Below are 72089 nucleotides of genomic sequence, written 5' to 3' on the forward strand. Positions count from 1 at the left end.
AGGAGGATGCAAAGTGCGGTCTTGCTGTTGATATAATATCGGAGATCAGGTCTAGTTCTTTAGATACTAAGACTTCCTTAGCTTATGTACGTAGCAGTACTTGCTGTGGTGCTTGGTTTACTGAAGGACCTTGGGCATAAGGCTATCAGTGAGTATGTTGAGATAAAGCAGTATCTAGTCTCAGAGCGGAGGTTATCAATGCGGCCATTGAATCCTTAGAAAATGAGTGATGCGGGACGTATTCTGGCGCTTCACGGGTATCCCAAGATTTTATAGCTTCTTTATTTGATAAAGGCTAGTTGGTAAATTAGCATTATCAGGATTTCATAGTGAGGGTATAATATAGCGTATTCGATTGTCAGTTCGTTTACGAAAAGTATTACTATCTGTTTGTTTCCACTTTAGTATAAAGTAATTTCGTTCTATGGCAGACATTAGATTCAAATTTTTATGCAAGACCTCTATGAATTATTCGCTTGACGCCCTAGTGCAAAACAATCTCACCTAAGATTCAGGTTCCTTTCCACTTTGGTGCATGCTTAATATTTCTTAACTAACGTCGATTACTATTCGTGATGCACATGGATATACTTGATGCATGATAAATCAGATTCGATTGCAAACCATCGGGTCCCGCAACGGAACCCGAGTTCCTCTATAAGGAAATTCAATCATGGTATTCGCGCCTGACATGAAATCCTCCATCGATGTAGTTGTGTGAACACACCACAACTGAACAGTAATGGCTTTCCCCCATTCCATCTGCCAATCATTCTTGATTCAAATCCACGAAGTAGTACTTGTTTTAGGTTAGGTTTTGAACTCCTCTACTAAAGCTAAATGAACACGATCACGATAGTAATTAATTGGTCAACATTAACAAAGATAAAACAAGTAATTAAGAAAAGCACCCAACATGAAAACAGAACAAGTTTACTTATGCGAAGAAACTAAAATACTGCTTGGTCAAAAAGTAAACAAAAAAAACTCCATCATTAATTATAAGTTCTTGTTTGAAGTTCACTCATTTGTGTTTCATGAGGGTGTTTGATTTCGCATTCCTCTAAACATGGTTAGAATGTATTTATTCTGAGATGTTAGTTTTCGCATTCCTCTAAACGATTAATTATTACTTCGCATAACAATGAAAGATACATTATGAAGTTATTTTGCACGTATGAAGGTACTCATCGTTCAAATCCATAGGTTTTCCATAACCTAAGGTAGGTTGAACTACGAAGCCCTTAATGTCTTGTTAACCATTGATTAGTTTTTAAGGAGGCAACAATAAATCAAGCTATAACATGGGCGCACACGAATTCACCTTTGGAATCTTCAGTTCAGTCGAATTTTGAAGTTTTTAAAAGCACAAGAAGCGATTAACTTAGTGGAGGATATAGGAAATCCCTAGCTCATCGTGGGTTACCATTTACAGATTTTGTTTGCTGACGTTGTGACCCTCATAGTCCATTCATACATATGATGACTACCTTTGGAGCATTAATTTCATTCATTACCCTGCATAGTCTCAGATACTGTGTGAAAACTTAGAAACATGACTTCAATAAACATGACAAAAATAATATAACTCTTAGACCAACTACAAGCATGCATGGTAGAAACGCTTCATCCTTTACGGTGCGGAAAAGATCCTTCATGATAGCTAGAGTCCACTTGGAATGAAGCTATAACATGGGCGCACTCGAATTCAGCATGGAATCTTCAGTTCAACAGAAATTTGACACTTTTGAAAGCACAAGAGGCGACTAACTTGGTGAAAGAAAAAGGAAATCCCTGGGTCATCACACTCTGCGAGAAACCCATTGAACTTGGCCAATGATACCAATAGCTGCACAGGGATCACATTGATTTCAAATGCAGCTGTACCTCAGCAATGTGATACTTCAAATCGTTGAAAGGATAACATTCCAAACAATGGAGAACTGAAATTAAGAAAATACTAAGAAACTAGTTTGATCATTGACATAGAAGAAATAGACTTCGATTATCTATCATCCAATTGTAAACATTCAAAGTTTTGTGATAATCAATAAAGTACTCAACATAAAACAACTATAAGGGAAAAGGAACAACACACAAAACAAGCTAAACCCAACAGAAACTCTAGAGAGACGTAACTATCTAGTGTGCAAGGAATTTGTAGTTGTCTGCATCTTCTAAGACAACTACACCCTTCGAGAATTGAATTCCTCCGGACTTAGAGAGCACATAGGGCTTCAACACCTCGGGATGAGTGAATTCACGCGCAGCTGAGCATTGGTGAACAAACGCCTTGAAGATGTGATCCGAAGATTCAATTGCTGCATCGCTGGCAGAAACCTGAGGATGCCACTGGACGCCGGTGAAGGGAATGCTTCTGCCAACAAAACTAGAGACATAAGGTAGTTTTCCTTGATCTAAGGACACAGATGTGACTTTATATTGAGCATCAAAGGACGGTATTGAGTTTACATAGTGAAGGGATAACTTGGTGTGATGAGACACAAATAGCTCTCTTCCCTCCAGCTTCGTTTTCAGATCCTGAGTAAAATGTTGGAACAAAGTGCCCTGCAAATCTGCTGGGGTAAAAGTAACTCCGACAAGACCTTCTTCAGTGATGAAATTTACGGGGTATAGAAACTTCTGAGCAGCACCTTCTTCGAGGTGGAAACGAACATCTGCACAAACAGAGCCGATGGAGAGCAAGGGAAGGAAATCGACCACGTTCCTTGCGAAGAACTCTTTGTATATCAGCTTAACTTTGGAGTTGTATGTAGAATCGTTGAAAGGTGTCTTTCCTCCAAGAACAATTCCATTGACAAGGCCTAGTTTGATGAAGAAGGTAGCCGGGTGTTCACCGTACAATAGTGGGATCACACGAGCTCCAGATTTGAGAATACCATCCACCAACCTTCTTGAGAGATACGAGATGTGTCGGGTATCGGGTTCCATAGGAAATGGTCTTGGGTCTGGATGGGTGACCAATCCAACCACCGGGCCAGAAGATTCACCATCCTGCAAAAATCAGTCGATTAGGATTAATAAACACAAAATTGGTTAAAAAGATTAAAATTAATAATTCCCGGGTGAAAAAGACATTAAGATTTAGATACTGTTTAAATGGACAAAATTTTAAAATGGCCAGGATGTAACCAGTTTCATCGTTCCCATTTTCAAATATTTTTTTTCTTATTTTTAATTTACACAGGATGCATCCAGTTTCATCCTTGCTATGTTTTAAATTTAAGCCAGGATGAATCCAGTTTCATCCTTGTTATTTTTTTTTATCTATTTCACCCGAATTATTTTCTACTTGTCCATTTGAACCGTGATTAAAAAAATTTTGGACAAATGACCCATTTTCCGATTAATAAACAGACGGGAACATAAACTAGACCAAAGTTGAAATTAAGACAAATATAAACTTCAATCTGATATGGTAAACTTAGTATTTTAACAACAGAAAGAAACTCATACCACCAAAAAAAAAAATAATCCAGATTCCACATTTAAACTTCAATCATCAACTGAAGAAAAATAAATCCGATATGATAAACAATGAGTAGTAAACTGAAAATTCCAACAAGTCTTAAAATCCCTGTATAAATATCATAAACCCACTTGAAACTCAAAAGAAAAAAGAAGAAGAAAAAAAATCACAAAAAGGGATTTTAACCAAAGAAAACAAAGATAATACTCTCAAATGTTAAAAAAAAACCCTAATGGTTACTAGAAAACAGAATCCATATTATGATAAACAAGAGAAACTGTATTACTCATCCAGATTCAGAATCCTGCATAAATCAATCCATACATAAATACACGGCACGGCACATAAATTATGCAGCATACTCACTAGACCTAAGTTGAAAATAAGACATATATAAACTTGAATCATCAACTGAAGAAAAAAAATCTGAAAATAATAAGTACACTTCCAGATGTGATAAACAACTAGTAAACCAGTATTTGAACAAGTCTTAAAATCGCAATAGAAATCATCATTAACATACTCGAAACTCAAACAACCAACAAATAAAATAAAATAATGAAATGGGTTTTTGACACAAAGATAATACTCCCATTTTTTTCCACAAACCAAACCCTAATGCTTACTTAGAAAACATATATTGTATTATCAAGAACAAGACAAAATATAGCAGTCATCCAGATTTCACAAAGAAATTACAAAACATAAGAGATAGAGTAAAAATAATATATACAAGGTTTGTTTTTGTGTTATTACCTCAGGTTGAGGAGCAATAGCATCATTAGAAGGAGATGCACAAACTAGTACCATCTTCTTGTTGCCAAGATTCACAGAACCACCACCAGGTGACTTCTCTGAGAAGGGTAGCGATGAGGGTTTTTTTGATGAAGATCGACTTATTCTTAGATTTGAAGTTAGAGTTTCTGATAACACTAACAGAAGGAATAATACTGCTCTTCAACAACAGAGACTCCATTTCTCAGGTAAGAAGAGAAAGAGAGAGAGAGTTTGTTGAAAGGAAATGTTAGTGATGGCTTGCCACTGCCAGACGAGGGAGGGACTTTTATAGGCGGGAAAGAATTTTTGAGAGAGTGCAGCAGTTTTTTTTTGATGCACAGCACAATCTAGGCTTTATCTACTGTTGTGATTAATCTGTACGGCTAGCAACAAAACACGTGTATACATCCATTATTTTCATGTGCTTGTGGGAGCACAGAATCTTGGCCTTCAGGTTGTTTCTGCCAGCTGCGAAATAGACTGCTCTCTAACGTGCACCTGGGGAACAGATATCACCTCGCGCGAATAAACTAGTCCCCACACAACTTGCAACTACGATGCCTAATAAACAGTTTTTTTTGAGGTGGGTACAAACCACCTTTGTTCGATGGCCGTCGGATTACAAGAATCTATCATTTTATATCACGTTAGCTAAAGTGTGTATTGTACACTCACAAACTGTTTAAATATTTTTGAATTCACGTACTCCCACAGTGTCAGTACCTGGACGTGTTGCCGAGCGGTCTAACCACCTTTTTCGTTTTAGTATTTTTCGTTTGCCTTTACTCTTCTTTGGGTTTGTAATTTGAAATTTGTGCATATCATTAAAAGATCCAGATAACTGTGTCTCTGTAACAGTATTTCTACACATAGAAATATTCTCTTGGGCCACGTAATAATTTTGGTTAATTATAGACTATTGTTAACTTATGTCGGTTACCATTTCTGGGATTATTTCCTAATACCTCTTCTTTGATGGACGGTCGAGATCTAATGCTATTAATTAAATCCTAGGAATTTGGTCCTCCTTCTACCTATAAGAGGAACACAATAGCCATCGGTATTGGGTTCGGAGAATTGATTATTCATAATGTAAGAGGTGAAGAAGGAGAAACCATGACCTCCACAAGGTATTACCGCTGCTACTGAGATCATCGGGGATGTACTACGGATTAACGCTAACAGGTATAGTATAAACTATTCTTGTATATAATTATCGTGTGATTATCATGAAGTTCAACGATCCTAAATTAAGTATCTATAAAATTAAATCTTATAGTTGGCATCTAGAGCTTGTGTTTAGAACACATGATCGTCCGTTAATCATATGCAATAATAAAATAAAATTGGGTTTGATATATTTGGTTTTCCCCTTCTGTGAACATAATCGTTCTTATGGAATTGCATTACTTTTCACATCTAATTATCTTGACCCATATCATGTTCACACTTCATGTTCATGTTTGATTTTTTATTATCTCATCAAAATCAAATCCGTTGAAAATTATGGTATACTGTAAAATTTAAGATCCTGTGGCCATTATCACTTATGATTTTCTTGTATACTTTTATATTACCTTCTTAATTTTGGAAGAAAATATATTTCAACATTAATAACCTACTTAGTTTTGGAGAAAAATATATTTTAGTTTAATATTAATGTCCTACCCTTTATTTCATGTAAATAAGTTAATATATCTTGCTTATTGAGTTTATTTTTGGCCTAATGGTTTTATTTTGGGCATGTAAATAAAAGAAAATCATTTTAAAAATATTATTTTTTAAATAATGGCATAAAATGAGCATATGAGGTAATAATGACCGTAATAATGATGATAAATGAAATGGAAGAATGTCGACATCATGTAGTGATAAACATGCATAATTGTTCCACTAAAGTCCATATATTCTACTTGTCTTGTATGTGAAAGAGAGGTAAATTGGAGATATGATATAAATGAGAAAATATTTATTGGGCATTATATCTTTATGACATGAATCAATAAGTGCTCCAAAGCAAATGAAGATAAACATAATATTTTCATCACGTGAATGTTTATTAAGACATTAAAAATTGGAAACATTAATATTTTCTTGTGGGAATGTATACGTGTTAGTTAATATTAAGATAACGAGACAGTATTGATTTTAAAACTAATGAAACCAATTTTTATAGTAAATTAACTTACGCTTCCGATTTATCGAAACACTAACACGATTTTTTATCGAGTTTCATTATAAATTTTATGATCAAAACCATTTTTTGACACCATTAAATTTGTGTGTGCATTATGATATGGTTTGTGTGTGTGCTTGTGCGTTATGATATAGTTTCTCTCGCATTATTGTTTTTCTTTAAATTTTATGGGATTATGGGACTCTTTAGTTATCACCACAGTGATACTAGAGTGTTATATCTCAGTATAATCATAATGTTATTACAAGCATGAATTTGCAAACCGTAATGTGTAGGTTTAGCAGTTATCGACATCATGTGATAATGACATTATTTTAGTTGATTGGCTATCACCACAGTGACGTCAAATCACTTTTGGTCATGATCAAAATTTTTGTCAAATGCTTGTAATCCTGTTTTTCTTAAATATATATCAGAACAAAATTTACCCACAGGAAATTGGAGTTCACATATTTAAGAAAACACTGATTGATATGATTGTTGATCATATGGATATGAACTGATTTGAATCTTGAGGGTTTCTAGTGTCATTATGTTTCACTTTTGTCCCAATGTTAATGATAATTTCAGTTGTACGTATAAAATTATTGTGCTTAAGATTCTTAGGTCATAATTCTTTAGTTATCACCACAGTGATACTAGAGTGTTTTGTCTTAACAATAATAATAATTTTATTGTAAGCACGAATACGCCAGCCGTAAAGGCAAGGTTTAGTAGTTATTATGGCATTATTTTTGAGTTGTTTGGAAATCACCACAGTGATGTCAAATAATTTTTCCAGTCATAATCGTTATTATGTCAAGTGCTTATAATATTGTTTTTCTTAAGTGTATTAGAACAACAATTACCCACATGTAATCTGAGTTCACATGTTTAAGATAACATTGAAGTGTACAATATCTTATCATACATTATGGTAATTAAATAATTGGCACATGATTAAACGTTATTTCTTAAAAGTGAATAAAAGAAAATTAACATAAATTAACTCATTATCGAGTTGAGTAACCTATTACGAATTTTTTTTTCTTCATATTTTCATGAATATTTTTATTATGTTGTCCAAAACTTATTGCATCCTCTATGAAATTGAGGTTTTATTTTTGATAAATTTCTTCATATTTCTGAAAATGATACTCGTTGACTATTTACACCTTTCATATTAATTCATCATATATCCGTTATTTATCATGATCTTTAAGTTTGTATCATATTTAAATGAGTGATGCATCAAAGAATTTTTCTTCAACGAAATTTCATTATTGAATTATACTTATAGACTTGCTAAATGCTCGATTTTGTTTTAGGAAAATTTCATTATGCTTGGACATTTCAATTAAAGGGTGTTATTATTATTACAATTTATGCATGATGACATGCCTTTAAGTAAAGGTTTATGATTAATGTTTTAGGGTTACTCATAATTTTTTATAATCGACTAATTTTATGATCAGATCAAGGATTTCCATATCATTGATTAGGACCATGCAATGTCACAAGAAAAGCTAGTGTGATATTTGCAATTCTACATATTTGCTGGATTGTTTAGTTATCGCCACAGTGATGCTAAATTCTTATCTTGTAAGTGTTGCATATTTTGAGTCCTCTTAGTTTGATTTAACTATTAGAACAATGCTGCTCACAAGTAGTTTTGGTTCATAAATTTAAACAAGCATTAAGGTTATCTAAATGTTTCATATACATGCATATGAAATAATAGCCACCCATAGGTGACTACAACTCACATTATATTAGGTTGAACATATTTAGAATTATTGGAGTTTGTTAATACATTTTAGGACGTGAGTTTCCCACAGGTGATTCTAGTTATGGTATTAAACAAACATAATGTTGTGTGTATGAGAAGGTAAAATATGTACTAGTGTTTTTCATGTCTCACATTGTTCCTTGATAAGGTTTGACCCACAAGAGAATCTTATTGAAGGTATGTAACTATTGTAAGCTTAATTGTCATTTATCTCTATTATAAATTTCAGCTTTTGTTCTTATTAATTGTAGATTATGATTATTTTGTAGACTTTTAATGGTCCAATTTTTGGAAGATAAAATTATTTATCACCTAATGATTTTTCGCGTTATTATGTAGATCTATCGATAGCATTGTGAATCTTAATCCATGGATGTTTTATCGAACATTTATTATTGAAATTGAGAGGCGATTATAGATAAAGTGAAAAATCATAAAGTCTGACAAAGGTGGTGAATATTGTGAAAGGTATGACAAAACAGGATAATATCCTAAATCTTTTGCATAGTATCTTCAAAAGTTAGGAATTGTTTCTCAATACACAATGCCAACTTATCCTTGGCGTAATGGTGTATATCAAAGGGCTAAATAATACTTTTATGAAAATGGTTAGAAGCATGATGAACCATGCATAATGGCTATACATTTGTGAATTTTTGTTCTTTCTGTAACTGTGTAATTTAAATAGATTTCCGTTAGAGAAGTTTCAAAGACACACTTTGGACTAGAAAGGTTGGAAACCTAGTTTAAATCACCTTTAATATTCTAACCGAAGTATGGGATTTATTGAAATCGAAAATATAAATTTATTAATGATGGAATAATTAGTGGGAGTATGTGGATATATCTGTTCAAGAAATCATGATAATGATCCCTTTATTTAAGATTTCTACAGTTATTGTGAATCTTCTCATTATCAGAATGTTAGATAATGAAAGCCCACACATTATTGATCCAATACTCCATAATATGCCAATAAAGAAATTTTTTGTTAACAACATGAACCAGCATTAAGAAGGTCTCAACAGAGATTGAAAGAAAGTTATTCATGTTGTTTCAGTGATTTTCTTACAAGAATTTATTACATTTTGATATGGAATGGCAAAGACTCGGTTTTAGGTTCACAAATATTATGTGTAATAATTTTGATTAATGGATTGATGCTATGTGAGCAAAAATCATTGGTTGAAAGTCAAGTCTCGGATATTGTTTAATTGCTCGAAAGACACAAATCAGTTGTACAAAAGTGGGTCTTTCTGATCTAATACGACTATAATAGCAATTTTAAACGGTATAAAGCAAGACTTATTGCCAAAGATTTTACTCCGAAATGCATTGATTATAAATAAGTTTTTCTCTCGTGTCAAAGAAAGACTTATTCAGAATTTTCATAGTATTATTAGTAGCTCAATATGACCTAAGAGTTGCATTAATTAAATGTGAAAATAGAATTTATTAATGATAAATTTTAGTCTACAAATTTTAGAAATCAAAGTATGAAATTTAAGCATCCTCCCATAATGGTATATGAAATTAAACAAAACTATAAATGTTTCAAGTTTTGGATGAATTATTACAGATTTATGCATATACCTCAAGATCAGTGGGAGAAATTCATACTCTTGGTCTTGTATTTTAAGACGTACTACCTACGAGTAGTTATCTTGACTTTATGCATATCTCTATAGTTTTTTGAAGTAAACGATATGAATGAAGCTTACCATGTGATAGTAATATCATATGGATTAATAAAGCTCTCTTATAAGGCATATATCGAATATTCAAGAAATTTTGAGATAATAACATATTTAACAAATTTTATTTCATGTTGGATAGAAGATATAAATTTAATCTTCATTACGTCTTAGTTCTGATATGAAACTTATAACAAGTTATTGATATGTTAAAGAATCGAAGAACAAATTACAGGAAAGCTATCAAGAATTTTGAGATACTATTTTAACTGATGTCTTATAATTAGTTAGCAAATCCAACAAGAGTTTATTGGATTTTTCAAACTTCAATTTTTATGGATGTATGGATTCTATAAAGGAAGAATCCATTAATATTAGTCCCACAATTGAGTTTGAATATTTATGACTGCGATACTTAGAGACTTAAGGTTTTTTTCTCGACATTGCTGAAATTTATCGTCTTAGTTTCGCAGCATTAAAGCAGGATATGATACAAAAGGAACAAAACACATGAACCTTGAGTATATATGCGTGAATCAATAAATTCAGAAACAATAGTTGTTCATATATCAGTTAAGCACAATTGTATTGAGAGGTGTACTTATTGAACAATTACATTTTAAGACCTCTTAAGAAAAGAATAAAATCTTAGGTCTGTGGGAGTAATTGATTATTAAATTCAGTTAATTTATGTGCTTTTTTTTTAACACTTTATGAGCTCTTATTAATGTCGTTCTGAATTATTTCTGTATGCATGTTTTGTATACACTTATGTAAACGGATGAATGTGAACAGAAATTGTCTTTCTTTTGAAGACATCACTGGACCATTATGATATCCCAATTTAAGGCCTAGTTAAGTAAGTTATTTGTGTTGTGGTACATGGAAGGGAACATGTTGATAACAAGACAATGTGCAACCGCTATGACTCGCATGATTAGCTTAGTTGTCCAAGGTATTACGTTAACCTTTAAATTTTGTTAGCAATTACGCGCGCCTTATGTTTTTCTACGATTAACCGTTAAATAAATTATCACATGGACCAGTGGGAGAATGTAAGAATATTTCTACACATAGAAATATTCCCTTGGGCCACGTAATAATTTTGGTTAATTATAAAATATTTATAACTTATGTTGGTTACCATTTCTGGGATTATTTCCTAATATCTCTTCTTTGATGGACGGTCGAGATCTAATGCTATTAATTAAATCCTAGGAACTTGGTCCTCCTTCTACCTATAAGAGGAACACAATAGCAATCGGTATTGGGTTCGGAGAATTGATTATTCATAACGTAAGAGGTGAAAAAGGAGAAACCATGACCTCCACAAGGTATTACCGCTGCTACTGAGATCATCGGGGATGTACTACGGATTAACGCTAACAGGTATAGTATAAACTATTCTTGTATATAATTATCGTGTGATTATCATGAAGTTCAACGATCCTAAATTAAGTATTTATAAAATTAAATCTTATAGTCTCAACATGTTGAATGACCATTGTACCATTCTGTAAAATGTAAATCTACCTCAACTTCTAAGAGCATCTCCAATGCTAGGGGTGAAGGTAATCCTAGGTGGAGGTCATATTATTACCTTTTTGTTGTGGGTCATTCTTATGTGGCTAAAAAAAGGTTAAAGTTATATTTCTACCTAAAATTTCATCTCCAATGTCAAGGTATTATTACCCTAAAACTTAGAGACAAATTTAATTTTGGAATAAAAAATTAATGATGTGTCAAAAGACCTTGGGTCATGGAGAAGCTAAAGATATGACTTTCTTCTTTACCTTTTCCTATGAGATGGAAGCCATGTCATGCTTATACCTTTACCTTGACCTTGGCAATAAATTTTTGGTTAGGAAAGTGTTAAATCCTAGGTGTCATGTCTTTTTAAGACCTTCACCCCTAGCATTGGAGATGCTCTAAGAAAAATTATCAACCTCACTTTTTACTCTAACTTAATTATCGATTGAAATAATAAAAAAATTGACTTTAAATTCACTTCACTTGGATTTCATTTTTTGCAGTCAAATGATGTAAATTTGCTAGCTAGGCATATAGTTATACAAGTGGTGCTGGTGTATCTGGAAATCAAGGTGTTGGGTGGGCATCCGAGGCCCAATAGGCTAGACATCAAAGAAATAAGTTCTTTTTTACACGATCGACTCCGGATTCGAACCTCTAACCTAGCAACTTGAGACTTCGACCTTAGCCCAGTTGGTTTATCAAAGAAATAAATTAGGATCTGTCAAAGATTTTTTTTTTCTTATTCTCCTGTGTAATATTGGCCTCCAAAATATAAAAATTAACTCGAGTAACCAACTTAGTGATTTTACAATAGTTTGCAAATCATACAAAGTTCTTAACATTATTAATTCTCGATTTGATTGTCAAAGTGGTCAAATATGGTCAATGTGTTGACCGCCATCCCAACAAATTTCTTTTGAGACCCAACCACAAAAGTGTACCATTTAACAGGCCGAAAAAACCGTTTCCGAAGTTCACCCCATAAAAAGATTTTAACTTTTCAAAAAATCCCCATCCACAGTAAAAAGCTGATGCATAAGCATAATGAAATCATGTAGTACCCATTGATAAAATTTATTTAACTTAAATAAGATATACAGAAATCTAAAACCTAGCTAAACCTAAACATTGCAAGAACATAAAATTTTTTAATTGAAAAATAAAACAACTGACCACTGTTTCCTAGATTTACTTGGTAAATCTAAGATCCAAAAAACCGAGTGAATCGACCATATTTACGCGAAGATCATGGAGGAAAAATGGGTCGGAGAAAAATGATGATAATTATTCCGAAAAAACAGTTATGTACAGCCCGAAGAAAAGGAAAAAGAATGGAAAAAATTGATCAATAAAGGTAAGTTTCGAACTCAGTAACTAGTATTATTACTGTCCTACAGGGACACCGGTTATTAAAAACGGATAATCAAAATCATCTGCTTGTCGGTAAACAACTTACCCATAGTACAGTAGTGGTAACTTTTTGACCTGAAAATGCACAATATTCTCCCAGAAAATTAATTAAACTCCCTCTCAAAAAACCCCGGGATGTCATTGGCATATTCAGCAAGGCCAACAAATTTTTGACTTTTTACTGCTTAGGGGATCAAATATACCAGATGTAAATAATCTATACGGTTCGGATCACCACACGTGCTCCATCAGTCCCACGTCAAAGCTTTTTTCTGTGTTTGTGTAGGCACTGAATCCAAACCTTAAGGTTGTTTCTGCCAGGCACTGAATCACCACAGACCAAAACGATTACTCTCTAACGTGCACCACCTCACCTGGTGCGAGTGACATGGGCCCCACTCCATCCCAAACTGCCGCACACAGTTCGCTTTAAGGTGGGGTATAAAATACCTTGGTCTAGCGGCCGTTGGATTCCAACATTATATAAAGTTAAGATAAGTGAGTATTGTACACTTTCCAGACAGTTTGTATTTTGAATTCACGTTTGACGTGGGGCACTGCCGAATTTACCCTTTTCTTAACATAGTGTCACTATCCATGCACAAAAACTACATTTGGCATAAACTGTTTATATTACCTTGTAGTTTAAATCATCCCAAAAAAAATAAAAATCAACCCCACTTTTAATTTTTATTATATTGTTACCAACAACAACAACAACCCACCACCAACAACTAGCAACACCACCGATCGTCGTCGACCACCACCGCCTCCAACCACCACCATCGCCGCCCACCGCCATCGCCACCGCCAACCACCGCCGCTTCCACCTACCAGCACCACCGTGCCACCACCGCTGTCGTCGATCACCGCCACAGACCACCGCCGACGAACACCACCACCACCGACGACCACCACCACCACCGCCGAGCAACACCACCATTATAGCTGGCCACCACCGCCACAAAAAATGAGTTTCATTGATCAATATTCAACAAAATGAGGAAAAAATAATGAAACCAAACAGAAAAAATGATGAAACCAAAATTGGTTTCACCAAAATTAGATGAAACCAAATTTTGGTTTCAATCATAAAAGAAAGGAAAAGGAAGAAAGAAGAAAAAATGAAACACAATAAGATGAAACCTACCACCACCGTCAACTGCACCACCCCCATCGCCGCCACAACCACCACTACCATTACCTCCTCAACTAAAACTAGTTTTAACAAAAAACAATCCACATGTGTCTCACCATCAAAAATTGGTTTCATAGAGAACAATATTCAACAAAAATGAAAAAATACGAGAAACCTAATTGGGTTTCATCATTTTTCCACATATTGTCATTTCACCAACAAAACTTCAATGATGAAACCAAACATGCCAACTTCCAAGTCAGGCCGAATAAACTAGGAAAAAATCAGGTTTTGGTTTCATCATAAAAGAAAGGAGAATGAAGAAAAAAGAAAAAATGAAACAAAATAAGATGAAACCTACCACCACCGTCAACTGCACCACCTCCATCGCTGCCACAACCACCAGCACCACAACCACCACTACCATTACCTCCTCAACTAAAACTAGTTACAACAAAAAACAATCCACCCACATCTCACCATCAAAAATTGGTTTCATAGAAAAAATAAAATGAAAAAAATACGATGAAACCTAATTAGGTTTCATCATTTTCCAGCATATTGTCACTTCACCAACAAAACTTTAATGATGAAACCAAACACGCCATCCTCCAAGTCATGCCGAATTAACTAGGCAAAAATCAGGTGAAACCAAAATTTGGTTTCATCATAAACTTAATTTTCATCGTTTAAATCTTTGGTTTCATGATAGAAAATAGGCAAGTTTATGATGAAACCAAATTTGGTTTCATCATAAACTTACTGTTTTCACCAACCAAAACTGTCAGAATTTGATGAAACCTATTGTGGTTTCAACATAAATCTGTCATTTCCCCAACACAATATTGATTTCGACGATGAAGATGTATCATCATTTGCTGGTGATGATACATCAGAAGGTGGTGGTGTTGGTGGTTGTAGAGGATTGAATGAGGGCGGATCTGCAAGTATTGTGTTGATTGTGGAGGATAAAAGGAGAAGGAGGAGGTGTTGTTGGTGGCGGATTTGAAGGTATTGGTGGTTTTAGATGATCAAATGAGGAGGCTGAAGTAGTGATGATGGTGTTAATGGAGGAGACGGAGGTGTTGTTGGTGGCGGATCTGGATATAACAACTGGTTTGGTGGTGGCAAAGCTACTTTTGGTGATAGATCTGAACAAAAAAGTAGAAGAAAAAAGAAGGAGGCGTTCGTGGATGAGATAGAGGTGTTGTTGGTGACGGATCTGTACATAGCGGATGGTTTGGTGGTGGCGGAGCTACTATTGGTGATAGATATGAACATAAAAGTAAAAAAAAAAAAAAAGAGACGAATCTGTTCGTGGAGGAGACGAAGGTGTTCGTGGAGGATACGTAAGTGTTTCTGCTGGTGGTGACAGAGGTGTTTCTGCTGGTGTTCGTGGAGATCTATTGTTGCTGCTGGTGGTGATGGTGGTGGGGAAAAGGAGAAGAAGAAAAAAGAAAAGAGAGAAGAAGAAAAAGTAAAAAGTGAAAATGGTATGTTTGGCTTTTTTTTAAGTAAAAAAAACTAAATTTACTCATTATTATTTGACCTGGGGTTTTTGTGCCTCTTTTTAATTAAATGGTTTTTATTTATTAAAAATAATATGGCTGGATTATTTGAACCATAAGTTTGGTCACCTTGGTGTTTTATGACTAGTTTTTTAATTCTCGATCTAATTGTCAAAGTGGTCAAATCTAGTCAATCCGTTGGCCGCGACCGGAACAAATTTCTTTCGAGACCCAACCACAAAAATGTACCCTCTACCAGGCGGAAGAAACTATTTCGGGGGTTCACCCAATAAAGAGGTTCTTTACTTTTCAAGAGAGCCCAACCACAACAAAAAACTGATGCATAAGCGTAATGAAATAACATATGGCATGTAGTACCCATTGATAAAATTTATTGAAATTAAAAAAGAAATACAGAAGTCTAAAACCTAAACCTAAACATTCCAAGAACATTATATTTTTTATTGAAAAACAAAAAAACATCCTGTTATTTCCTATATTTACTTGGTGAATCTAAGATCCAAATAACCGAATAAATCTGGATTAAACAAGAAGACGATGAAGGAAAAATAGGTTGGAAATAAATTAGGATAATTATTCTGGAAAAACACTTATGCATAGCCCGAAACAGACAGTGGAAAAAATTTGATCAGTGAAGGTGAGTTTCGAGAACTCAGGTCTGTAGTGTACTACAGTGACAACTTCTTTTAAAGACGGCATTTAAATACTGGTAGTGAAATTATGTGATTTCCAGTAAGAAACTTACCTTTGATAGAGGTAACTTTTTGACCTGAAAAAGCTACCCTTACCCTTTAAAAACTTATTACCCTAAATCAGTTTTAATTTTTTCATTTCATCTTCTTCTTCTCTTCTTCTTCTCCTCCACAACTATACCGGCTCCATCACCCCCACCACAATCAAAACTCGTCGATTAATTCATTGAAATCGTCGATTCGAAAACTCCGATTAATCTTCAACAATGGATCCACCACGGCGGAAGGGAAGTCGTATGAAAGACGCTAATCGCAAACCCAATGAGTATAACCCTGGAATTGCAAGTTTGGTTCAAAATAAAGTGAAGAAAAAAATCGTCGAAGAAGGACAATTCGCAGCCGCTGAAACACGAGAAGTGGTGCGGTTAAGAAAGTAAGGGCTTATTTAAACTCACTCTAGTACTTCTATTTGATGTTTGCATGTGAAATTAGGTCAGAAAAATCGTTTCTTTGATTTTCAGTTATTGTCGCCGGCAAGGTATTATGTTATCGACCTTGTCGGCTTTTCATAGTTAGGGTTTGGCCGGCAAGCTCTTAGGTTGCATATCTTGCGGGCTGTTTAATATCTGTAACTGCTTCCACAGGATCGGCAAGTTATTCAACCTGCAACCTTGCCGGCGGCAGTTTTTTTTTAATGAAGCCGGAATGTTATAATGTTTTACCCTTCCGGCATGTTATAACTTGTTTTGAAAACATTGGTTCCTGATGCCTTGAATTTTAAAACCAGAATGGTATTTGGATAAAACCATGCCGGCTGTCTGTTAGCCGAAAATGTTGGGGTAATAGACCTTGCCGAGCTATAATGTGGAAGATTTTTGTATCTCTTGCGTTCATATTTGTTATAAGCCCGACAAGTTATTTGAATGCTACCCTGCGGGCTATAGTTTAGCCGGCATATATGTTTTAGTCTACCTTGCCGGCCATTGTTCCTCCGGGTTGATTATATTTGTCGACCCTGCCGATTTATTTATTTTTCCTTAATTGTTCTTGTTCAGGTTGGAAAAGGCAAAGAAGAAAGCTCTGAAAGCTCTTAGTCTTCCTTCAAGACCTCCTCGTGTTGGTGAAAAACTCTTGACTTCAATACATCGAGGGGCATACGTTGTGCCGGGAACGCTCAAGATCCGTTACCGAATGATTCTGAACCACCATCGGAACCCAGTGATTCAGACGATACTCCAGATGAAGACCAATCAATTCCGTCTGGTAGAAGAGGTGATGATGATGATGTTGATGAAAGCACTCCGGCTGCTGGAGGAGGTAACAATGATGATGATGATGGTGATCAAGAAATGCCTAATGTTGGAGGAGGTAATGATGATGATGATGATGATGATGGTAATTGAGATAAAGATAAGGATATGGAGGATGAAATTGTTGAAGAGGCATAGGAACAACAACAACAAGAAGAAGAAGAAGAAGAAGAAGAAGAAGAAGAAGAAGAAGAAGAAGGTGATGGAACCGGAGAACAAACTCTATCTATTGTTCAACAAACCGAAGCTTCAACTTCAAGTGAAACCGGAAAGAAGAAGAGGGTGATCACTGATCACTAAACCATCTAATTCCCACATGCCTCCCCCTCACTTGATGATTACACTGAAAAAAGGTGAGCGTCCAAGGGTGACCCCAAGAGATGGTGGAGAAGTTATTTTTGGATACAAAGACTCTTGGGCATGTACGATCCATAATACTATCGTAAGTACTCTCAATCCGTCTTTGTTTTTTATTCAAGTATGTATCTATCTTAAATTTGCATCAAGTGTTTGTATTTCTTTTCATTTTGTTTTTTTGGTACTTAGGATCACAAGCATGTCGTCCGTCTCTTGAGGCGCCAAGCTTCGTGTTCAGTGACTATGACTTGGAATCTTGAGGATGAATGTGAGGAGGTGAAACTGATTTTCAAGAACTCCGGGTTGTGGCCTGCGGTGGAGAGTTTGAATATTTGAGCATGATAGAGTTATTGTATCTGCATTCTGTGAGAGGATCTACGGAGAGAATGATACAATGTTATTCTCATTCGGTGAGATGGCGATAGTTCCCGATGATGCTCATCAAATTCTAGGCTTCGAGGTTGAGGGAAAAACAATGTGTGAGGGATTCAATTATGATTTTTCGTTCAAGGATATTTAAAAATTCAGCCAGAAAATGTTTGGTTGTAATCAGATTGAGTCGGAGTCCATGCTTGAGAAGAAAGAAGGTCGTCTAACCAAGAATTTTAATCTGAAGCTGTTGAGGGACACATTATCTGGGACCAAGAAAATATTTGATGAGGAAGGAAAAGTGCACCCAATGCGAATCAATGCTACTGCGTCAGCTTATTTGATTTACGTCCTAGACAAATGTATCTTCCCCGACAGTTCTGGAAGCTTGGTCGACGCCAGTTATTTACAACTAATGGATCCCTTAGATAAGGTGCGTGAGTATTCTTGGAGTACTGTGGTGGTCTCCTTCTTGAACAATTAGTTGACAAATGGTTCTAGGGCACTCACCAAGAAAGTTAACGAAAACATATGTCTCTTCCAGGTAATTACATTGTCTAAATCATTTATATTTGCAAAATTCTCGTAAGATAAGATTCTTATCTTACTAATTTTTTTCTTCATAGGTTTGGATATATGAGCACTTCCCTTCTTTGTTCAAAACCAACTCATACGTAAAAGTAGATGCGATTGTTGCGGTTGATAAGCCAAGAGGGCAAAGGTACAGTTTTAAGGGTACTCGGGATAAGGAAATGCTGCAACAACTTATCAAACTCCGAATGGACATTGACAAATTGAATGCGGATGATGTGATATTTGATCCATATCGAGATGCTAGACAAAAAGTTTTAATCCAAAGGATAGATGATTTTGCATTATACTATGGACCCTTGATGTTGTGCGATGGAGGATATTCAATGTACAATCCATATCAGGTAATGCGACAATTGGGTTACATCCAAGAAGAACCTCATTTTGATGAAGATAAGTCGTTTTTTACTGTGGAAATGGCTAAATGCACCACGTCCCAAAAAACTATTAACGTCTCTTACGATCCAGCGCCAGTTCAAGAACATTGGGACTATAGACGTGGTCGTAAAATTGATGTGAGTCTTTTGGACGAGGTGACCACCGGTTATGAAGCCAGTGAGAAATACGTGGCGTGGTACTTGGGTTGGGATCGTCCTACTGTGATTAGGGAAATGACTGCTGAAGAATTGGCTCGTAAGAGGAAGATGGCATCGAAAGACCTAGCAATAAGTCTTAAGTTATTTGCAAGTACTTTAGAGTTTCTCTTACTATTTTAAGATTACATTATCGAATTATTCTATAATTGTTTGTTGTTTAATTGAAAATAGAAGGACCAGTTAAATACCTTTGTGAAGGTATTGTGTTGCGCGAAAGACAGAGGAGAGCATTTGTCGATTGAAGAGCAAAGCAAGCACATTGACTATGCTTGCAATGTTGATTCTCACTTCTGATATCTCCAGGTCTTGTCACCAAAAACCTTCACCGATTGACAGAACGTCCCGCTACTGACACTTGATTCAATGTCTCGTCGCTTCGGTGAATCACTTGAGAGGATTCCCATGAATTGTTCAAGCAACTTGATGCTGAAGTAAAGAAGGAAGAAAAAGCCAGGAGGGAAGTACAAGCCAAGATGAATGCTGATAAAAAGAGGGCTCGTAGTACTCGTGGTGGTTAAGGTAGTAGTAGTGGTCGTGGTGGTGAAGGTAGCAGTAGTGGTGGTGTTCCTAAACGGGGTTGTGGTCATGGTCGTGGTCGTGGAGGTGAATGAATGCTTTCCTAGTTTATTTCTTTATTGTGTTGGACAAATGTTAAGGTTAAATGTTGGACAAATGTTTTTTGAAGGTTTATGGGACATGTTTTCGTATTTTGGACAACAAGTGTTGGATTTCTAGTTTTTGAATGAATGGTTGTTTTAGCTATGTAAAGTTTCAATACTTATGCCGGCATGATTTTTTTAAGTCACAGTGCCGACCACACCAGGCCGGCAAGGTTTTGAACTGTCAGTCTGCCGTCCCTGACAGCATGAAATGCTTGAATACCAGGACCGGCAAGGTAATCAGATCAATACCAAGCCGACTGTTATACAGCCGACAGGGTTTTATCTTATCGACCCTGCCAGCTATTTGTTGCAGAAAAAACCTTCTCCTGATGCCTAAAATAATCATAAGGCAGGCATGGTTATAAATTATGATCTTTTCCGACCATACAAAGGCCGGCACTGTAATGACCAAATACCGTTCGACAGTTAAACAGAAAATTGCATGTTCTCCTAATGCCTAAAATCATCAAAAGTCGGCATGGTTATAAATTTCCTACCCTGCCGGACTTATTGAAGCCGGCACGCTAATGACCAAATACATTTCCGGCGGTTACACAGAAGGAAATGATCTCCTGATGCCTAAAATCATCATAAGATCGGCATGGTAACAAAATTTCGACCCTGCCGGCCGAATCTGGTCGGCATACTTGGGAAATAAAAAATGTTCCGGCGGATTCAAATTTCAAATTTTTGCAAGTACAATTGCATTGATTGACTTGTACTTATACGATATAACGGCCAAATTTGGGCACCATCCTATAAATACACTACTTATATCCACAAAACAATACGCAACTATTTGCATATACTCTCCAAAGCTCATATCATCATACACTCCATCTAACTCACCCAACAGCTCTCTACATATAACAATGGGTTCATTTGATTCTAATGAAGATTTGGCAATCACCAAAGCTTGGTATGCGGAAAAACGACTTAGACGTCAATCCTCCGAAAGGGTGGATTCCAAAACCTTTTGGGCTAGGGTACACAACAAATTTATCCAAGAGTTTGGGAATCTTAACGCAAGAAGTGTTCAACAAGTCCATGAGAGGCACCTAGTAATCGAAAACGCGATACTTGATTTTTTAGCTCTCCAACCTCGGATTTTTAACACTTGCCCCTTCACCTTGTCCATTGCACAATTTGTGAGTATTTTTCTGGCTTGTTTTACGTAACCCATTTTTTTTTATCTTCCAATAAAACACCAATAACAAATGTAAGTTTGTTTTTGTAGCACGAAGTCGTGAAAGCGCTCTACTTGGAGGGAAAGGGGTAAGCATCGCTTTCGATGCAAGCTATCACTTCTTGACAAGAAAGAATCCCAGAGGATAACCCGGACTACTTGGATGCCGTATCGTCTTCGGAGGAGGAAGATTGATGGCTTTAGAAGTTTTCGTATAGGTTTTGTGGGTAGACCTCTATGTAAACCTCACGAGACTATAACTCGTCCACTAGGATCGCCTAGGGGTTTAAAGGATTGATGCACATGCTAAGTGCATTCGTTTTTATGTTTCAATCAATGTAGTAACCAAAATTGCATGAATAAAGTGAATTACATCTTCCCATAGTGAATAAAGTGAATTACATCTTCACATAGAGACTCAACCATGGTTGTTGTCGAATAATCTAAACCCTCATAAAGGATTTTGAACTAGCCTAACCTTTTCTAAACCATGATGAGGATATTGGGATAATAAGTCATTGAACCTTTCCAAATACCTATATAACGATTCTCCCTCCTGTTGAGAAAATGTGCAGATTTGCGTCCTAATAGACGATGTTTTGTGCCTAGGGAAAAACTTGTTCAAAAAGGCAAATGTAAGTTGTTCATATGTTTCTATTGAACCGGAAGCCAAACTATATAGACACAATTTTGGATTTATCTTTCAGGGAAAAAGGAAATAACCTAAGTTTCAAAGCATCATCATCAAGGTCTCTAATCTTTAGGGTACTACAAATTTCCTCAAAATCCCTAACATGGAAGTATGGGTTTTCATTTTCTTTCCCTAAAAAGATTGAGAGCAACTGTAGAGTCCTAGGCCTAAGTTCATAATTTGCTTCAGTTTCGGCTAACCTGATACAAGAAAGACGAGTAGTCCTAGTTGAGTTCAACAAAGCATTCAAAGTTTCCATTGCTGGCACTATAGGAATATTTGGGATTCTATGCAATCACAAAACAAGGCTGACTCAACCAAATCAAACCTAATTTTCTAGCAAACAAAAAGCATGATGGTTCCACTTAGATTGTTTCTAGACCAGCTTCTATTCTTTCGAAAAGGAACTCGTTACAATCTAAGGAAACCCCTCTGGAATCAATGCGAGTCAAAGTAATTTGAATCGAGGCGAGGGAAGCTCAGTGGAGCTTTGATACCCAAGGCCTCACCGGTTACAAGGCGGCGCACTCACGCATTAAACTCACAGAAACCATCATGAACTTCGAAGTATGCTCAAAAGAGTAACCAATATTTTTCGAACGACTTTCCTATCAATCTCGTTACCCTATAGGTCTCGTTCTAGTCAAAATTTTAGGCTTAGGTTCGTGTTTGGTTTCGTTTTCCTAAGGCGAGCAAGAAGAGAACGGTGATGAAATACGATCCCTTATCTTGTATGGCCAGTCCTTGCCCTTTACTAGGAAATTAAAGCAGCCGTTTTCAAGTCCTTAGCATATATGCAAACGAAGAAATACAGTAAGCCCGTTGACAGGGGATTCGCTGGTGTTTCGAAAAACTTACCTCCCGTACCAGACGGGAGAAGAACCGCTGAAGTCGACTCGAGCCACGACTCCTATATCATGTACAAACCCGAGGGGCCGAGGCGATATCGTAATCACCGTCCTTCTCTGCACACAATTTTTGATTTAAACCAACCCTTCCTTAGGGTTTAAAAATAATAATGTCCCAGTCCAAAAATAAAGTCCAAAAACTGTCCAAAAATAAAAAGAAAAATTACAAAAAATAAAACCCTATTTACAGTTTCTAAAAATAAAACAAAATAACTATATACAAAATATTCTTCTTCACTCCTTTTGGATTCCTCTTTGCTTTCCTTCTTTGGCGATGCTTTCCTTTTATAGCACTTTTTCTTTCCTTGTAGCTCCGCTCGAAATCTGAAAAGAATCAAAAAATACCAAAGGAGTAAAAAAGAACAAAAATAAATCTAAAACCTAAAACCTAATACAAATCCGCGTCGGCGGCGCCAAAAATTGATGTGATTGTAGATAGTGATAAAAGTGGTTCGATTCTCAGACTTGCGAAGGATAAAATATAGACTTAAATTCTAAAACAAAAATAGAAAACTCAAACAAAGATGAATTTGTTATCAATATTAAAAGAACACTGAGGCTAAGATTCCACTATTTTCCAAGTTCAAAGTGATTTAAATCCAATATTTGTATTTATTCAATTTTTTCGTTTAATTTGATTCTAAGATGTTGCAACAAGTAGATTTTTAAAATAACAATTGTAAATCCAAAGCATGGGATATCAAAAACCTAAGTCCAAGCATATACCATCAATGGAAATCACAATTGTTGAATAAAAATCATTAAAACAATTCTCAAACAAGGAAAATAATCATATAAATAATTGTAATAAACAAGATAAATAGAAAATACCACTATTTATTAGAAAAATAGCTTCCTATATCGCCTCAGCAATGAGGTTTAGCTCCTCATATCAAAAACAGGTTCAAAATATTTTTCCATTGCTCAAAAGGTGTTTTCAAAGGTGAAGAGACTCAAAGGGAGTAAAACAGTTCAATCGCAACGTTTATATGTGTTGCAGATCGACTGTTACAAGAGAAACAGAAGGAATAAGACTGCTACAGTAACGATAGAAGCGAAGTGATGTAGAACAACGACAGTGTTCTGCGACAGTTGGGCGTGGGTTGATGTTCTTCGTGTTCTTCAGCAGCACCAGCAGTACAACTTTCCTGTAACTCGTGATTTTTGTCTCCTCGGGTTCTCTAAACTACCCCAAACTGTTCGTAACCCTTCTATGACTTGCAACCAACCTATATATAGGCAACAACTCTCAAGTAAACCCTAAACAACTCAAGTTTATCTTGATTATTCTTTCACAGCAAGTCACGAGAATCATTCTCTCTAGCTTTCTATGCACGCGTCTTCTAAGTTTAATCCAACGTACCAGAATCTCTCAATCATGGTATCCTCAATCATATCCATCAGTATACTGTTAATACTTCACGTAACTTCCAATTATAGTTGAAGAAAATCCCGAAACTTCGTTATCCTCTGTTAAGCTTGAACTCGACGAAATCTCACGACTTTATCGAATCTGACAGACTTACCAGTCCTGTTTTATAGAAACAGGATTAACTGACTCCAAAGCGACAACCAAATTCGATTGTATCTCAGACAAAACCAAATCCAGAAGTTCGCTACAAGCCGTGAACTTCCTACACCTATGTTTTCTTCTCCCGGCTTATTCAGCCCAATTCATTCGACCCAAACACACGTAACAACCCTGTAATGTTCTAGGAAGTCCAGCCCAATGAAAATCAGACCTTTAATCTCTCTAAAATTCTGTTGAATTCCGAACCCTAATCTGCAGGTGTGTGGGTTCATTTTCCCGCCAAAAAAAATCTGTTTGAAATGTGAAGAAGAAGGGTCCCCCCATATCCAAAGTAGGGGTGCCGATAGCAGGTGCCTTTGGGATGTCCTGAGGGTGCCCCTTTGTAATTCGGGTACCCGTTATCCATAGTGAGAGTCTGAATATCAAGTGTCCTCCGGGTGCGCTTTTCGACAACTTTTCGAGCCGATTTTTCCAAAAATGTTTATTGGACAAAAATACCTACACACACATAAAACACCATAATAAGTACAAAAATGAGCACTATCAATATATAGAATCGAGACAAATTGGACAAAAAAATGTGTCCATCATCTATGGCGTCTCTCTTTTCCTTGTCCTCCCCTGCAAACCTCTCAGCTTCCTTCATCATTCTCTCGTTTTGCATCCAATTCAGCAGGAACCTTTTCTCCCAACTCCTTGAGTTGTTTCTCTGTCTGGTTTTTGGTGTCTATGGCGTCTCTCTTTTCCTTGTCCTCACCTGTAAACCTCTAAGCTTCCTTCATCATTCTCTCGACCTGCACGAGATTTTATACAAACGGGCTTGATCTATATAATCATACATTTATACAAATTTCATGTGTAAGATTTCATATAAACGGGCTTAAGCTATACAATCATACATATATAGAAATTTAAACCATACATTTATTGCAAGGATAGTCTTCTTGGAATTTGAGATTTTCCAATGTAGCAATTGAAAGAGTACAAGCTACAGGGGAAAAAAAATATAGCTGCGGAAACATACCTCATCATCAGGTGGTGTACTGGCACCAGTAATCGTAATGTTGTTTATGAGTAAAAACTGTTTCTGCTGGTTTTAGTAAATTTGGGTGTGTGGATGAGAAACAAATCTAAACCTAACACAAATGCACTGCACGGGAGTACTTTAGATTCGAGAGATCAATCTGTACAATCCTGGCCTAAACCAAGAAATGGTCGTTCCAGTCTTGCTTCGGTCACAAAGTGAAGGAGACTAGAATGGTTAATTATGGGACGGAAGTGAAGAATGTGTTGAGACCAGAATGGTTAATTCTGAAGGTGTTGCTATTTTATGACTTGTATCAGAATTTGGAACTGGCTTAAGGAATGAAAGTTGTCAGTTCTTTGGGTATTTTTCTGGATACTATGTTGCTCTAACCAAAACTTGTTGTTTGGTCGAAAATAGGTAAAACCTATTTATACAAGTCATATTGAACGCACCCTGATCTCGTAGAAAGTGGGAGTGATTGAGTAATAAAGAAGTGGGATTATGTGTAAATGCCAGATACCACGTTCCCACCATGGAGGAAACTGGTCAGTTTACACCAACTACTTCTTACCGCCACTAACTGCCCTTCTTTCAGACACTTTCTTATAATGGGCGTGTTGCACACCTCACGCTGTAAACCGCCAGACCAATACCCTGATGAGCATCCCCCAGTTTGTGACATGTTTGATGTCTCGAGTGTTTTCATGGAAAACATGTAGCAGGTTGCTATGTGTGGAAAGTCAAAGTCAGGAGACTTGCCATAGGAGAATAGCACGTGATGTTATTTGGCTTATCTTAGTTGGTCGTCCAAAACTTGCCACAGACCTGTCAATTCTGTGGCGAATTCGGACGGCTGAGATTGTAACCCATGAGAAAGGATGGCTATCAATTATGGCTGCATTCTGTTGCGCCTGACGACAGCACAGTGGCGTCATTGGCACATGCCAGTGGCATAGTGGCGCCTGGCGTAGCCATGGCAGCTGTTTTGGCATATTGGTGTTAGACCCAAATATGGCTCTGGAAACATCGGCCATGTTGCTATATCAAACTTAAGGCCTTGGGAGAATTACTTTACTTAGTTGGCGTGGCAACATTAGCTAAATTAGGGTTTGGCATATCGAAACCCTAATTAGCGTACAACATGGCCGCGACACGGTGACACTTTATGCAATCGGTGCCATGGCCACATCAAAGGAACTATGGAAGGACATAATATGGGAATAACCACAAGGAGCAAGGAAGGCCACGGGTGATTATGGAATGGCGCCATTTTTAGGGTTTTGCAGGTCCCACATGGCTCGTGGCATGTTGTAGTGCCAAAGTAGAGTAATTGGGCCACGAATGGAAATTAGGGTTTCGACTAATGTCACTAAGGCAGAGCCGTTTAGAATACCCTAATTGGAATATGTTATGGCGTTTTGCCACGAACAAGAAGTGGATTAGCACATTGGCGCGCTATTTATGGCATGTTGACACGATTGGCATGCTACTACGGCAAAGTGGCACGTTTGGCATGTTTGGCATGTTCGGCATGCTATTGCGGCAAAGTGGCACGTTTGGCATGCCAAGTAGCATGTTGGCGTGGCTTTTGGGAAGCCAATTTGGCATCGTGACCATCTGGCGCAACTTTGCCTCTTTTAATACTGTGACAGGTTTAAAGCGACCTGGTTGGTCGAAAAAGAGGGGGTCGTCCAAGTATGGGAGTGGCCACACTTTTGTTAAGCGTGCGCGGGTTTAAAGCGACCTGATTGGTCGATAGGAAATAAGGCCAGCAAGTATGGGCCCGGCCACAACTCATGTGCGTGTGGCGGGTTTAAGGCGACCTGATTGGTCGATAAGAAATAGGGGCCGGTTTAGCAACATGGGGTGTGGCCACTTGCAAGTGGCGCCGGTTGGCATCTTCTATTCCGCGACTCCTTTTATTCTTTGTTTTCTGATTTTAGGTAGGATTTTGCACCTACTAATCCATGGCGGATTAATTACCTAGTACGCCTAAGCCTAATTTCGACAGGCAAGGTTTAATATACTGCGCAGGGCGAAAAACCCTAATATTTGCAAATTAGTCAGGGAAATATCTGAATCTTGTGAATTATCACAAAATTGATTAAATTTTATGTGTTGACGCAGAGCTCTTTAAGTTCATTGCTAGAGAGCAGTATGCTTTCCGATCAAATACTTTTATGCAAGGACCTTAACCTTGATACTTGGAAATTCGTTCTACTATGCTGCGAGTGAACACAAATTGTCATGCCATATCAACATTAAGGGTTCCGCCGGGGAACATATCACAGAAAGCATTCAAAGAAACTTATATTAACTGAGTAATACAGGCAAGGTGCCAAAATTTACAGAATATCTGGGATTGTTTCTACATGCACCATTCTGGATAAATTTCATGAGGAAATATTGAGTTTCTCAATAAATGCGCCAGTGAAGAGGTTAAACACTCATCATTTTTACATGGCTATGTTTCCTTGCAGAGTGATGGCACATTAAATGCAGGGTTTTACAAATTTATCCCTGAAATAAAAACCACCATCAACATTAAGTCACCTGCTTAGCACGTAACAGTGGCATTGTTGCGGGGTAAGCATGAGATGGTGACAGACAAGGGTGAAACCGAAAGGACAAGACATGAAGAGATTTCCAGGAAAATTCGACTAACCTTTTGCAGGAGACATGAGTATTCTATGATCCTTGTGTTAGCGTTTTGGCGTACTTCCGGCTTGGCCACAGGGTGCCGGCGTTGGCGCTGCAACTTTGGTCACGGAGTGCTGATGCTGATACTGCAACTTCGGATGTTAGACCATTGATGCTGGCGCTACGAATTTAACCACGGAGCGGTGATGATGACGCTGCAGCTTTAACCACGGAGCGGTAATGATGGCGTTGCTGGCTTGGGCTACGGAGCGGTGATGATGGTACTGGCTCGATTCCAAGGCGTTGGCGTGGCGCTGGCTCAGCCGTGGAAATTGGCGCCATGGAACGTTGGCCCCGCGGGCTGAGCTGCCTTCTTCCGTGTTGGGCCCAAAAAGGAAACCTTCTTCTATTCAAACTACAAAAAGCGCCATGTATATGCGTTTCCCATCCTTATTTTTATTTTCGTATCGTTGGCTTTGGTTCCGTGTCTTCGTGTTAGCAGCAAAAGTGCATCATCCGTGAGTGGATCAGTGGAAGGAACGACAGCATTAAAAGCATGCGAGTATATTTCAGGTATGTATACCAACATCTCTTCCCTCTTGTTTGTTTTTTTGTATTGGTGTAAACCCTAGCCATAGGCATGTCTTCCATGAACTAGTAAAAACACTCCAATATGAATAATTCCTCCTTTCTAGTAGTATTGTAGTAGTGTTAGCCACAACATTAATCGCAACGAAGCCAATTCAAAGCAATCATGTATGGGCAGGTGGCCGTCGTTGATTCCTTCTCTCGCAAAACCTAGCTTTAACTTTGATTTTGGCCGTGAGCACCATTCCCGCGGCAAGGCATAGTTTTTCCAAGAGCATATTTTCCGTAGCAGGTACTCATTTGAGTGAGCATCAGTCCCTATTCCCTTCGGCCGTGAATGCCATGACATGTGGCCAAGGAAAATTTCACGTATAAAATTTGTTGTTGACTATTGATTATTGTATCCAGATTTTGAGAAAATCTCCACGCGTGTTTTTCTTCAAAGCAGTAACTTTTCTGTTTTTGCTACGTAGTAGTTACTTTGAAAGTGAAAGCAGCATAAGGAATTTTTTGTTAAGATGTCACCTGAAAGTTGTTCTGCTACTGCATCGAGAAATGCTAACAACTCCAAGACGAACGCGGATGATGAGTTCTTTACAAAGTCTGCCACAGTTACAAAGACCCATCCCAAATTCGTGGAAACCCTCCTGACTGATTCAGAGAATGAGGGAGAAGTCCAATTAGTCTATCCAGGGTGTATACTGAGGTTTTGCCTTCAGAAGAAAGAGTATTTGGCTTCTCCCATAGACTTCAAAATATTTCATTGTCCATTGCGCTCTTTTGATAAATGGATGAAATTCATGATAAGTCGAGACCATGTAAGAGCTAATTTGACTGGGGCGCAAATCGTGAATGCTGCCATGGCATCTGCGACACTTCAAATCAGAAAACATGTTGCAGGCTTGATTACTTTCATCTCCAGATGGTGTCCAGAAACTCACACGGCTATATATAGATGGGGTGAGATGGCCATTTCTTTGGAAAGCGTAGATGTTCTGTTGAGTCTTCCACTAATTGGGAAACTTGACGTCGTCTTGTCTGAGGAAGAAGAAGAAGTACATGCCACTTTGGTCATGAAAGAAACAGGATATGTTCGAAAGGATTATGAGGAAAAGTGCTTCTATAACTGGTGGGTGTCTGAATGGTTCCCTGATGAGCCGGAGTCGGATCAGGTGTTGGATGATACACTCCATGTTGCTGCATTTTTAGCTTTGTGGTTATCCAGAGACATTTTTGATGATGGATTTGGCAAGAAGGAGATAAGGCATAATCTCATCAAATTTGTTGTCAAACTAGCGAAAGGCGTTGTTATTCCCATCGGCAGTCTGTTCCTTGGCTCTTTGTACACCCATCTAGATCAACTAGTAGCGGACATGTATATCTCTAATAGGTACATGAAAGTAGACTCGTACGTCCATATTGTCTTTCTCCAAGCATGGTTGTGGGAGCATTTCAAAAATTACGCTCCTAACCCGAAAACCTCATTTCCTGATATATATGGCGGCTCTAGGATACTCCGTTGGTTGGAGAGGCGTCCACGACCTGGCTCAAAGATCATCGATTTTCTTGACAACGCGGATGCAGTTAACTTTCATCTCTGGGCTCCGGTCCATGCCTCCATAGTTTAACGAGACACTTTTACTTCCTCCCCGAACGTGACATTGCATTCTGCTGACGAGAATATGAGCATTGGAGAAACTGTGTTCTTGCGAAGCTGCATACCTGGGTATGTGCCATCTTTTTCATAGGGTCTTGTGAAGTAGTCCCTTACAACATTGACAGGGATTCTCGACATATGGTATTTGATCAGGGAGTCCCATTCCGCCGCCCACTGACAGCTCCAGTTGAATTGCAACCCGCCGTTCTTGATAACTGCGTCTTCGCACCAGATAAAAGCCTTCCTTTCTTGCTCTCAGAACGAAGACCAGTGACGACTCCCAAATATAATGTCTTTTGGCAGGATGAGTTTCTCGTTATCCAACAATTCGTGCAGGATGTTGTCACAAATCCACGCGGAAAGCCCTCCTCTAAGATTTTAGCAAAGCACCAGCGGAAATCTCCTAGCTCGAATGGGAACAGTCCCCAGAAAAGGGAGCAAAGATAAAAAAAGTCTTGCAGGTGGCTTCCGATCGGATTCGACGGCTCTCGTGACCTTTAGTTCTTCCAACATGCAAGTACGTATGATCTTCTTCCTGATTTGGCCGAATTGTTAAATATTCTGAATTATCGCCACTGAAAATCTCTTCCCCTTTTGACTCAGGGTCTTAACAAGATAAACGCCTTCACCATACTTGCACGTGGCCAGAAAATGGCACCTTCTGAAGAAAAATCTGGCGATACTGAGCCTCTTGACAGTGAAGAGGAAAGCGAAGAAGAAGAAAGCTCAGGATCCTATGGTGACGGGAAAAGTACTTCAGAGCGTAGCGAAGAGTCTTCTTCCAGTCCTAGTGGGCCCGCAAATGAGTCGGTGAGTTTCCCACACGTTTTCCTCTTAGACTATTTATTTATACAGAATAAATATTCAACTGGTGACATTTACAGGACGAAACCGCTTTTGAAAATAACTATGAGATGGAGATTCACGGAAATGAAGATGTAGTTGTGTCTCCAATCATGGAAACCGTACCCGCTGGCAATCTGGAGATGGAGATTGATCGTCGTGAAGATGTTGTTGTGCCCCCAATGGAGAAAAACGTTGTTGTGACGACGGGCGTGATTGTTCCCAAAGAATCTTTGCTAGTCGCACATCCAGCTACATGTGTCGTTTTCGATCCTCCATTTGAGGCTCCTTTTGAGGTTCATGTGCTGATTGGAGGATTCAGCGTGCCAGTGAAGTATGCGGAGCTATATACTTAGATATGGAGAAAGTACGGGCACATCTCCACGACCAGGAAGGTTGATAGTCTCTTTACATTGGTTAAGCGTGTGGAGGAAACCTTATCTTCAATCCATGACATGTGCAGTGTGACTGGACACATTGTTTCTGGAGATGTAATCAAAAGCTGGGAATTCCTTCGGGACATATGTGTGAACTTCGAGTTTAACGCCTCCTGGTTCTGTGAAGGATTTTCCAAAATCCAAAAGATGCAAACTGAGATGGCTGGAGTTCCTTCCGCGGATTTTATTAACCAGCAGAAGGCGGAAATCGAGAGATTATCCCAGGAGTTGAAGTTGAAGCAGGATGCTCTTCAAAACATGAAGTATGCTCTCTTTTAGAGCATAGCTCGGTCAACCTCGCATGCGTTGCTATATCAAACATGTTTGTCAATGTTAGTGATCAAAACTATGAGTCTTGATTTCTATTCTATTATAGCTAAGTCTCGGACTAGGATAGAAAAGTGTAGTTGAGCTCAAGGACTTCATGGCGATTCATCATACAACGACGAAGATCTACACAAGGAACCATGTAACTTCATCAAAAAAAAGATATGTGGAGACTTGAACTTATCTATCACTCAAAAGGCTATCTATTCTATCTCCTACTTCTTATGAGACAAAAAGTTGTATGCTATATAGACTGGATCATACACATTTGACATTTCGAGTTGAGTATTCACTACTTATATTTTTCTCAAAATCGTATGTTGGTAAAGCGTTTCGCTTTGATCAAGTTTATCTTCACCTAGTGACGAAAGTCATGAAAAGTTTCAACTACTTTGAGAATTGCTCTGACGTGAAACAGTCTGTGAATAACAGCTATATAACGTCCTCTGAGAATGTCTCAATGATTAGAATGAGAGGTTAGATTACATAACCATGTATTCCTTAATCCGAAGTTTTCGAACTTTGTTGATTGAGAGAAACCGGAGGAATTGGCTTTGCCAAGTCCGCGAAGACAGTCCGCGAACTCAGACCACGAACTGACGGAAGTCCTCTTACCGAGAATTTCTGCTGGGATTTTCCAAAAACTTGTTTGCGCGTTTAGTCCGCGAACTCAGTCCACGAACCTAGTCCACGAACTGGCGTATGTCTCTTTGCGAGATTTTCTGCTATATTTGGAAAACTCTTCCGGTTGCCTTAAGTCCGCGAACTTGTTTGTGAGCTTAAGTGGTTATGATCTAAAGATGTGCTCTAAACATGAAACTTAAATTACTAAGGAATGCTTTATGCAAACCGTGGCTATAAATTTCACGAGCCGATTCATCGAATCGAATCATCTTTGTTTCAATTGTGTCTTGTGTAGTTACATAAGATCTCATAGCAATTGAACAACTCTCTAACTAGTTCATTTGAGTCAATTGAACTAGTTATGGTGAAGAAGAACTAGGTTAATATGAATTGCTCATATGGTTAACCTTTTGGGTTACTATGTTGAACCAACATACACGTACACGTTTGGGCATGGTATTCACAAACCCAGTAAACGTCTACCCAAGTGTGTGTGACAAGCTAAGTTTTCGATCTAACGGTTGAGAAATATTAACTTGAATCTAAATCAGGTTTTCATCTAACGGTGAATATGGATTGCTTTGTATCTAAGGCAAAACCCTGATTTGAAGGCTATATAAAGGAGACATCTAGCATTGTGAAAAACTAATCCCCACACGTCTGTGTGATACTAGTGCGCTCGCTAGAGTCGATTCTCCTTTAACCTTTGGTTTTCTTCTCTAAAACCAAGTTAAATCTAAATCAGGTTTTCATCTAACGGTGAATATGGATTGATTTGTAAGTAAGGCAAAACCCTAATTTAAAGGCTATATAAAGGAGGCATCTAGCATTGTGCAAAACTAATCCCCACACGTTTGTGTGATACTAGTGCGCTCGCTAGAGACGATTATCCTTTAACCTTTGGTTTTCTTCTCTAAAACCAGGTTAACGACTTAAAGACTTCATTAGGATTGTGAAGCCAGACCGATACTACTTGTATCGTAGTTGTGTGATCTGATAATGCATCTTCTATCGTCCGAGTACAATCTTTGATTGGCTTGAGGTCGTGAGAGTTCTCCGATAGGCAAGATAAAGAAGTCACAAACATCTTCGTCTCACTGTTTGTGATTCTCAACATCTGCTTGTGTAGTCAAGAAAGATCGTTCAGAGGTGATTGATTAATCTAGGTTGTTCTTCGGGAATATAAGACCGGATTATCAATTGGTTCATGTTCACTTTGATTTTATATCTTAAGACGGAACAAAACCTAGGGGTTTTTCTGTGGAAGACAGATTTATCCTTTGATAGACTTTTCTGTTTGAGACAGATTTGTTTATTATCAAGTCTGCGATTTTGGGTTGCAGCAACTCTTAGTTGTGGATGAGATCAGCTAAGGGAATCAAGTGCGCAGTGTCCTGTTGGGATCAGAGGCGTAGGAGTACAACTGTACTTGGATCGGTGGAAGACTGATTGGGGTTCAATTATATTCCAGTTCGAATTTAGCTTGGAGTAGGCTAGTGTCTGTAGCGGCTTAATACAGTGTGTATTCAATCTGGACTAGGTCCCGGGGTTTTTCTGCATTTGCAGTTTCCTCGTTAACAAAACTTCTGGTGTATGTGTTATTTCTTTTCCGCGTTATATTTTATATAATTGAAATAATACAGGTTGTGTGTTAAGATCATCAATTGGAAATCCAATCTTTAGTTGTGGATTGATATTGATTGATCCTTGGACATTGGTCTTTGGTACCGTCCAAGTTATCTCTCTTTGATAAAGACTCACAGATTTCTATTTGCTTGAGTAAAGATCAAATCGAGAGATTTAGTTATAAACTCTTTGATATATCTTTTTATTGGTTGAGTCTGACTGTCGAATTGATTCTCATAAAAATTTTATTGGAGTTTGTCCATACAGATTGCTAATCGAATTATTGGGTGTTGTTGTTAGACCCCCGCTTTTTCAAATGGTATCAGAGCAGGCAAACACATTTAAAACCTTACAAGTCTGTGTTTGTAGCAATCTGACTCTATGGACAGTAGTGATATCTCAATAAATGCACCACCAGATCCAGGTATTTCAGAATTCTCTTCCATGACTGATTTAATAAAATCTGTATAAGAAATTATATCTAAACCTCCACCAGGTTTAAAATCACTTGAAGTGTTTTCAGGGCTTGAAAAGAAGCTTGAGAGCTTATCTCTTGATGTTGAGTTATACCTCCAAAAAGAGCAAGAATCTCTTGACAGGCTAAATCAAGTTATGATCAATAATATTCATGTTGAGGTTGACATTGATTTACTAATCAATGGGATCAATTCTCCTCCTCTGCGTAATCCAGTTAGTTGTGACAAACTAAACGAATTACAAGAGGAGTTTAAATCTCAGTCATCTGAGTCTATCACCTCAAAGCATGAATTGATTCGTTGCTCAATTCCTGATACTTCCTATCAAGATAGTAGTATTGACTTCTTTTATGAATAATTTAGGAAGTCTCTTTTTATCAAAAGAGTTTCCCTTCGCATTACTAAAAACTATCTGCAGAAACTGTTTTTATAAGTTGGAAAACAAGAAATCAGAAACACAAATCTTTTTGGGTTCTCTTGAAGTTCTTTGATAGACTTATAAAAACAGTTCCTTGGGTGTTTATCAACACTACAAGATTTAAGAGTTGCTGGAAAGAAACTCTTTCTTGGTGCCATGGTGAGCAAGACATTGTTCACCTCAACACAACTTGTTTGTGTTGAAATTGCATTCTCACCAAGAAATGCCTTGCTATGTATATGGTGAGGGAAGCACAACAACTGGGGCGCACAGATTATATTCGATAAGGATGTAGAATTCTATTGGACTTTTCTAAAAAGGTATGTCTATAAACTTGAGCAAGTTTTATGTTTTTATTACTTGTTTGAGTACTTATAATGATCCATGTACCTTGATTATCGTTCATTTCTACCTAACTTGATCTGTGTTTAAGGTTCTTAAATGTTTGGACTTCATGGTACACATACCAAGTATGCATAACATCATTTAAAACCAAAATACAGGGGTTTAAGTTCGCAAACCCAGTTTGCAGACTTTTTTAGTAATGAAAATTCGTTTGCGAACCCGTATGCATACTTGCCTGTAGACGTCGATATTCAGTAAACTTGTTTTGGCCGTATTTTCTTCTTCCGAACTCGGAATGACCTCATTCTTTTTGAATTCTCTTTCTTTTTGAATTCTCTTTCTTTGAATTCTCTTCAGAATGGAGTTGAGAAACCTTGAATTTGGATGAGTTAAGATTGATATTTGTCCCATCTTTTGTTTTGAGTGTTTTGCTCCGCTTCATCGCACTTTTTCCAATTCTCTTGGACTTGGGCACTTGGATTCTTGGAGTAATACTCTTCTAATCTCATTTGTAGCTTTAACAAGAATATTTTTGGCGAATCACAAAGAAGGAAGTTCAAGAATGGGAAGTAGTACGCATTACTATGGAATTCTTGAATGTTCACAATCATTTTATGTGAACTACGGCGCATGGTCGTTAATGACTTTGTATGATCTTCTTTGTTAATAAAATCTTTTTATACGCCTTTGGTAGCTATTCTTGGTATAAATCCGGGCTAAAAGATTGATTCTACCCTCTAAGGACAAATCATCTTATATGTGCATTATGAGTTTGTCATGATGCCTAGGAAACTTCTTATGAGAATTTATTCTTGCTTTTGAGAAGGATTACTAGAGTTTGGAATAGTCATTATTGTGATTACACATAGCTATGTCCAACGATTTCATCTTCATGTTTTTAGATTTATTTGTTTAAATTCTAAAAATATTTGGAGGATGATATTATTACAGTATTAATCTGTTTTGAAGTATTATAATATTTTTTATGGGATATGTATTGTTTGCGTCCGTGAACTTGAAGGTCTCATATTTTGTCAAAAGTAAAGTCGTTCATAAATTGATATTCGTATTGATAAAAGGGCGAATGGACTTTTGACAATTACAAAAGTTATGCATATGCAGTCATTTATTTGATGGAAAATATGATGAAATCTTTTGTTTGACAAGGATAAAGTCTATTATGTCGTTATGCAAATAGTGATGGAAAATAGAATAGATACTTGTATGTTATCCACGGTATTGATCTTCATTGATCCATTTTGTTATGTTTTACCGTGAAGGCTTCATTGTGTATCTTATGTTGAGAAACTTACAACTATGTCGATTAATATTGGCCTTGTTGGTTGTTCCATGAGATGCTATATGTTGAGCATACTTGAACTAAATTAATCATCTTGATTGGTTATTTAGTTATTTGCTCCGAAAGTCTTCTTTTGTCGAGCAAAATCTTTTGACAATTAAATTGATTGCTTCAGTGATTAGTTTGGTTTTCTATTCCAATTATATTAATTATAAGTTCTCTTGTAATTAATCTAGTTGAGGTTTTCATATATTCCACAAGTTCTTGTGTTGAGTATATGAACGACTATACTAATCATGTTCTATTGGTTGATGTAGTCATATATTTCGTAAGGTTTTCCTTATGTTGAGTATTTGAACGATTAAGGTAGTCATCTCCGTGTGGTTATCTTAGTCGTAGCTCTGTGAGTTTTCTTATGTTGAGCATAATCAATTAAATTGATCACTTTTGTGGTTTGATTTAGTTGCGTATTCCAATTAAATTAATCATTGGTTTACTTGTGATTAATTTGATTGAGTTCAGGATATACAAAATCATTTCCATGGTTTTTAGTGTCCAATTAAAAAATCTTTCTTTTCTTTCACAATTAAGGTCGCTCTTGTTGTTCTTTCGGGAATGACATCAAATGGGGGAGAGTTCGTTTGAACTTGTGCTTAATGGTAATATCTTGCGGGGTGTGCGGCTGTGGAATTTTATAGGGGTTATCTTGTATCTTCAAACTCCTTGATGAATGCATTTAGCTTCGGCTTTATGATTACATCTAAATTAAGTTGGTATGTATTTTTTCTTTTAGTCTATGAAATGTCTCTTGTGGAAATCTCATTATGATCCCGTTCTTTTACCTTTGCCAATTTTATTGACAAAAAGGGGGAGAAATAATGTAGTTCACACTACAAATACATATGGTTTTCGGATCATTGTGTAAGGGGGAGCGGTTTCCATGATCGAGATGGAGTATTGACTAAGGGGGAGTGGTATATATCACCATAGTATTGTTGTTAAAGTCGTGATGCAATTGGACTTTGATGTTACATAAGGATACTATGACACTGTATAATAGTGATCGAGAATCTCGATTTCTCTCATTGTTATAGCTACGGATCTTCAACAACGGTGGTGCTAAACTTACAACCTTTGGTATCATTGGAGTACTTGGAAGGACGAAGATTTCAAGGAATGTTGAAGATTAGACTATGAAATATGAGCCACTAAAGTTTATCTTTTTTTGTATTCCATATGTATTAATAGTTTTGTCACTAAAATTGACAAAGGGGGAGATTGTTAAAGCATAGCTCGGTCGACCTCGCATGCGTTGCTATATCAAGAGTGTTTGTCAATGTTAGTGATCAAAACTATAAGTCTTGATTTCTAGTCTATTATAGCTAAGTCTCGGACTAGGATAGAAAATTGAGCTCAAGGACTTCATGGCGATTCATCATACAAAAAACGAAGATCTACACAAGGAACCGTGGAACTTCATCAACAAAAAGGTATGTGGAGACTTGAACTTATCTATCACTCAAAAGTCTATCTATTCTATCTCCTACTTCTTATGAGACAAAAAGTCGTATGATATATAGAGTGGATCATACACATTTGACATTTCGATCTGAGTATTCACTACTTATCTTTTTCTCGAAATCGTGTGTCGGTAAAGCGTTTCGCTTTGATCAAGTTTATCTTCACCTAGTGACGAAAGTCATGAAAAGTTTCAATTACTTTGAGAATTGCTCTGACGTGAAACAGTCTGTGAATAACGGCTATATAACGTCCTCTGAGAATGTTTCAATGATTAAAATGAGAGTTTAGATTACATAACCATGTATTCCTTAATCCGAAGTTTTCGAACTTTGTTGATTGAGAGAAACCCGAGGAATTGGCTTTGACAAGTCCACGAACCCAGTCTGCGAACTGACGGAAGTTCTCTTACCGAGAATTTCTCCTGGGATTTTCCAAAAACTCGTTTACGTGTTTAGTCCGCGAACTGGCGGAAGTCTCGTTGCCGAGATTTTCTGCTGAGTTTGGAAAACTCTGTCGGATGCCTTAAGTCCGCGAACTTGTTTGTGATCTTAAGTGGTTATGATCTAAAGATGTGCTCTGAACATGAAACTTAAATTACTAAGGAATGTTTTATGCAAACCGTGGCTATAAAGTTCATGAGCCGATTCATCGAATCGAATCATTTTTGTTTTAATTGTGTCTTGTGTAGTTACATAAGATCTCATAGCAATTGAAAAACTCTCTAACTAGTTCATTTGAGTCAATTGAACTAGTTATGGTGAAGAAGAACTAGGTTAATATGAATTTCTCATATGGTTAACCTTTTGGGTTACTATGTTCAACCAGCATACACGTACACGTTTGGGCATGGTTTTCACAAACCCAGTAAACGTCTACCCAAGTGTGTGTGACAAGCTAAGTTTTCGATCTAACGGTTGAGAAATATTAACTTGAATCTAAATCAGGTTTTCATCTAACGGTAAATATGGATTGCTTTGTATCTAAGGCAAAACCCTGATTTGAAGGCTATATAAAGGAGACATCTAGCATTGTGCAAAACTAATCCTCACACGTCTGTGTGATACTAGTGCGCTCGCTAGAGTCGATTCTCCTTTAACCTTTGGTTTTCTTCTCTAAAACCAAGTTAACGACTTAAAAACTTCATTTGGATTGTGAAGCCAGACCGATACTACTTTTATCGTAGTTGTGTGATCTAATCTTGCATCTTCTATCGTACGAGTACAATCTTTGATTGGCTTGAGATAGTGAGAGTTCTCCGATAGGCAAGATAAGTAAGTCACAATTATCATCGTCTCACTGTTTATGATTCCTCAACATCTGCTTGTGTAGTCAAGAAACATCGTTGAGGGTTATTGATTAATATAGGATGTTCTTCGGGAATATAAGACCGGATTATCAATTGGTTCCTGTTCACCTTGATTTTATATCTTAAGACGGAAAAAAACCTAGGGTTTTTCTGTGGGAGACAGATTTATCCTTTGATATACTTTTCTGTGTGAGACAGATTTGTTTATTATCAAGTCTGCGATTTTGGGTTGCAGAAACTCTTAGTTGTGGGTGAGATCAGCTAAGGGAATCAAGTGTGAAGTGCCCTGCTGGGATCATAGGCGTAGGAGTACAACTGTACCTTGGATCGGTGGGAGACTGATTGGGGTTCAACTATAGTCCAGTCCGAAGTTAGCTTGGAGTAGGCTAGTGTTTGTAGAGGCTTAATACAGTGTGTATTCAATCTGGACTAGGTCCCGAGATTTTTCTGCATTTGCGGTTTCCTTGTTTACAAAACTTCTGGTGTCTGTGTTATTTCTTTTCCGCATTATACTTTAGATAATTGAAATAATACAGGTTGTGTGCTAAGATCATCAATTGGAAATCCAACCTTTGGTTGTTGATTGATATTGATTGATCCTTGGGACATTGGTCTTTGGTACCGTCCAAGTTATCTCTCTTTGATAAAGACTCGCAGATTTCTATTTGCTTGAGTAAAGATCAAATCGAGAGATTGAGATATAAACTCTTTGATATATCTTTTTATTGGTTGAGTCTGACTGTCTAGTTGATTCTCATAAAAAGTATATTGGAGTTTGTCCATACAGATTGCTAATCGAATTATTGGGTGGTGTTGTTAGACCCCCGCTTTTTCACTTTCTCCAAGAAGAATGGGTTGTTGTTGGACAATTTCCCTTGAATACTTTTACTTTTCTGAACCTCCTCTTTTTTAGGTTTTTTTTTTCTCGAAAGGCAATAGACGCCTGTTTTATGGTTTGATTTTCTGGTTTTTGGATTGATAGACGGTTGTTTTATAAGATTTTCTGAATTGGTTTATTTCTGGAATGGTATGAAATTTTAGAAAAATTTGGTTATTGGCTTTTGTAGTCAACATGAAACTGACGCCCGCGTCAGGTTTCAGCACATTCAAAATGTGAGTTGCACAAAAAAAACTTACCCGCTTAAGGGTCTTTCAACAAACCGAATCTTCAAGAGAAAATCCGAGTTTTATTGTGTGATTCCATCCTGGTCGCGAGAGGTCCCCAGTCGTCCTTTAATTTATGTGCAACACACTTACGTCGACCTGTGGCGAGGCGAAGAGTCTCTAGTCCCCAGGCGCAATTCCCCTGAATCTATCTTTCTTTGGATGATGCGTTTTAGAGCATTGCATTCACTGGTAGGATGATGGATAAATCTGTGATAATGGCAATATCTTGAATCCAGCATCTCTTGATTAGTTGGTGAGCGCCATACCGATGGTAGTTGGACCACCCCTCTTGCACCCAAATTTGCAGTAACTCCAAGACTCTGTTGACAGGCAACGGGAAGCGTGGATATTCTGGTCCGGATTTTCTTGCATCGGCGGCTGTGGTGGGAGTTCTGGTGGGTTTTGGTATAAAGCTCTTTTCGAGGGAGAAATTGATGCTTGAGCGATCATGGATTCATGAGCGTACCGTTTACCTCCACCATATTGTTGAAGGGTAATTTATCTTGAGGGGCATGTGTCAGTGGCGGCGAAATGAGATTGCTAGGCTGGATATTGCTCGTTCCCATAAGCGTCTTGGCAGATTTCCCCTTCTTCCGGCGCCTCTCTCGTAAGTAAAGCTGTCGTGGGACGACTCTTTGAACCTCCGCGAGAGTTTTGAGATAAATTTTTTCCAACAAAGCTCATATGCTGGATCTTTACCCTTGTCCTGTAAACGCTGTGGCACACCTGGCAAGTCTCCTTCCTTGGTCTTGTGAAACTGTCTTAGCTCCCTGTCATCGGCAGAATTCAATTGGATGCTCTTCTGCTCTTGTATGACATGGCTATGTGATTTGTCTGCGTCTTCATTGGTAGGAGTATGAGCCTTAGCCAAAGATTGAACGTCCTTCGTATTATCCTTGAAATTGGTGAGATCCTTCTGACAGGTACCCACTGATTGTTTCCACAATCGACTTATCATACTCTTCCGGATACAAAACGTTTCATTTTTCCGTCATATCTTCTAGCATTCTTATCACGCCTTCCGTGGTGGTTGGCTCCTGGCTGTTCATTGCTTTTGAAAAGTCCGAATGACCAATACATCTGGGAAATTGGAATCTTCGATTGAAATGAGTTTTACTTAATGATTGGATTAAGCCTAAGACCAATTGGGATGGAAATGAAATTGATAATTGAATTTGATATTGCAACCGAGAGATTAATCTCCCACTGTGGTCGCCATTTGTTTATGGGTAAAAATTGTTTCTGCTGGTTTTGATAAATTTGGGTGTGTGGATGTGAAACAAATCTATACCTAAAACAAATGCACTGCACAGGAGTACTTTAGATTCGAGAGATCAATCTGTACAATCCTGGCCTAAACCAAGAAATGGTCGTTCCAGTCTTGCTTCGGTCACAAAGTGAAGGAGAAGGATTGGTCTTAGGGACGGAAGCGAAGAAGGTCTTGAGACCAGAATGGTTAATTCTGAAGGTGTGGCTATTTTATGATTTGTATCAGAATTTGGAACTGGCTTGCGGAATGAAAGTTGTCAGTTCTTTGGTATTTTTCTGGATACTGTGTTGCTCTAACCAAAACTTGTTGTTTGGTCGAAAATAGGTAAAACTTATTTGTACAAGTCATATTGAGCGCACCCTGATCTCGTAGAAAGTGGGAGTGATTGAGTAATAGAGAAGTGGGATTATGTGTAAATGCCGGAAACCACGTTCCCACCAACTACTTCTTACCGCCACTAACTGGTCAGTTTACACCAACTACTTCTTACCGCCACTAATTGCCTGCTTTCGGACACTTTCTTATAATGGGCGTGTTGCACGCCGCACGCTGTAAACCGTCAGACCAATACCCTGATGAGCATCCCCAAGTTTGTGACATGTTTGATGTCTCGAGTGTTTTCATGGAAAACATGTAGCAGGTTGCTATGTGTGGCAAGTCAAAATCAGGAGCCTTGCCACAGTAGAATAACACGTGATGCTATTTGGCTTATCTTAGTTGTTCGTCCAAAACTTGCCACTGACCTGTCAATTCTGTGGCGAATTCGGACGGCTGAGATTGTAACCCATGAGAAAGGATGGCTATCAATTATGGTTGCATTCTGTTGCGCCTGACGACAGCACAGTGGCGTCATTGGCACATGCCAGTGGCATGTAGAGGCATGCCAGTGGCATAGTGGCGCCTGGCGTAGCCATGGAAGCTGTTTTGGCAAATTGGTGTTAGACCCAAATATGGCTCTGGAAACATCGGCCATGTTGCTATATCAAACTTAAGGCCTTAGGAGAATTACTTTACTTAGTTGGCGTGGCAACATTAGCTAAATTAGGGTTTGGCATATCGAAACCCTAATTAGCGTACGGCATGGCCGCGGCACGGTGACGCTTTATGTAATCGGTGCCATGGACACATCAAAGGAACTATGGCAGGCCATAATATGGGAATAACCACAAGGTGCAAGGATGCCCACGGGTGATTATAGAATGGCGCCATTTTTAGGGTTTGGCAGGTCCCACATGGCTCGTGGCATGTTGTAGGGTCAAAGTAGCGTAATTGGGCCACGAATGGAAATTAGGGTTTCGACTAATGTCACTAAGGCAGAGCCGTTTATAATACCCTAATTGGAATATGTTATGGCGTTTGGCCACGAACAAGCAGTGGACTAGCAGTTGGCGCGTTATTTATGGCATGTTGACACGATTGGCATGCTACTGCGGCAAAGTGGCTTGTTTGACATGTTCGTCATGCTACTACGGAAAAGTGGCACGTTTGGCATGTTTGGCAAGCCAATTAGTGTATTGGCGTGGCATGGCATGTTTGGCATGGCACTAATACGCCGAAGCGGAATGGCACGTTTGGCATGTTTGGCATGCCAAGTAGCATGTTGGTGCTGCTTTTGGGAAGCCAATTTGGCATCGTGACCGTCTGGCGCAACTTTGCCTCTTTTAATACTGTGGCAGGTTTAAAGCGACCTGATCGGTCGAAAAAGAGGGGTCTATCCAAGCATGGGCGTGGCCACACTTCTGGTGTGCGTGCTGCGGGTTTAAAGCGACCTGATTGGTCGATAGCAAAATAGGGCCAGCAAGTATGGGCCCAACCACAACTCATGTGCGTGTGGCGGGTTTAAGGCGACCTGATTGGTCGACAGGAAATAGGGGCCGGTTGAGCAACATGGGGTGTGGCCACTTACAAGTGGCGCCGGCTGGCCTATTGCATGGCCACACCTTCCTTTGTTGATGCTCATATTCCGCGGCTCCTTTTATTCCTTGTTATCTGATTTTAGGTAGGATTTTGTACCTACTAATCCATGGCGGATTAATTACCTAGTCCGCCTAGGCTTAATTTCGACAGACAAGGTCTAATATACTGCGCAGGGCGCAAAACCCTAATTTTTGCAAATTAGTCAGGATAATATCTGAATCTTGTGAATTATCACAAAATTGATTAAATTCTATGCGTTGACACAGAGTTCTTTAAGGTCCAATATGCTTTCTGATTAAATACTTTATGCAAGGACCTTAACCTTGATACTTGGAAATTCGTGCTACTCTGCTGCGAGTGAACACAAATTGTCATGCCATATCAACATTAAGGGTTCCGCCGGAGAACATAGCAAAGAAAGCATTCAAAGAAACTTATATTAATTGAGTAATACAGGCAAGGTGCCAAAATTTACAGAATATCTAGGATTGTTGCTACATGCACCATTCTGGATAAATTTCATGAGGAAATATTGAGTTGCACAATAAATGCGCCAGTGAAGAGGTTAAACACTCATCACTTTTACATGGCTCTGTTTCCTTACAGAGTGACGGCACATTAAATACAGGATTTTACAAATTTAGTCCTGAACTAAAAACCACCATCAACAAATGTCCATCTGCAACAATGTCAAATTTGAGGGACACCACGTGGGGCTGGATGACTACCATCTAGACAGAAGCTTCCGGGTGACTCATTGTCTCTCACAAACTCTTTTTCAACCTGTAGTACATCTATCTCAACAATTGTCTGTCCATCTGTGGCTGTAGAGAACACCTCAGATTTTCAAGTGGGCAATGTGGCATTCCTTGGGACGATACTGGTGATCACACCTCCGAGTGTTTCCAGCCCAAGAGACAATCCTGAGACATCCGGGAGAACAAGGTTACTTACATCCCCAGACAAAAGACCATCTGTGATTCATAAAATCAAGAAACGATTCAACCCAGTATTCATTGTGGATTTACATTGTCACTCGCATGAGTATATACGAACTACGATAAGCCTTAAGGAAAAGGCTGAAACTAACCTGAATTGCAGCACCATGAGCAGCAACTTCATCAGGATTCACTGTAACATTTGGGTCTTTACCAGTCAATGATTTAACAAGCTCCTAAACTGCTGAAAAGCTGGGATACATATGGATCCACTAACAAGAATCACCTCATCCAAGTCCTTGAAACCAAGCTTTGCATCTCTCAAGAGTTCTCAACTAAGAAAGTTGCATACTAAGAAAGTTGTTTCCACAAAAAGACAAGAGTTGGAATGCTCTCAATGTACTGCCACAAAAATCTCGAAACCAGATTAGTCAAATTACTGCTGGTGATGAATAAAGGAAATCACCTACTGGATCAAGAAGATCTGAGCACAACTCCTCGAAACTAGCCCTTGTAAGAGTCGCTATGTGCTTGGGATCATCAGCTGTTGCAGTAATGAAAGGCAAACTGCAAAACAGACCAGATACACAACAGTAAGCTTTGACAAAAGCATGCAGTAGAAAAGAGAGAAGCATGTCTCTGTCTGACCTTGCCAATAGCAAAATGAACTGTTGCATACACCTTTTACTGAATAAGCAAGGACAACAACTCACCTAATGTTAGCTTGAGTCAAGGACGATAACTCCATCTTTGTTTTCTCAGCAGTCTCAGTCAGACGCTGAAGAGATTGTGTATCCTTCAAAAGAGCAACTCCTACATCTCTCTTAAAGCTGGCAACAAGCCAATCAAAAATTCTCTGTCCATTGGAAATTCATATGCTCAGCAACCGGAACTAGAACAATAATTTGACATATACATTACAAATGAAAGCTTGAACCAACCTTGTCGAAGTCATCCCCTCCTAAATGAGTATCTCCAAAGGTAGATAGTACCTCGAATACTCATCACCAACTTCGAGAACTGTAACAGAGGCAGAGAGGCGTATTAGATATAAACTTGTTTCACACTGATGCTCAATAAAAAATTGAAGTTCTGGGTCCCAAGCGTTTGAACAATCAGCAACATCTCAAAATCTTCCATACACTAAAACCACATATGACATATAACTGAAGCAAATAATCATCAAAGTCTCCATTTTAACATCTAATAACTAGCCTGTTTCTGAATTAGGCATCTTCAAAAAGCCTGAAAAGACTACATCTAAAACAATATCTGGTAAGAAAATACATGCTTCATATGACACTAAGAATAGCACATATATACTTCAAAATTCAAGTAGTAGTACCTGAAACATCGCTTTTCATATGTAGTGAAAATCTTGGAAGCTTACAGCATGATCATCCACAAAAAAATTTTGAGGTTGCAGTTCAAGGGGTCAAAATGGCAAAGGTTGTTCCCTTCATACGACAGCAGAACTTTGATTACTTCTGTAAGGGAAGACGGATCATAGTCAAAAGCCTTCCAAGAATGTAATCTTATCTTATAATCCAAACATAAGAGAAACTAATCATTTCAGCAGGAAATAAGTTGAAGTTAGAATGTCTAGCCTAGGTGATTGTATATTATCAGGATAAGGATACCAGATCGTAAGATAAGAACAATGAGAAGCCTCCTATTGATCGCTATCTTCTAATCCAATTATTCGTAACAGGAAGACATACAACATCCCTCTGTTCTGTTTTCCAGATTATTTATTTTTCAACAATTTTCCATATTATCAAGAAGTTCCTAAGTGTACATTGTGTCCATTAAATTTCTTAGCACATTTGCGTACTCTGTGCAGTAGGTCAAACAAAACTCAAAGGGCGGAAGATATACACAAGAATCAAGAAAACACCTAAAATTAAAACAAAATTAATGAAAATGAGAACAACAAGACTTACTAATGAGAGGAGATGTCATCATGGCAATCAGTTGACTATATTACTGATGGAAATTTGGCTCAGCTTGAAACGAAATCGAAGGATGAGGCGAAATAAAAAATACTTCAAACTGTCTATATCGGTGCAGACGCAAACTAAGCAATAATTCATCCAGTTTATCATCAGCACCACAAGAACTGTCCTTGAGCTTTTTCAGCTGAAATTTGATCTCCTAAGGTCACTTGCTTCTTCTCAGCATCGCAATTCTAGGCAGTATCATCCATTAGGTAATTTAAAGCTATGGCAAGTCCATGTTATTATGCAAGTCCATGTTCATGATGTAATATTAATATATGTTAACAGAACAATTTCAAGAAGATACAAACAAACAAAAAAGTGCCAACTGGAGGCAATCAAAGCAAACAAATTAGTTAGAAATCCAAGTGCATCCAAAATACTACAGAACTCTGATGCAACATTGTCCGATAGGGCCCTCCGGAATAGAGTACATTTTGGTTGCAACAATTTGTACTGTTATCTAGGTGAAGTTCTTAATCATCCATTACTAGAAAACCTTGTTGTAACAGTTCGCTTATACCGAAATATCAACTTTTTAAGTAAACCCTTAATGTAACAAATCAGGACTTAAGTCAGACACATTTCTTCACACTTAGAATATTGTTTTTGGAAAGCCATTATTAAAACTAAAATCAACCATTTTCTCACACTAAGGGCAATGCAAAGAACATATCTTTATATTTGATTCTAGAGATAGATGTCAAAAAAATAAAATAATAATAATACCTGGTTCCGGGGCTCACACTTTGGTTGCAGTGGCCTGAACTTGCCTAGTGGCCGTATCCATTATTTGTTTAGCTAAATTTTCGAACTATATATCTATCTTTTTATCCACTACACCCCCAAACTTCTTTTCCTGAACTGGAACTTTCAGCCTAAGAAAATTGTTTCAAGGAGAAGACAGGAATTAGAGCACTCGCAATATACCACACTACTACAAAAGTCCCGATACCAGATGTGTCAAAATACTGCTGGTGATGGATAAAGGAGATCACATACCTGTCAAAGAAGATCTGAGCACAACTCCTCGAAGCTAGCCCTTGTAAGAGTAGTCTCTATGTGCTTGGGATCATCAGCCGTTGCAATAATGAAAGGCAAACTGCAAAACAGACCAGATACACAACAGTAAGCTTTCACGAACGCATTCAGTAGAAAAGAGAGAAGCATGTCTCTGTGTGACCTTGCCAATAGAAAAATGAACTGTTGCATACTTGCATACACCTTTGACTGAATGAGCAAGGACAACAACTCACCTAATGTTAGCTTGGGAGCCTTGAGTCAAGGATGACAACTCCATCTTTGCTTTCTCAGCAGTCATAGTGAGACACTGAAGAGCTTGTTTATCCTTCAAAAGATCAATTTCTTCGCCTCTCTGAAAGCTGGCAAGCCAATCAACAATTATCTGTTCATTGGAAATTCATACACTCAGCAACCGCGACCAGAATAATAATTTTACACATACATCACAAATGAAAGCTTGCACCAACCTTGACGAAGTCGTTCCCTCCCAAATGAGTATCTGCAGAGGTAGATAACACCTCAAATACTCCATTACCAACTTTGAGAACTGTAACAGAGGCGGATAGGCATATTAGATACAAACTTGTTTAACACTGATGCTCAAGAAAAAATTGTAGTCCAGACTCTCAAGCCTTTGAACATTCAGCAACTTCTCAAAAGCATCCATACACTTAAACCACAGATAACTGAAACTAAAAACCTGAAAAGACTACATCTAATTTCGAAAACAATATTTGGTAAGAAAAGACAAGCACTCAGTGAACTCAATACACACTTCAAAATCAAGTAGTGAGGTACCTGAAACATCAAAGGTACCACCACCAAGATCAAACACTAGGACTGTTTCATTGTTTCCTTCTCAAACCCATAGGCCAATGAAGCAGCAGTTGGCTCACTTATGATATGAAGAACCTCTAATCCAGCAATTCATCCAGAATCCTTTGCTGCTGTCCTTTGAGAGTCATTGAAGTAGGCAAGTACTGTAAACAACAGCTTTTGTGACTTTGTCATTCAAAAACTTAGATGCATCATCCACAAGTTTTCTCAAGACCTGTAAGCAGAAAGAGTCGGCACTTTTCATTAAAATACAAAACCAAAAAGAAAAGAACATTAAGCTACAATTCAAACATAACATTGAAACATAAGTACAGGTAAATGCAAACCCATTAATTCTCAAAACACCGAGCAGGAAAATTTCAATAAACCAAACTTTCACTCTTTACCGGTTCATCTGCCTACATGTTTTAAAACTAGAAAACACTATGACGTCTCCTAAATAGTGGTAAGCACAAAAAACGATTAGTCTTTGAGTACATTATCCATGCCAATTCACCTCACCCAAACATATCTCAATCATCAGCAAAAGCAACTATACTTAAAAGGGCAATAGCAATAAGCAAATACCAGATTCACAGCAAAGATAAGAACATACTAACTAATTTGGTTTCATCAGAAACCCTAATTTATAAATGACCCAAATTCACAAATCATACCCACCACCCCACCACAAAAAGAAAAGGGTTAAGCGAGCAATTCTTTTCAGCAGAAAACAGTTTACCCGAAGCAGGACAATCAAGTTTAACATTTCCATTCTCCTGTAATAACTGTGTAAGAAACTTGTTTAGATTCTTCTTCATTCTCAAACATTTCCTACAAATAAACCTCTTCTTCGATATATGCCAACTGCAAATTTGATACAGAGGAGGAGGAGGAGGAGGAGGAGGAGGAGAAGAAGAAGAAACCTAGGTTTTGGAGAAAGAATGTAAGATTCCACCATCAAGAGACAAACCACAGATGAAGGGAAAATGAAGAACAACAAAGGTTGCGAAAGAGGTCGAAGGGTTAATGGTGTATAGTTTGAACTTGACAAATAAGAGGGATACTGAAGATGTAATTGAAAATCTGAAGAATAATGCGAACCTGTTCAGATGGAATTGTCTGTGAATGAGAAGAATATGTAGGGACAATGGAACAACATATATATGTTTTGTTGGCATGCCGTAGCTACTATTTAAATGACATTTTGAGCTGGTTTTCAGAGACAGCTAGAGGAATGCAAGATAAAGATATTCAAGTGGCTTGATTTTGATAGGAACTAGTGATGTAGACAGAAGTTCCTCTAAGGGAGCAAATTAAATACGGGTTTTTATGTTACTAAGTCAGCATTTGGCATCTGAAGGCTGTAAAGCATTCTAGATAGGCTCAAAAATACATAAGAATAATAAGATACTTTCACACAGCAAATGAATTTTGATACATGAAAAACAAGAAACGGTCAGCACATTATGAACTCCGTTCATAGATCGAGCGACGCTCATAGATACGCCATATTTAAATGCCATATCATTGTCAGATGTCAGTATGTACATGAACGCTGCAAGACTCGGCTGGTAGCCTGTTACGCTATCAAACTCCAGTAAAATGAAAAGTTATACAAGTGACTACCGATGTTCCCCTTAATAAATTATTAAAGTCAATCTACATCCTAAGGTCTCCAATTACTACTTTCACTTTTTCTATTACAAGCCACTGAATTTATTCTCTTTTGTATCGCTCTTGTATGTCGTTACATATCCAGAAATGAATTTTCCAAATCATTAACCCAATCTGACACAGATTGCTTGACCTTTCTAGTTTCAATTGAATTAGTATTACAAGATACCGAACAAGATGTTCTAACTCTAAGTAATCAGCCCAACTTTTCATCTTGTAAAACCCAAGTTCATTCTGTATCTAATTAATCACATAACCTAGCTATATTGGTTCGACACCTATAAAATAGAAACCATAATCGTTTCACTAAATTTCCATCTATTTAGCACAAATACATATCAGATCAAAACCATTTGTATCTAGAAAAACATTTCAACTAACAAAACCAAAACTAAGAGCAATCATGTTATGACCAAAATCTAGAACTGAATCAGTTGAACACTAACCTCAAAATAGAAACAACAACTGCCAATTTCAGTCACTCGTATTGTAGATTTCATTTTCACTCGTGTAGCTTTCTTTTCACTCGTGTAGCTTGAAGCTGCTGTAGTCCAGTCTTTGTTTTCGATTCCATTATGAATTTCTATAGAATTGTGAAAGTCAGTCTCTGCTCATCAAAGTAACTCAAAGGAAAACCTAATTTGAAGAGAAAAAAAAACCTTTGGAAAGGCTAATCAAAGTTTTCTTCAAAATGGGTATTGGTTAATTGAGTAAATGTGATGAACAGAGATTGAATTAAAGTTGAAGAAGAAGAAAATCTTCATTGACGATAAGGGTGTAATCTAATGAATGTTTGTTCATCGTCTTTTTTCTGTGGAAGCCAAAAGAAGAGGCATTTTGGGGGCTGTGGTCCTGTGGAAACCAATAAATGTAAAGGTCAGTCAAGTGGACAGTAATGGAGATTTCCAGGGTCCCCATTTGGCAAGACGCCTTGTTTGTTTGGACCTTACTGGCGATTTGAATCTGACTCTGCCTTGAGTCAGATGTGATATCGTTTGTATTTTTCACTTTTCTGATGTCTGGCTTGAGCTATACTATCATACATGTATACAAATTTCAAGCGTAAACAAGATTGTCTCAGACAGTTGACATGCCCAGTAAATAAACTAGTCATGAATGCAAAAAAATAAAAAATAAAGAGGCCCATAGAAAACGGAGATCGATGCTGACAAGTGACAATCGTAGAGACAGTTTGGCATTCCTCAAACAAAAAGCTCACATTGTAAACTTCATAGTGTACTTGGAATTTGAGATTCGCCAATGTAGCTATTGAAAAAGTAAAAGCTACAGAAGAAATAGTGCTATGGGAACATACCTCATCACCAGGTAGTGTACTAGCACCAGTAATCGTAATTTCCGGCTTCTTTCCAGTACCCTTGCCAATAGCGGCAACAGCCAGAATACCATTTGCATCAATGTCAAAGTTGACTTTAATCTGAGGGACACCACGTGGATGGAGGAATACCATCTAGATGGAAGCTTCCGAGTGACTAATTGCCTATCACATCCTCTCTTTCACTCTGTAGTACATTTATCTCAACACTTGTCTGTCCATCTGCGGCTGTAGAGAACACCTCAGAATTTGAAGTAAGCAGTGTGGTATTACTTGGGATGATAATGGTCATCACACCACCGAGTGTTTCCAGCCCAAGAGACAATGGTGAGACATCCAGGACAAAAATGTTACTAACATTCTCAGACAAAACACCAGCATGTGATTCAAAATATCAAGAGAAGATTAAGTAACCCAGTATTCATTGTGGATTTACATTGTTACTCGCATGAGTATATATGAACTACGATAAGGAAAAATTTGAAATTAACCTGATCTGCAGCACCAAGAGCAATAACTTCATCAGGATTCACCGTAACATTTGGGTCTTTACCAGTTGATGATTTAACATGCTCCTGAACAGCTGGGATACGTGTGGATCCACCAACAAGGATCACCTCATCCAAGTACTTGAAACTGAGCTTTGCATCTCTCAAGGAGTTCTCAACTGGAACTTTCAGTCTAAGATAGTTGTTTCCAAGACAAGATAGAAGTTAGAGTTCTCGCTTCGAAACCCGATGTGTCAGAATACAGCTGGTGATGAATAAAGGAGATTACCTATCGGTCAAGAAGGTCTGAGCAAAACTCCTCGAAGTTAGCCCTTGTACGACTGGTGTCAATGTGCTTGGGACCATCAGCCACTGCAGTAATGAAACACAAACTGCAAAACAAACAACAGTAAGATTTCACGAAAGCATGCAGTAGAAAAGAGAGAAGGAAGTCACTGAGTGAGCTTGCCAATAGCAAAAAAACCTGTTGCATGCACCTTTGACTGTATGAGCAACTACAACAGCTCACCTAATGTTAGCTTCAGTCAAGGATGTCAACTCCATCTCTGCTTTCTCAGCAGTCTCAGTGAGATGCAATGCCATTGTCTCTCTTAAAGCTGGCAGCAAGTCAATCAACAATTCTCTGTTCATTGAAAATTCATAGACTCAGCAATTGCAACCAGAATAATGATTTTACACACATATCACAAATGAAAGCTTGCACCTACCCTATCGAAGTCAGCCCCTACCAAATGAGTATCTCCAGAGGTAGTTACCACCCCAAATACTCCATTACCAACTTCGAGAACTGTTACAGAGGCAGAGAGGCATATTAGATACAAACTTGTTTAACACTGATGCTCAAGAAAAAATTGGAGTCGTGATTCTCAAGCCTTTGAACATTCAGCAACATCTCAAAAGCATCCGTATTCCATACACTTAACCCACAGATAACTGAAACCAAGATTCATCAACGTCTCCATTCTCACATCTAACTAGCCTGTTTGTGAATTAAACGTCTTCAAAAAGCCTTTTTTTTCTACATATGAAACAATATTTGGGAAGACAATACATGCACTCATATGACACAATGAAAGTGCACATAAATAACTTCGAAATTCAAATAGTGAAGTACCTGATACATCAGAATTCCATCACCAAGATCAAACACTAGGATTGATTTTCATTGGTTTTCTTCTCAAAACCTAAGGACCATGAAGCAGCAGTTGGCTCGTTGATGATACAAATAACCTCTAATCCAGCAATCTTCTTCCAGCATCCTTTGTGGCTGTCCTTTGAGGAAGGCAGTTACTATAACCACAGCTTTTGTGACTTACTCGTTCAAAAACTTTGATGCATCATCCACAAGTTTTCTCAATACCTGTAAGCAGAAGAAGTCAGCACTTTTTCATTAAAATGCAAAACCAAAAAGAAAACAATATTAAGCTACAATTCAAACACAACTTAGAAACATAAGTACACGTAAAGGCAAACCCATTAATTCTCAAAACACCAAGCAGGAAAATTTCAAGAAACCAACCTTTCACTCTTTGCCGGTTCATCTGTCCTACATGTTTTAAAACTAGAAAACACTACAACCTCTCCTAAAGAGTGGTAAGCACAAAAAACGTTTAGTCCTTGAGTACACAATCCTCAATCCATGCCAATTCACTTCAACCTAACATACCCCAATCATCAGCTAATACTTTAAAAGGCAATAGCAAATACCACATTCACAGCAAAATTAAGAATTAACCCGTACTAACTAATTGGGTTTCATCGAAAACCCTAATTTATAAATGACACAAAATTCAGTACAGAAGTAAACAAATCAAAAAACCCCTAAAAGAGAAGGGTTAAGCGAACAAATCCAAGAGAACGATAATCGGCTAAATCCAATAAATTGCCATTTGTTGAGCTCAAATAACTAACAACACTAAACTGAAAGCAATCGTGTGAATGTAGAACTGAATCAGTTTAACACTAACCTCAAAATGGAACCTGCTGTAGTCCAATCTTCAAATTCAATCCTTCTTTCCTATTCCATTGTGAAGAGGAAAATCTTCGTTGAAGATTAGGGACTAATCGAACAAACGTGTGTTCATCGTCTTCATTTGAATCATTTCCGTGAAAGGTAAAAGAAGAAACATTTCGGGGGGTGCGGAAACCAAGAAATGGGATGGTCCAGTAAGTGGAAAATGATGCATTTAGGGATGGTCCGGTAAGAAGTGGCATTTAGGGGTCACCGTGGTTCGGTTTTAACCCCCATCCACATTCAATCTTTATCGATAAAAAAAAAAAGAAAAAAAAATAACGGACTTTACATTTAAAAGGATAAAAAGGGAAAAATACTTAAATTTAAAAGAACCTGTTTGACATACCAGTTGGCATGGCACACGAGTTGCGCCATTATGGAAAAACCAATGAGGGACAGAGTTTCTAACGATAGTTATTTATTAAAGTGATGGTGATAATGTGAATATTGTTGGCGTCATAGTTACCATCGCTCGTTTGACATTATATCGCTAAACGGCTACCTTATAACGGTTATATCCCCCTATTTTCCTATATATACGCCCATATACTTCTTCAAATTACTCACTCCTATTTCTACATATATTTACCAAATTTTGTTTACTAATTTCCGTATTTGTATCCGCAATTTTAAATTTCGTAATCATCAATGGCGAGATCAAATAAAGAGAGGAATGTTATTATGAATCGGTTTAGTTATATCAAGAAATGCACCAAAGGAGGTTGTAAGAACTTGACGATGAAAAAGATGAAGATAATAAACTAACCGACGCTTTGATGTTGGTACATTCAGGCCAAATATACCTAGAGTTTCAAAGCCAAAAGAAGTATTCCCATGAAGATATACGTATTGAGGTAGGGAATTTTACCACCAGAAGTTGATGCACGATTATTTTCTTCCCAATTTTGTGTACTCAGATCAAGAGTTCCAACGTCGATTCCACATGCCTCGGCATCTAGTGAAAAAGATTATTGAACCGCTTTCTCGATTAGAACCTCAATTTATTTATCAGTTTGATGCACTGGATATTAGAGGTCATAGTTATGATCAAAAAGTTACTTCGGCTTTAAGGATTTTAGGTTATGGAAACCAGGGGATGCGAATGATGAGTACCTTCGTATGGGAAAAACAACTTCATTCCCTTACCTTTCATTGTTTTGCGGAGTAATAATTAATTGGTTCAACATATTTACGAAAACCAACCGAGGAAAATGTTAGACAAATATTGAGTGAGAATGCGGATAGGGGATTTCTAAGAATACTAGGTAGTCTTGATTGTATGCATTGTGTATGGTAATTATGCACTATTTATTGGGTCGGTCAGTATAAGTGTCATTATCTGAAACCAACTGTTATACTTGAACTTGTTGTTTCTATGATTGTTGGATATGACACTTTATTTTGGTCTTCCGGGTTCATAAAATGATATTAATGTTTTGCACAAGTCGCCTTTGTTTGAATATCTGAAGTATGAAATTTGTCCCCAAGTTCATTTCATGATCAATGCCATCTGTACACTCATGGGTATTATCTTGTGAATGGTCAATGGTAGATACCCATAATGGTCAACCTTGATTCAATGTGTCACCCCCCCCCCCCTGTCGGTGCATTGGGCCATCCAATACCGTCATTTTAACAAACGCCAAATGGCGGTGAGGAAGGACGTGAAACGCCATTTTGGAATTTTGAAGAGGAAGATCGCTATCGTTTGTCGGCCATATCGTGGGTTGAGTTCTCGTGAAATGCACAAGACTATGGTCACTTGCATAATTCTTCATAACATGGTAATTCAGGAAACCCGTCGCGATAAGGAGTGGAATAACTATGAAGATGAAGATTTGAGGCCTGAGATTCAACCACAAAGAAGCATTCCTGCAAAAAATTATGGGCAAATGACTCATTACGTTCATAACTAGAATCTGTATGACAGTGTAAGAAAAGACCTGAGAATGAATCTTTCGACAGAGTACGGAAGAGCGGGTGGGCATAATTAATAAGTTATGTACTTTAGTTTAAACTATTAATTTGTTTATAGTTTGTTTTATTCAATATTAAGTTAATGAGCGAAACATATTTACGTATACTGCAATAAGATTTTAAATTAATTAACTTTTCATTTCAAACTAATATTAAGTGAATGCAAAAACAACATATCAAATTAAAATGCAACACTTCAAATCAAGACTTAAATTAGTACATCAATTATCTATAGGTTCTAGTATATCGAACTCATCCTCATCATCATCATCACCAGGTTGGTTGTTATTAAATCCATGTTGTTGTTCAATCTAAACTTGAATCCTGTCAAATTCGATTTGTCACAAATGTGTTTTTGTGGGGTTCATAATTGAAGTGTCCGCTTGAAGAATGTTGTGTTTGTCATAGTTATTTACAAATTTTTCTTGAGAAAGACGACTTTTTTTAGTTTCTCTGTTTTGAAATTTCCTATCAACCGTATTTTTCTTCTCGATAGTCTTCTGATATTCCATAAACTCCGTCATGTTAAATCCATCGGAGCTCCACCTTCTTGAGCATATGTCTAGCATGTCTTGCTCTATTTCTTCCTATAATTTTTTTATTATCATCATAATTATTAAGAACTAAGTTGACATTTGATTTTCTTGGAGTATCTAGTGAAGAGTTTGATGGACCTGGTGAAAATGGTGAAGAATTTTTTCTTGAGGGAGAAAAATTGTATGGTTACCTTTAAGGTACTTGTTGATTAGCTGCAAACAATTCTAGATTATATTTGTTCAACGCTTTCAAAATATTATAACAACTTTCGAAAGCGAAATTTTTGCCAGTTTTTCCTTGCCATTTTGTACGAACTTGTCTTTCAACATCAGCATCCACAAAACCACTCCCTCGGCCTCTCTTGGCTTGCATTACCGCAACAACATATAAGGAGACTTCCCTACTGATCGTAATGAAGCGTTCGGACAACCCTTTTGCATCACAATTGTTGATTTTCATGGTTTGTTCTTCATATTTATGAAATATGTTATCCCACATGGTGTTACCATGTTGTTGTTCACCGTCGACACAATCTCAGGTAAAGTAAACATAATTACGACAAATGCATTCATCTTTTGTTGCGAATCCATATTACAAGAAAATAACAAGTGTAGAGAAGGTTTGAAGAAGATTGAGAGATTGAGAAATTCTAAAGAGATTGAGAAATTCTGGTGTGAGTTGAAATGAGTTTGAAATTTGGTATTTATAAAGGGGGAAATTATAGTTGTTGGATGAGGAACTGCTGAGTGATGATGTTCCAGCGAGTGACATTATGACTATCGTTGGCTCTTGAATGACCATATAGCGATGCAAACTCTATCGCTTGTTGGAGTCGTATATACCTAAGTGGTATATTTGACACTTAGACATATATGTTTGCCACTTTGGCATACCCATAGTGGGTGCTAAAGTGGCAAATAAACTTCTTGATATGTGCATAGTAATAGGCCTTAGATTAATCTGATGAATGGAATAATAAACCACGGAATATCATCTTTAGAAAATTCCGATTGACCGCCCATCCAGAAACTCCAAAAACCTCATAGACACAAGCAAACTCAGAAAGTTGATTCCCTGATTTCACAGAAAGACGAGGTCCACTTTTGATGTGTCTACACGGTTTTAAAGTGGTTTAAATTGGCGGTTTTTCAAGAACCCGTAATCATTTTTCATACAGTTAAAGCATATATATGGAAGAGTAGTCGGTATACAGTGACAAACACAAAGTCACAAAGAGCAAAGAATATGAAGAACACCGATGGTGTAACATTTTTGGAATCCAACCAACTAGTACATTGGTTATATCACAAAAAGTAAACATAAGAAACAATATGAAGGTAAGATACCAATATTGTTAGATGATCAAGATCAAAAGCGATATGTAACATCTGAAATAAATAGTGTAGTTGGAGTTTGTCGCCTTTATATATTGTGTAGTTGGACTCATGTGTAGTGCTCCAATTGATGCTTAACTTAGATCAATTGACACAAGCCTAGAAAGAAAACATTTAAGCTTATATAACACTTATGAAGTCCAAAAAATACCTAACCTTTATATATATATATATATATATATATTTGTATTCCATTTACCCTCAAACCTAATAGGGTGTGGATGTCAAATGGAGTTTACACTTAGCACTCGCATCCAACCGCCAAGTATTAGATTTTTAAAATTGCACCTGTATTTTTAGATTTTCTTTTTTTGTTCATTTTTCTTCTTTTTATTTATAAGACGATTTGATGCAAACAAACTTATAAATTCGCCATTTGACTAATAGAGTACCGACATAAACTTATAAATTCTCCATTTGACTAGTAGAGTGTTGACATCCAGATAACGAGTGGGCACTGACGCGTTATTACCGCAAAGCTATAAGACAAAAGATATAATTTCAAATTAAACATGAGACTGAAACCAACTCAATTTCAAAAGAAATTATATTTTATTTTATTTTTTGAGAAATCATGTTGACTGTAATAAAGAGTATCTTCCAATATGTAGGGGTATCCCTCAATTTATCCACCTAATTAGAGAATACTACTCATTTTCTTTCTAATAATTGTCCATTCCTGAAGACAAAATCGTTGAAGGTACCCTGTGCTTCTCTTATTACAACCAGTAAGATGGTGATCATAGCCTCTGGTTATTCTAATAAGGTTTTTCTTTCACATAGTGAGCTAGTATTCCTAAACTATAACCATGAAATTTCTTAATATATGTTAATTTTTTTTATAAATATTCTTATAAGGTAAAAGTTCATCATCTTTGATTAGCATGTATAGGTGATGTAGGTATTATCAACATGAAAGATGGTGAAGTATGTACCTTCAGCATGAAAGATGGTGAAGTGGCAAATGTAGAATTGCTAGGCGAGAGTGTTATGATTAAAAAAAATCATTTTCAGAAGTATGTAAATCTTGTTCAACTGGAAGACTTGGTGGAAAAGACAGTAGTATTTCTCCAGAACTTTAGAGATAATATTTAAAAGCTAAAACTTTTTGTATATCAAATAAAAGGTAGAAGTGAATCATATAGTGTTGTTGCAGCTAGCGAACATACCTTTCGGAATCTTGGTTAGAAACAAGTGGTTGGCATTTCACTGTAGCATGTAACATTGGCCCAATAATCAGTGAAGGTCAAACGATTACCTGTCCATTTGTAAATGCCGAGGGATGTATGCAATGGAAGTCACGACTGTACTTTTAAATATGAGCAATGTTCTTTCCATCAAGCTATATGTACTCCTTTGAGATCGGATCTTTTTGGAGATAAATATTGATGATGTTATTAATCAAAGCAGATGCCATTAATGGTGCTCATGTACTTTCCCTCATGACGTTGCAGTTTTTGTTTTGGTTAACAAGGTATCTTTTTAGAATGGAAGATGAGTTGTTCATTAGGAATCTTCAACATATGGATTAGTATTATTTAGAACAATTAGTTATTTTCATTATTATGTTGTGCTCATGTTTTTCATACTTGAATACTGATTATCCTTATATTCTGCAACCTTATATGTTATAGCCTCAACTAAACCTGAAATAAGTCTACGAAAGACTTTTTGTTTCCAAGCAGACTACAGAATTTACTAATAACAATTCTAAAATTTTCCTCGTATCTATACCGGCCTGGATGATTATACGATCAAAAAACTCTGTTGTAACGATATTATAGATTGACCCACGGATAAATCTAAGGAGACACCTATAAGAATTCTGACTAGTATAATAAGTTTTACCATGCTGAAGGTTGCCATTGCTTTCAACATGGAGTGTGAAAGGCGCCAGTTGGCCTAGAGACGAGTATGAAAACTGGTTTTCCCAAGAAGAAGGCTTATGTGTTTTACATAAGGTGAAAAAAGGAAAATTTTCTAGTTTTTGTTAAATAAAACTTTATTCAGAAATTCTGGATATTTATAAAAAAAGAAAATACATTTATTGAAATATTTTATATTATAAATGTGGTGGAATAAGCTATAAATTCTAATTTCCATATTTTTAAAAACACTAATTAGAAAAGATTTTTTTTTTATTAAGAGAGAAATACAAAATAAAATAATACAGTAATTCCAGGAGATACAAAGACCTTGAAGGATTTTCCCCCAGCCAAACAATCAAAGATGCCCTTCTCTTGACAACATTTAACGGAGTCAACAAGACTTTTTTCAAGTGTTATGTATTCTCAACCCAAAAATTCTGCAACTTTTCACATTTCATCTTCGGTTGATCCTCAGCTTTAATAATTTTGTATTTTGGATACATTGTCTTCAGTTTGTCGACTAAACCTTGTGTTTGGGCCATATATGCAGAACACATATATCTCCCTGCTGCTTCCGGCTTCTTATATGATAGTATTATTGCTCTAGCCACATCACGCACATCTACCATTCCCTAGTCATTATTGACCCCTTATGATTTCATCATACAACTTACATGATAACTTAGATCGATCGATAAAAAATGATTGTCTTAAGTGTTAATACAACTTACCTAGATATAGTATGAATACGGGGAACATGCCTTTCAGAATCTTTACAAGAAGCAAGCTACTAGCATTTACCTTAGACTGTAACATTGGCCCAAATGGTTACAAAATCGAGACCATTCTTCTTTGCATCTCACGCCTCACTTTTTCTCCTTCTGTTTTGGAGTGATAATACCAGGCCTAACACCAACGACAACTAAGGAGCTTAAGTTTTAAGGTTTTATTGGATGAAAGGGAGAGAGGGGTCAAAATCCTTGATTAATAGAGTATACCCACCTCAATTGTTTTGAAATATTCCTTATCGGAACAACTCAACTTATTCATCAGTTGATCCTTTGGCCAGTTTGGGTTCAACATACCTACCCCGATAGACGATACGACCACAACCCTCCTAACTTTTTCTTCAGTACATGCATTTATTACATTACATGTACCATTCAAAGCGGGAACAAACTATTCCATCTAAAACCGGCAAAGATAAATGTCACAATACAAAAACTATTAATATAAAACATACAAAAACTATCTACATAAAACATTTTTATTATTTTAAAAAAAGTTGAATTTGGACCTTGGGATTGGTCGCAGGAGATGAAAGCACTGGATTGGCAACATGAAGAATGCCCCTGCATCTTGTAATGACAACATAGAGGTTGTTGTAGTCAAGCAAATCTGCTTTAAAGATATGCAGATTTTTCACGGCGTTCTCTAAATTCTTCAAATTAGAACAATTTTCAGCATCTGAAAAATGTTATTATTATGAAACTATTTATAGAACAAAAACTATCTACATAAAACATTTTAATGATTTAACAAAAAGTTGAATTTGGACCTTGGGATTGGTCGCAGGAGCTGAAAGCACTGGACTGGCAACATGAAGAATGCCCCTGCATCTTGTAATGACAACATAGAGGTTGTTGTAGTCAAGCAAATCTGCTTTAAAGATATGCAGATTTTTCACAGCGTTCTCTAAATTCTTCAAATTAGAACAATTTTCAGCACCCGAAAAATGTTATTATTATGAAACTTGGGAGTAAAAAACGTAACAAGTCCTGATTCAAACCATTTAGTACGAAACAACATAACCATGGAAAAAAAATATTATAATCAATTGAAGATAAGAAGTACAAAACCAGTAAGTTACTTGGATCTCTAATGATTTAATCGACGAGTTAAAATAGTAAACATATGATCAAGGAGCAATAAGATGGTGATAGCCTTTGCTTATTATAATGATTCTTTTAACTTTTACGTAAGTATAAAGTAATACTCCCAAACTACGACCATGAAATTTCTTTATGTGTTATATTTGATTATAAATCTTTCAGTTGGATAGAGGTAATAGTAGAGGTGTAGATGAAATTAAAATAAGACATTCACAGTACTTGTGAATTAAAATAGATCATTTTTGGAAAACTAAACAAAGAATGGGCGCCTCCAAACTTGAGGAATATGGTTTTTGCTTCCTGTTATAGATGACACTTAAACTTGCAGTAAAGTTTAGACATTCAAAATAAATTCGTAATCATCTTTCTCCTCAATGATCATTACTTGGACATCGTCATCTCATACGACTAATTAATCCAAATTTGTGAGTGAAGAATCAATCACCATAGCGAATTTTTAGCTCATCATGTGGCACACTAATTAAGAAACGAACAAAGTAGAAGCTCTGATGCTTCCTGATTTGAGAAGTTAAGTTCGGGATGCCATTGCACTCCAGAAAATGGCAATTGCTTTCCACTAAAACTCGAGATGTAAGAAACAACTCCCATCCCATATGAGACAGAGACAACGTTATAGTTAATGCAGCACAACTTTGTAGAGTATACATACTGTAATGAAAGAAAGTTGTGGTGACAATAATAAACATTATCAGCCTTCAAATATTGTTTGTGCTTCTCATGAAATTCTCGAATATCATACCTAGTAGCTTGCTGGAATTATAGGATTTTTAAGGGAAGTTCATATAGCAACAGACAAACTAAAAAAACTGTGTCCAGCGACATGAATGAAAAAACTTGATTTCCCAGTATGAAAAATTAGTCTATAATAAACAGATATTGTCACCATGGTCCCATTACCGAATTTTATAACAATAAAAAACAAAGATAATTAATATTGTAATATAATATGAAAAGTTAATGTATCATAGATTAAACTATATTATGTTATATTAGTATTATCATCAGAATAAAATATATGACAAATTTATATACAGTAGGTTAATGCAACTACTAATTGGGCGACAAAACTTATATCTCCGCAATACAACTTTTGTCTCGTAACAAAGATATGTCTCGAACAATATACTCAATGATCATTGATATTGCATGTTAAATCAGAGAAAGAATAAATGTTTATTATGTTTTTCGAATATGATACAAGCAAAATTTCATTGAAAATTATAATATGAAGAATTTACAAGCTACACTAGAATCGTAAAGTTAATATCTAGTCCTCAAAGTGACTCAATTGAAACCCTAATTCATTTAATTCAATGACAAAAGATCGAATTAAAATTAAAAAGTAAAGAAAAGTTTTATCTATTTATTTTTGATGGAAGCGGTTGAGTTTATTTCGATGAAATGTGCTTACCTCTGTGGAAACAAGCTGCGTAAATTAAAAAAAATTGGATGGAAAGTATGGTTTTCCTGCTTTATTACATCCTGGTTTAAATTGTAAATAATAATGAGGGTGAGGATAGGTGGTAGTATAAGAACTAGATGCTTTGGGAAACAAATGTTGTGCAAGGTGATGCAATTGGACAATGATGGAGACCCAAAGTACTGAACTGATACTTAAGGCCAAACCTTGTTAGTCAACCATAAACATTCGTTCTGAGAAGTTCAAAAAAATTATTTTTTATTTATAAATTTAGTTCTTGACTTTCCAGACTAATTAAATCGAAAAACTATTTTTATGCGGTATTCAAATATCCTATAAATAAGCAGAATTTGAACTTCTCGGGTTGAGGAGTATTACTTTATGGCGAATGTGATGCAGATGAAATTTATGAAGTCACCATTTGACTAATGGAGTGTGAATGTGATTCACATAAATGGCATGTAATATTTGTCATTGGTCAGATGCATTATGTGGCAAAAACATAATACATGCCAAGCATCCGGATGTTATAAACTCGGAATAAAAAGAAAAGCAGAGGTAAATATTATAGTAAAAAAAACTTATGACTATCTTAAAGCAGGGGGACTCTACTAAGCAATGCAGCTATGTAAGAAAGAGGTTCCTATATTCTATATGCTATGAGAGGTTTGACTAAAGACATTGAATAGTCGAAGAGTAACTTTGAAGATATTATAATAAAACAGAGGTACAAAGAGTCAAATTGTGTTGCAGATTACTTGGAAAAAAGCGATTGCAACAAAAAATTTAGAGTGCATGGGGACTGCTTCCCCTCCAATTAGGGTTTCTCGTTTGATGGTTGAGGATGTTGCTGGAAGAGCGGCTACTAAAACTGTTGGATTGAGTATGTAGTTTTTTTCGTTTTATTTTGGCGTTGTGTCATTGTATGTATATATATAAAAAAACCAGGACTGCTGGCTATTACATGTGCCAACCAAATTTGTTTAAATAAATAAGCAAAGCGGGTGTATTTTATTCTTTTGTACTAATTTGAAAAAAGAAATTTCACACTGTTTTTGAACAAATTTAGAAAACTAAATAATTGGACGGGTTTCACCAATTAGACTTCCAGTATGAGTGTGTCAAATCTTAAATGCACATAATAAGATTTTATACCATACTTTTTTCCCTTTAATAAATGTGAAATATCATGCAAAATTATGTTTTGATTCGGCAATTAAAGATAAGAAATTCATTCTTGAAGTATAAATATTGGGAAAAAGAACATACAAAATTCTTACACAGTTCGTTCTTTCAATTTTTAATTCTAAAAACTAAATATTTATCAAAATGACTTCAGTTAAGTGGTTCTCCCTTACCCAAGTTGTCATTTCTCTCATCTTTGGTTTTATTTTGATCTCCTCACTTGCCAGTGCTGGTAGAACTATTGGTAAGTACTTTTTTTTTATCTTTATATCCATTGTTTTTATAAATTCATGGTAGTTTATTATCAAGGGTTATTTGTATTTTGGTACCTAAATTTTGACAAGAACTTTAATTTTCCAAGTACCGGGATCTATTAAGACCAACCATAATTTTTGAGGAACCAATTCTTAATTTATGAAGAATTGGATACCGAACTAAGATTTTGGTCAAAACATGCATACCAAAATTAAATTACTGTATTTCCTAGTATACAAACTGAACCAGTCTGATTTGCACTTTCGGCTCTCAAAGAATTTACCACAAGTCGGTTTTATTATTTTATAGTAGATTGGAGTTTAATTGAGTTTGAAGAATATATTATAGTGTATGTTAATTTTGGGAATGCAGATGGAGTACTGCCACAAGATAGAGTTCCTAACATTAATTGTCGCGTGTTGAGGGATGTATGCAACCAAAATAAGGAGTGTACTTCTCAATGTAAGAATCAATCTTTCAGTGAAGGAATTTGTATTCCTTATCGGTTGGACCCTTTAGGTGCTAAACATTGTTGCTGCTATTAATCAAGGCGCAATTCGCTCATATGTAGTTGCATTCATGATGAAAAACAATTTGTAGTTTTGGTTGGTAAGATATCTTCTTAGAATATATAAGATTAGTTCAACCGAGTTCTTTATTATCATCATGAATGAATCGATGAATATTTCGTTGTTTTTGAAATAGAATCAATGAGCATGATTTTGAACAATTTGTTGGAATATTTTCAACGCCGCTAACCAAAGGGGGGTCCTGGGAGGCATCGTCCCCCAGCCTGTCCCAACAGGTGCAAAACCCTTTATAAATAGCTTCTCCCAGTTTCGTTTAACATATAAGAAAAATCAATCTGTTTTCTCTGTTTCAAAAAGCATCATCGGAAATCAGAAATCTCTTTGTGTGTTCTTGATTGAATCAAGGGGTACAAACCTTGAATTCAGTTTTCGTTGCAGGGCTTTCATTGTATCCTGAAGGCAATATTTCGCATACCTGTTGTAATCGCCAATTGTTATTGGGAGGGTAGAAATATTTGTCTAAAAGAAATTTATACAAGCCTTGAAAGTTTTGGAGTGCAACACTTTCTTCTCTGTGTCATTCATCCTTTGTGAAACCCATTTTTTTCCAACACAATTAGCAATTTTTATTATTATGTTGCTTTAAGATTGTATCGCATTTTCAATACTCCATTGCTTCTTATATGTATTTTACAAGCCATAGCATCAATTAAACTTGTGTTGGCAACTAGGCAATTTTGTGCATATGGTTTTCTTTTTCGGGTAGAATATGAGAGGGTGGGGGGAATGAAAATGTGAGAGTCGGGTTATATTTTACCCCAAAAAAACTCAGTTTATTACAATGGTTGAGTCACCAAAAGGTCCAAGACGCGAACCAAGGGTTTTGATAAAGTAAAAACCGACCCGCATAATAATGAAGTTTCCCGCTAGCCTCAAGGGAAGGGCTTTCGAATTAAAAATGTAAGACTCCGTTTATATTTTTTCCCAAAAATTCGAATTTTCTAATATTGTTCTCTAACGAAAATGCTTCACAAATCGAAGTTTTTGGGCAACGCCGACTCATACATTAAATGGTGCCCCTTTGCTAGCCTTGCCCCACCGATTGAAAGGGTGAGCTTCATAAAGCACAAATTTTCCAAATATCGATTCCACGTTACAGCATAAACTTGAGGGCATTTTGGGGTCGACAAGGTTCGACGATTTTTTGAAGCATGAAAATATTATTAGAATTAAATCACTATTACATGAGGATATATGAGTCTTAAGGAGTCATTCATTATAATTTGACTGGTGCATTGTGAGATCGCATGGTCCCAAAATAAAATTGTAAGATTCTCTAATTGACTGTTATCCGCAACATGATGAATTTATCTGTAAAATTACGGAATACTAGTCCCCATTCAAATAAGTAATAGATTTCACAACCTTAAAAGAAGCATCACAACACAATGAGTAGTAGGGGCTAGTTGGTGGGTTCCATTTAGTAATGGAAGCGGATCTTTCCATTACTATTACTGTGGATACCAAAATACAGATCTCCACGTGGACTTAGGGAAGACGCGAGAATACGGCCGAGAGATCATGTACCATGCCCCGAAAATCTTCCTCAGTGACTTGTCAAATCAAGTCAGAGTCACCATAATTGACTTATTGGCGAAGTAAAACCCATGTGCGAGATAGTAACTCAGGACGAAGTAACCCCTTAGAAAAAAATAGGCTACGAAGGATCAACTGAGTATCCCACAAGATATCAAGGACGAAGTCATAAAGAGCGAAGTAAGATTACTTGGCTGAAAAGATAAGCCACGAAGTAGATAAATTATGGAGCAAGAAAAGAGACAGGTGTCCCGACAAGCCCATGTTAAGATAGCGAAAGAAGGGGAAAAACTTTATGGAAAACGGTCTGGGCGAAGTGTAAAGCGCCTCCGCGAGAATGTGACGAGATAAAATGAGATGTGCTCCATTAGGGTTAGATGACCAATAAATAGAGGTCCTTGGGCAATGTATTTGGGATCGGATTTTGGGGAAGGAGAGGAGAGCTTAGCTTAGAGAGTGAGATTAGGGTTTCCTTGTGTTCAAAAACTTGTACTTTCATTACTTTGTATGATTCATCAATAAAAATTTGGGAGTTCATATTACTAAACATGTCTTAGATCTTGATTATTTTCCTTTTGGGTGTACTACTGGATTTCCAGTAGTTACATTTTGGCGTCCAGAAACAGGGAAACTTAGATTGGGGATTCATCCTCGTCTAAGAGTTTGAGAGAAAATAAAACCATTTTGAGATAGTAATAGCTTGAGATTCGAGCGAGCTGTTTTTGCAGAAAAGTTATGTAGATTTGGTGGCTCATTTTTGTCTGAAATCTAAGATCTAGAAGTGGCGAGGCGGCAGACAGAAAATCAGATTCAACGAGAATTGAACGATGGCAGGAAAAGCAACACAAACGAAACCCCTAATGGTGGTGAGAAGGAGCAGGCGGTTGGAGGCCCGGAAGGAAGGAGAGAAAGGAGAAGCATCCGTAGCAGATGAAAAACGAGAAGTCATGAGGCAACAAAAAGGCGAACCGACCGAAGAAGATGAATCTGTGACGAAACCTGTCTGAATCGTGAAAGCTGGGGCTATTAGGAAGCAGAAAAGAATCTACATGAGGTGGAGAAGGACGATGGTGATAAGGACATGATAACGAACGAATCGAGTAAAACACTCCGTCGAGAGAAGAGGCGAGTAAAGTACCGGTCGGAAAGGCGAGCAGGAACGGCAAGACGAGACAGTCCGGCGAAACGAGAAGACGGACGTGGCAGCAAAATGGAGGTTGGAATCTCTCAAGAAGAGGACGCTAATTCAGAAACAATAACAACTTCATCTCGGAAAAGTATCATATATCGGAAGGAAAGTCCTTATGAAGATTACGAGGAAGAGGACGAATGAGGAATGCAGAGAAGAATGCTGTTAGAAGGATATGACCGGGAAAGAGACCTAAGGAGGAAGATGGTGGAAGCGAGGGAAGAAAATCATAAGATCAGGAATGAAGAAGGAAGGAGGCGCGAGGATAAAAGCAAACGTAAGGGGCGAGAAAGAGACATTGACGAATCAGTAAGAGGGATTATGGACCATGAAATCATATAGGAGTTACGAAGATTGAGAATTTAAATGGGGAATTCTCAAAATCAAGATAGGACGCAACGGATGGAGGAGAAGGTAATGTTGACCGCTATGATTCATGCAGGGATGAATACAACGCCAGGAGGAGAGCTGAGGAGGGATGGCCGAAAGAAGGAAAAGTCCTTGCGAGAGGATCTAAAGCCGCGAAGTGATGAAACCGAAGGATACCAGTGGAAGAACATAAAACCAAAGAAGCAAGGGGTAAACACATGGGCAGAGTTAGAACTTCCAAAACTTAACACAACCGTGTAAAGGATATGGGAGGAGGTGATACTTACTGAGGAAATCCCGGCGCCACCAAATTCGGGAAGAGAACCAGCTCCTGGGAATAAGAATCATGAGTTCTGTAGATATCACCGCTTCCATGGGCACCATACAAACAATCACAGAAGTGTCAGGAAGATCATACTTCGCTTCATTGAACAGGGGAAGCTCGCACATTACGTAGAAGACCAGGAATTACCACTACCCCCGCAACATTATTATGGGGACTTGACGGAGCAACACCAAGTCCAAGCAGATCAGGGAAGGAAGTCGTTTGGATGCAATTCTGTAGTACATTAAAAGGAAGATCTCCTCAACTTCCAGGATAACGTGCTCACAAGGATATACAAGGTGGATTATGAAGGGAATGATATATTGCCAATGGAAAGGAAAGAACCGCTAGAAGAATGGCAAAAGAAAGACATATCATTTTCAGCACGGGATGCACCAGAAGGAGGAATTCAGCATATGGACTCATTGGTCACCTTAACCCTTTGTAAACACTTGTTAGAAGAAGAGAGCCTACGTAGTGAAGGAAGAGTATGGGCCGTGGACAAGGTCTTGGTAGACATGGGGAGTTCAATAGATGTCTTTTTTTATCATATGTTCAAAGCTTTGGGGTACGAGGATTCTGACATGACGCCTTCGACATATACACTATATGGGTTGAATGGGGTGGCGATGAAGCCAAAAGGAGAGATACGTGTGAGAATCTTCGCATGAGAATTAGAGACAACGGTTACCGTCTGCGTGGTGGACATGGAGACACCCTATAATGCCCTCATGGGAAGACCATGGATTCATGGGATAAAAGGAGTCGCGTCAACTTATCACCAATTGTTGCGGTTCCCCATGCCCAATGGAGTCGACGAAATACGCGGAAATAGCCAAGATGCGGAAGAATGTGACGAGAAGAACATTGAGAATTACGAAGGGAGGTTGAAAAGGAAGAAGGAACGAAAGAAGAAAACGCTTGAGTTGAAGAAGTAAAACAAGCTAAGAGTATACATGGCAAAAGCTAAAGAAGGATGGGCAATACCCGAGGAAGATGGAAAGCTTGTGAAACCGATAAAAGAACCAACACCACTAGGAGAACCGGTCTTGAATTTTGTTGCGGTGGAACCAACAAAGGATATAAACGTGGGGAATGAAGATGAACCCAAGATTCTAAATATTGGGACGAAGATGGAAGAAGAAGAAGAAGAAGCGAGGCTGGTTGAATTTCTGAAAGAATACTGTGAAGTATTTGCGTGGAGCATGGAGGAAATGCCAGGAATTGATCCACAGGTGGCCTGTCATAGATTGGAGATGGATCCAACAATTAAGCCGATAAGACAACGAATAAGGAAGATCGGAACGACCTATCATGAGCAAATCGATAAGGAACTCCAAAAGATGATGGATGCAGGAATCATAAGGCCGGCGAAGTATCTAGATTGGATTGCGAACATGGTGATCGTACCCAAGAAGAACAATGGTATAAGAATATGCATTGATTTTAGCGACCTGAATACCGCATGCCCCAAAGATAGTTTTCCTTTCCCAAACATCTCCCAGATGGTAGAATCGGCATCTGGGTACAAAAGGTTGTCATCCTTGGATGGATATTGTGGATATAATCAAATACCATTGGCTGATGAAGACCAAGAACACACGGCTTTCTTCGCTCCTAGAGGGTTGTACTGTTACACAAGGATGCCCTTTGGATTTAAAAATGCAGGGGTGACGTACCAACGGATGGTGGAGAAAATATTCACAAAGTGGGTGCACACAAAATTGGAAGTTGATGTAGATGATATATTGGTCAGGACAAAGGATTCTGGGGACCATGTGGAAGACTTGAGGGAGATCTTCGAACAAATGAGGAAGTACAAAATGAAGGTAAATCCAGAAAAATGCATCTTTGGGGTTGAGTCGGCGAAGTTCTTGGGCCACATAATCTCTCGCAAAGGCATAGAGGTGGATCCGGCAAAAGTTCAGGCTATACTAGAGATGCCCTCACCCGCCAATATAAAGGATGTGCAGAAATTAAATGGGAAGTTGGCAGCTTTGGAAAGATTTATCTCGCGGTCCTCGGACAAGTGTAAACACTTCTTTGACATTTTGAAGAAAGGGGAAAAGTTCGCGTGGACACAAGAGTGTGAGGAAGCATTGAAAGGTATAAATGAGCACCTTATTAAATTATCAGTCTTACAAAAACCAGAACCTAGGGAGAAGCTGTTAATTTGTCTCGCAGCAACACCAAATGCTCTCAGTGCAGTCTTACTTCGGAGCGACGAGGGAGTGGAAAAGCCGATCTTTTACGTTAGCAAGACCTTCAACTCCGCGGAAATAAATTACCCGAAGATTGAAAAATTGATACTAGCATTGTTTTACGCATCGCAAAAGTTACGGATTTATTTCCAAACCTATAAAATTAAAGTCCTTACAAGAATCCCCATAGAATCAGTCTTGAAGAATTCGAAAAGAGTAGGAAGAGTAGAGAGATGGAACACACAGATTGATCAGTTTGGGCTGAAGTATGAGGTACAGACTTCCACGAAGTCACTCAGAGTCGCAAAGTTTCTCGTTGAATTTCCCTCAGAAGAAGATGAGAGCGTAGAGGAAATGATGGATGTAGACAACAGTCGGCCAGACCCTAAGGACTTATTACAGGAGAATCATTCCAGGAGGTGGGAGATACTCGTCGACGATCCTCAAAAAGTTTTGGAGGAGGAATAGGGATAATATTCACTTCGCCCACGGGTATCAGGATAGTGTTCTGCTTTCGGCTGGAGTACAAAGCAACAAATAACGAGACTGAGTATGAAGCAGTGATACAAGCTTTAAGGATTGCGATAGAAATAGGCTTAGACGAAGTAAGACTTACCAGTGATTCGCATCTAGTGGTTCGTCAGATCGAAGGAAGATATAATGTCGTTGATCCGGTGATGCAAAGGTATCAACAGCTCGTGAAAGAATATTCAATGAAGATACGAAACATTATATGGAGAAACATAGGCCGAGACAATAACAGACATGCAGATGCACTTTCTTTTATAGCCTCAATGATTGAGGATCAAAAAATCGGGCATATCATGATTGAGCGGTTAATGCAACCCTCAGTAAGCAGAGAGGAAAGGGAGTCCAACGTGATGATGATAGAAGGAGGGGATATGGAAATAAGCAATGATGATTGGAGATCCCCCGTCTATAATTATTTGATGAAAGAAGATCTCCCGCGATATAGACAAGAGGAAAATAAAATTAAAAGTAAGTCCACGAATTACGAGGTACGAGAAGGAATCATGTACATAAGATCGTATTGGGGTCCGATGATGAGATGCTTATGACAGAAAGAAGGGATAGAGATCATGAA

The 72089-nt window shown here is 37.5% G+C and overlaps 2 protein-coding genes, 1 long non-coding RNA gene and 1 pseudogene across 3 annotated transcripts; 1 reads left to right on the forward strand and 3 right to left on the reverse strand.

Moving 5' to 3' along the window:
* Nucleotides 1–2142: 2142 nt before the first annotated feature.
* On the reverse strand, nucleotides 2143–4300 carry LOC113352792 (gamma-glutamyl hydrolase 1-like). Its single transcript, XM_026596566.1, has 2 exons — nucleotides 4247–4300; nucleotides 2143–3015 (listed from the first exon to the last, which is right to left on the reverse strand). Exons 1-2 carry the CDS (start codon nucleotides 4298–4300, stop codon nucleotides 2143–2145), a joined length of 927 nt encoding a protein of 308 aa, XP_026452351.1.
* Nucleotides 4301–25061: 20761 nt separating this feature from the next.
* Nucleotides 25062–52793, reverse strand: LOC113352793 (annotated as a pseudogene).
* A 277-nt stretch (nucleotides 52794–53070) lies between these two features.
* On the reverse strand, nucleotides 53071–54392 carry LOC113350446. Its single transcript, XR_003360848.1, has 3 exons — nucleotides 54179–54392; nucleotides 53326–53571; nucleotides 53071–53190 (listed from the first exon to the last, which is right to left on the reverse strand). It is a non-coding gene; the product is annotated as an uncharacterized LOC113350446 (long non-coding RNA).
* Nucleotides 54393–67727: 13335 nt separating this feature from the next.
* LOC113352794 lies at nucleotides 67728–68233 on the forward strand. The gene is made up of 2 exons (XM_026596567.1): nucleotides 67728–67844; nucleotides 67931–68233. Exons 1-2 carry the CDS (start codon nucleotides 67728–67730, stop codon nucleotides 68231–68233), a joined length of 420 nt encoding a protein of 139 aa, XP_026452352.1.
* Nucleotides 68234–72089: the final 3856 nt, after the last annotated feature.

Source organism: Papaver somniferum, chromosome 2 (assembly GCF_003573695.1).
Source record: "Papaver somniferum cultivar HN1 chromosome 2, ASM357369v1, whole genome shotgun sequence".
Taxonomy (NCBI): Eukaryota; Viridiplantae; Streptophyta; class Magnoliopsida; order Ranunculales; family Papaveraceae; genus Papaver; species Papaver somniferum.

Excerpts from the sequence above, each read along its gene's own strand:
- LOC113352792 (XM_026596566.1), bottom strand. The coding sequence starts at position 4,300 with ATGGTACTAGTTTGTGCATCTCCTTCTAATGATGCTATTGCTCCTCAA. Across the intron at positions 3,016-4,246 it reads CTATTGCTCCTCAACCTGAG|GATGGTGAATCTTCTGGCCC; the intron begins GTAATAACACAA and ends TGATTTTTGCAG.
- LOC113352794 (XM_026596567.1), top strand. The coding sequence starts at position 67,728 with ATGGCAGGAAAAGCAACACAAACGAAACCCCTAATGGTGGTGAGAAGG. Across the intron at positions 67,845-67,930 it reads TAGCAGATGAAAAACGAGAA|GAAGCAGAAAAGAATCTACA; the intron begins GTCATGAGGCAA and ends TGGGGCTATTAG.